Raw genomic sequence first — 71,064 nt, 5'->3', positions numbered from 1 at the left:
GGGGCAAGGGGAGAATCTCTGCAGCTGGGAGGTCTCTAAATAAATAAATAAATAAATTTATTTATAGATATCTTTCTCTTGGTGCCATCCCCAGCTCCATGCATGGCATTTTTCTGCCCTCCCTGGGCATTTTTGCTGCTGCCTGGGCCAGGCTGTGCCAGCGCCTCTCCAGACAAAGAAAATGCCAACAAAAGCCACATTTGGAAGCAGGTGGGCGCGGGCTGGAGGACAGAGAAGCTCCAAAGCCATGCCCAGGCTGTGCCAGCCTCGTTCAGGCAGCTCCTGCCCATCCTCATCCTCTGTCCTGGCTCCATCCTTGACCCCTCAGCCACACCAACCCTTCTGGCCTCGGGGCTGGAAAACCTCGTGGCTTCCTCCTGGCTGTGCCCAGCTTTCCTGCCTCAGGTGGAGGGTTTGGGAATTCCGGAGATTTTCATGGCTTTTTTTGGGGATTTTCACCCCAAAGGCTGAGCAGAAGCTCGATGTCATCAAAGGCACCCATGTAACCCAGCAGCTTTAGGGGGAAAAGGGGTTGAAGCCTGAAAATTTTATGTCAGATTATCTCAGATGTGATGTTATCCTCAGCTTCAGCTCACCTCCAAACCAACACCAAAAAAAAACCAAAAAAAACCCCAAACAAAAACAGGAAAAATCCCACAAACCCCAAGCCTAAATTAAATACCAAAATTCCTTTTCTGCACTGCCAGGGAGCTGTGTTTTGTCCTGCTAAAATTGGGTGAAGTGTCCCCCATGAGCAGAAGCTCGATGCCTTCAAAGGCACCCATGTGACCCAGCAGCTTTAGGGGTAAAGGGGCTTGAAGCCTGAAAATAAGGAAATTTTATATCAGATCATCTCAGATATGTCATGTTATCCTCAACTCCAAACCAACACAAAAAAAAAAAAAAAAAAAAAAAAAAAAAAAAAAAAAAAAACCCTAAACAATCAAACAGGAAAAATCCCACAAAGCCCAAACCTAAACTAAATACCAAAATTCCTTCTCTATACTGGCAGGGAGCTCTGTTTTGTCCTGCTAAATTTGGGTGAAATGTCCTCACAGAGCAGAAACTCGATGCCTTCAAAGGCCCACATGTAACCCAGCAGCTTCAGGGGGAAAAGGCCTGAAAATAAGGAAATCTAATATCAGATCATTTCAGATGTGATGTTATTCTCACCTCCAAACCAACACAAAAAAAAAAAAAAAAAAAAAAAAAAAAAAAAAAAAAAAAAACAGAAAAAATCCCACAAACCCCAAAGCTAAACTAAATACCAAAATTCCTTCTCTATACTGGCAGGGAGTTCTATTTTATCCTGGTAAAATTGGGTGAAGCGTCCCCCATGAGCAGAAGCTCGATGCCTTCAAAGGCACCCATGTGACCCAGCAGCTTTAGGGGTAAAGGGGCTTGAAGCCTGAAAGTAAGGAAATTTTATATCAGATCATCTCAGATGTCATGTTATCCTCACCTCCAAACCAACACAAAAAAAAAAAAAAATCCCAAACCAGAAAAAATCCCACAAACCCCAAACCTAAACTAAATACCAAAATTCCTTTTCTGCACTGCCAGGGAGCTGTGTTTTGTCCTGCTAAAATTGGGTGAAGCGTCCCCCCAGCACCTACCCCAGCTCAGCTGCCTGCTCCTCCTTGCAGCAGGTGCCTTTTTCTTTTTTCTCCTGCCTCAAAGGGCTTCGCTCTGGGCAGCCCTTTTGGAGAGCAGCTCTTGTAAGGGATGCCTGGCACGAACACGGCCTGATTACAGCCCAGCTCGTTAAAAAAATGTTCCCTAGGTACTGAAGGGGATAACAAGGATATTTAAACATTCCCAGCGTGCACCTTTAAGCAGCAGAAAATAAGGGAAATTGCCATCGTTTAATTCACTATTGCTCCTTTTGAACTCCCACTGGCTCTGCCTGCAATTGTTCCCCTTCTCAGAGCTGGGAGCTGCATCACAGCAGCACCAGGGCTGCAGGTCCAGAGGGCTGGGCACAGCAGGACCAGCTTCCCCACATGGCAAAAGGGCTGATGGAGCTGCTTTCCATTGGGTTTGCAAAGATTCCCCTCAATAAGCCCAGAGCAGGCTCTGGGTTTGAGGCCCAGAGCCCCCAGTTTGTAATTACTCCTCTCTCATATTTCGCGTGTGCCAGGGAGAGGGAGAGGGGTGGAGCAGCGTTTCTTTTTTGTCTGTATCTCTGAGGAAGCTTTTTCCAAAGCGAGAGCAAAAAAAAAAAAAAAAAAAAAAAAAAAAAAAAAAAAAAAAAAAAAAAAAAATTAAATAAAAAAATCCACAGCTGGTGTTGGTGGATGAGACGCTCAGCCGTGTTCTGGTAGGGGGAAAAAAAAAGACAAAGTCTAATTTTAGATGTACTGAAATGCTTACAGCATGCGTCCCTCCAACTGCCTGGCACGGGCACCAGTGGTTATTTCCACACTGGAAATAAGGAGAGAGCAGGGAGCTGGGATTGGGCACCAGGATCTCCCCAGGTGACCCCAAGGGATGTCCCCTGTGGGACCTTCCTGCCCTGGGCACTGCCAGGCATCAATAATTACAGGGCTCCTCTCATTTGGGGTGATTTTCTCACATTTTGGATTCACCAGAACCCCTTTGGGAATGGCTCTATCACCCCAAAAAGCAGATTTGAGAATGTCTCCATCCCCTAAAAATCCTGCTCACAAAAACCATCTCCATCCCCCCAGTCTCCATTCCCAAAAAGCAGATTTGGGAATGTCTCCATCCCCCAAAAAAACCCTTTGGGAATGTCTCCATCCCCCCCAAAAAAACCCTTTGTGAATGCCTCCATCACCCCAAAAAGCCCCTTTGGAAATGTCTCTATCCCCCAAAATTCCCATTCACAAAAATCATCTCCATGCCCCCAAATCTCCATCCCCCAAAAATTAGCTTTGGGAATGTCTCCATCCCCCAAAAAAGCAGCTTTAGGAATGTCTCTATCCCCCAAAATTCCCATTCACAAAAATCATCTCCATCCCCCCAAATCTCCATTCCCAAAAAGCAGCTTTGGGAATGTCTCCATCTCCATCCCCCCAAAAAACCCCTTTGGGAATGTTCCTATCTCCCAAAAACCCCTTTGGGAATGTCTCCATCCCCCAAAAATCAGTTTTGGGAATGTCCCCATCCACCAAAAAGCCCCTTCAGGAATGTCTCCATCCCCACAAAAAGCAAATTTGAGAATGTCTCCATCACCCCAAAAGCTGATTTGGAAATGTCTCTATCCCCCCAATCTCCATTCCCAAAAACCCCTTTGGAAATGTCCCCATCCCCCCAAAAATCAGCTTTGGGAACGTCTCCATCCCCTAAAAATCCCGTTCACAAAAATTGTCTCCATCCCATAAAAGAGCAGCTTTGGGAATGTCTCCATCCCCCCAAAAAGCAGGTTTGAGAATGTCTCCATGCCCCCAAAAAGCAGCTTTGGGAATGTCTCCATGCCCCCAAAAACCCCTTTGGGAATGTCTCCATCCCCCCAAAAAGCAGGTTTGAGAATGTCTCCATCACCCCCAAAATCAGCTTTGGGAATGTCTCCATGCCCCAAAAATCAGCTTTGGGAGCCCCACTGGTGCAAACCCAAATCATGCTCTGCCAGGCCATTGTTTGACAAGCAGCTCATTGTTTCCACGAGGTTCTTCCCTCAAACCCTGTCACCCCCTCCCCATTTCCCCCATTTCCCCCAAGGTCCCCCTGCCAGCCCCTGGAGCCCCCCTCCCATATTTTCCTGGAGATTTTGCACCCAGACCCAACCAATTCCTCATTTCCCCATTTAACCCCAGAAGAGCTGAGCTGAAACACCCCATAAACAGGGGAGAAGCTTGAGGGAGAGCCAAACCCCCTCATTCCCACCCCAAAACGTGGCCCAGGGGTGGCACAAAGAGCTCAGAGGGCTCAGGGCTGGCATTTTGCGCCCAGACCAGACCAATTCCACCTTTTCCCATTTAACCCCAGATGGGGTTTATGGCATGTTTTGGGTTTGTGGGTTTATGGGATGTTTTGGGTTTATGGGATGTTTTCTGAGCTGAAACACCCCATAAACAGGGGAGAAGCTTGAGGGAGAGCCAAACCCCCTCATTCCCACCCCAAAACGTGGCCCAGGGGTGGCACAAAGAGCTCAGAGGGCTCAGGGCTGGCATTTTGCGCCCAGACCAGACCAATTCCACCTTTTCCCATTTAACCCCAGAAGAGCTGAGCTGAAACACCCCATAAACAGAGGAGAAGCTTTAGGGAGAGCCAAACCCCCACATTCCCACCCCAAACCGTGGCCCAGGGGTAGCACAAAGAGCTCAGAGGGCTCAGGGCTGGCATTTTGCACCCAGACCCGACCAATTCCTCCTCTTCCCATTTAACCCCAGATGGGGTTTATGGCATGTTTTGGGTTTGTGGGTTTATGGGATGTTTTGGGTTTATGGGATGTTTTCTGAGCTGAAACACCCCATAACCAGAAGAGAAGCTTTAAGGAGAGCCAAACCCCCTCGTTCCCACCCCAAACCGTGGCCCAGGGGTGGCACAAAGAGCTCCGAGGGCTCAGGGCTGCAGCCCCAGCCCCAGCCCAGCCCCAGGGCAGGGTGAGGGTCTCAGCTTGCCCAGAAAATTCTCCTCCATTCTAGCAAATAACCTTTATGTGCAGGGACTCGCAAAGTTTTGCTTTCTCCCTCCAGGGTTAGGCACAGCAGGAGTGACAGAGAAAGCCAGAGCTTGTAGGAGGTTCCTGGGCACAATAACCTCAGAGGAGTTTAGGTCTAAAGACTAAAAGGCTCTATTTACTTTCACTGACAAGGAACAATCTAAGCAGATGTCCTTTGATGGGATTAGTTATTAATCCTTGAATCATGGGTAAATGGGAAAATGATCCATTATTTTCTGGAAAATCCTTCACTGCTTTAGGTTTCAAGGATGGGGTGGGGGGTTGTTAGCTGAAAGGTCTCGACCTGGCTGTTTTGGACATTTGGAAAATGTATTTTTTGCAGTTTGTGCCGTGGAGCGTGACTCTGAAGCAAAATTAAAAATAAAATTAAGAAAAAGGGGGTTGATTCCAAGGGGTTTGGTTCCACTAACAGCTGACAGCAGTGCACTGTATCAGACACACTGTAGTGATGGGCTGGACATTTCTTGGGTAAACACTGGGAGGATTAGAATAATAATTAAAAATAAATAATATAATATAATATAATATAATATAATATAATATAATATAATATATATAATATATATAATATATATAATATATATAATATATATAATATAATATAATATAATATAATATAATATAATATAATATAATATAATATAATATATATACTCTATATAATATATAATGTAATATAATATAATATAATATAATATAATATAATATAATATATTAGGGTGTTGACAATAATGATAATGATAATGATAATGATAATGATGATGATAACAATAATAATAAGGATATTCTTCTTATTATTTATCCTTACCTTATTATTATTGTTTATTTTATAATAATAAGGAATTATTATTATTATTATTATATATGGATAAGGATAAGGATACTTCTAATAATAATAGTTATCATTGTTATTATTGTATTAATAATAATACTAAATAATAAATAAATAAATATTATTATGCCACCTCCAAAAGCCCCTTCTCCAAACAGCTTTGAATGTTTGGATCAGCCTTGGGGCACACAGAGCTGGGATTGCCCATCCTGAGGGCACACAGAGCTGGAATTGCCCATCCTGAGGGCACACAGAGCTGGAATTGCCCATCCTGAGGGCACACAGAGCAGGAATTGCCCATCCCGTGGGCACACAGAGCGGGAATTGCCCATCCCGTGGGCACACAGAGCGGGAATTGCCCATCCCGTGGGCACACAGAGCGGGAATTGCCCATCCTGTGCCTTTCTGGGGTGAACACCATCAGTCCCAGACAGACACACAGCCCAGCCCTGCCTCCATGCAGGGAAAGCAGGAATAAACTCCCAATGAATAATTTACTCAGCTTTCTTTTGATTTGTTCTGATTGTGCACAGCAGTGCGGGCTCGGAGGGGGAAGCATGTTCTGATTAAAGATTTATACAGGGCCCATAATTTTGTTGTTGTTGCTTAAATCTACTTCAAAGTGTGAGCAGGGTGGGTGTAAAATAAACACTGTGCAGCAGCTGGGAGCTTTTGGAGGGGTGTGAGTGCACACACCAGGGCAAACTGGTGATGCCACAGATGGAAACTTTGTGCTCTGCAAAGGGGCTCTCCCAGGCCTGCTCCTCACACCAAATAAAATCAAAAAAATATTGAAATTACCTCTATTCCCTCCTACTGCTGAGTGCAGGTTCCTTCTGAGCTGAGACCATACCTCAAAAATTAAAAAATATTATTTTGGGCTTTATGCTTTTACTACTCTTTAACTATTCTTTTACTACTCTTTCACCATTCTTTTACTACTCTTTTTCTATTCTTCTACTGTTCTTTGAGCACACAGAGAATAGTTCGTGGCTGCAGGGAGTGATTAGACCTGGAGCTGGAAGAGGATCTAAACAAAGATCATCCCATAGACAAATTCCAGCTTCCTCAGTTACTGAAACTTGGAAATGCAGGTGAGAAAAACTCCAAGGCAAAGGATTTTCCCTTTTATTCCTTCCTTTTCCCCTGGCTGCCACATCCCTGGTGAGCAGAGAGCACCTCTGGCACAAAGGGAGAGTGAGACAAAGAGAATCATCCCCCATTGCCAAAAGTGTCTTTGATAAACCAGAATCATCCCCAAAAATGTCTCTGATAAACCAGAATCATCCCCAAAAGTGCCTTTGATAAACCAGAATAATCTCCCATCCCCAAAAGTGCCTTTGATAAACACAAATCATCCCCAAAAGTGTCTTTGATAAACCAGAATAATCCCCAAAAGTGTCTCTGATAAACCAGAATAATCCCCAAAAGTGTCTTTGATAAGCCAGAATCATCTCCAAAAGTGCCTTTGATAAACCAGAATCATCCCCAAAAATGTCTCTGATAAACCAGAATCATCCCCCATTGCCAAAAGTGCCTTTGATAAACCAGAATAATCTCCCATCCCCAAAAGTGCCTTTGATAAACACAAATCATCTCCAAAAGTGTCTTTGATAAGCAAGAATCATCCCCAAAAGTGCCTTTGATAAACCAGAATCATCTCCAAAAGTGTCTTTGATAAACCAGAATCATCCCCAAAAATGTCTCTGATAAACCAGAATCATCTCCAAAAGTACCTTTGATGAACCAGAATCATCCCCAATTTCCCAAAAGTGTCTTTGATAAACCAGAATAATTCCCAAAAATGCCTTTGATGGATCCTCAGGGCTGCCATTCCCAGCTCCACCCAGGGAAGAGCCAGAGCTTTTTCCAAGGGGCTCCCACAGCTCCCAGGCTGCTCCTCGGAAAAAGCAGATTGCATAAAAAATGACATTTTCAGCAAAAATTGGGTATTTTGGGGCTGGATGACAGAGTTGGCACAAAGCCCTGCAAGGAGAAGCCCCTCAGAGCTGGGTGGTTTTGGTCCCACTTTTCAAACTGTCCTTTCCCAGGAGTGTGAAGCCAATCTCAGGGGTTTCTCCATTATTAAATAATATAATAATTGTGAAGAAACATTAATATAATATAATATAACATAACATAACATAACATAACATAACATAACATAACATAGCATTACATTACATTACATCATATTATATTACATTATATTACATTATATTATATTATATTATATTACATTACATTATGTTATGTTATGTTATGTTATGTTATATTATAATATTACATTATAATTAATATAATTATTATAATTAATTACTATAATTACTATAATAAATAATATCATTAATATAATAAATTGTAATATTGATGTAATAATAATAATAATAATAATAATAATAATAATAATAATAATAATAATAAAAATAATAATAATAATAATAATAATAATAATGATGATGATGATGGTGATGTTTCTCCATAAGCAGCCTCAAAAGGGAAGGCAGGGCTGGTCCAGGGCTGATCCAGGTCCTGCATCACTCACACAGGCTGGAAATGCTGCAGGCTGCTCAGCAAACACTCAGGGCATGGTTTGGGTTGTGAGGAACAAAATCTCACCTTGTCCCACCCCTTGCCATGGCAGGGACACCTTTCACTGTGCCAGGTTGCTCCAAGCCCTGTCCAGCCTGGCCTTGAACACTTCCAGGGATGGGCCAGCTTCTCTGGGCACCTGTGCCAGGGCCTGCCCACTCTCACAGCCCAGAATTCCTTCCCAAAATCCCATCCATCCCTGCCCTCTGGCAGTGGGAAGCCATCCCCCCTTGTCCTGTCTTGTGGAAACCCAGGGCACCACTGGGAATGTTCCTCTGTCTGCTCTGGGGTGCCCTGACCCCCAGGGAGCTCTGGCTGTGACCCTCATCCATGGAGAAAGTTTCCTGAAATATTCCCGTGGTATATTTCCAGAATATACCACAATCCACTCAAGTGCGAAATAGATTATAGAGAGCAGTGTAGGTGCATCACTTGGTGAGAAATTGAGGTTTTGGGGTTTTTAGTATGCACAGAGTGTCATCCTTCTTCTTCTTCTTCTTGGGTTTGGGTGGCATTTTGTAATTGGGCAGAAAAGTCCCCCCTGGGATCAGTTATTGGGTTAAAAGGGAAAATAATCCAGGTGTCAGCTCTTAAGTGGATAGTTTAGTCTTAAAAGACCTTGTAACAAAAGATTATTGGCCATTTTGTGCCTTCTAATGAAAAGCTGCAGAACTCATGGTTGTGAGGATGTTTTACTGATAAATAATAAACACCTGAGTCTGAACATGAACTTCTGCCTGGAGTGCCTTCAATCCAGACCCAGAGAAACTGATACTGTCCCTTCAGGCCCTTGTCCAAAGTCCAGAGCCCCTTTAGGCCCTGGAAGGGGCTCTGAGGTCTCCCTGGAGCCTTTACTTCTCTAAGCTGAGCACCCCCAGCTCTCCCAGCCTGTGCCCAGAGCAGAGGAGCTCCAGAGCCCTCAGATCATCTCTGTGGCCTCCCCTGGGCTCACGGCAGCAGCTCCTTGTCCTCCCTGTGCTGGGGAGCCCAGAGCTGGAGGCAGCTCTGCAGGGCAGGGTCTCAGCAGAGCAGAGGGGCAGAATCCCCCCCTCACACGCTGCCCACGCTGTTGGGGAGGAGCCCAGGTCAGTGTTGGCTTTCTGGGCTGCCAATGAATGTGCTCAGTTCATATCAAACACATCTCTGTGGCTTTACTCCTTCCGAAGGAACTCATTCTAGTCCGAGGAACTCAGGAATTCATTCCAGACTGAGGAATTCAGGCATTCATTCCAGAGTGAAGAACTCATTGCAGACAGAGGAATTCAGGAACTTATTCCAGACTGAGGAGCTCAGGAATTCATTCCAGACTGAGGAACCCAAGAATTTATTCCAGACGGAGGAATTAAGAAATTCATTCCAGACTGAGAAATTCAGGAACTCATTCTGGACTGAGGAATTCATTCCAGACTGAGGAACTCAAGAATTCATTCCATAGTGAGGAATTCAGGAATTCATTCTGGGCTGAGGAACTCAGGAATCCATTCCAGACTGAGGAACTCATTCCAGAATGAGGAATTCATTCCAGACTGAGGAATTCAGGAATTCATTCCAGACTCAGGAATTCGTTCCAGACTCAGGAATTCAGAAATTCATTCTGGACTGAAGAACTCGTTCCAGACTGAGGAGCTCAGGAATTCATTCCAGACTGAGGAACTCATTCCAGAATGAGGAATTCATTCGAGACTGAGGAATTCGGGAACTTGTTCCAGACTGAGGAATTCAGGAATTCATTCTGGACTGAGCAATTCATTCCAGACTGAGGAATTCAAGAATTCATTCCAGACTGAAGAATTCAGGAATTCATTCCAGACTGAGGAACTCATTCCAGAATGAGGAATTCATTCCAGACTGAGGAATTCAGGAATTCATTCCAGAATGAAGAACTCAAGCATTCATTCCAGACTGAGGAACTCAGGAATTCATTCCAGACTCAGGAATTCATTCCAGACTGAGGAATTCATTCCAGACTGAGGAATTCAGGAGTTCATTCCAGACTGAGGAATTCATTCCAGACTGAGGAATTCAGGAGTTCATTCCAGACTGAGGAACTCAGGAATTCATTCCAGACTGAGGAATTCAAGAATTCATTCCAGACTGAAGAATTCAGGAATTCATTCCAGACTGAGGAATTCATTCCAGACTGAGGAACTCAGGAACTCATTTCAGACTGAGGAATTCAGGAATTCATTCCAGACTGAGGAATTCAGGAACTCATTCCAGACTGAGGAACTCAGGAATTCATTCCAGAGTGAGGAATTCAGGAATTCATTCCAGACTGAAGAATTCAGGAATTCATTCCAGAGTGAGGAACTCATTCCAGAATGAGGAACTCAAACATTCATTCCAGACTGAGGAATTCAGGAACTTGTTCCAGACTGAGGAACTCAGGAATCCATTCCAGCATGAGGAACTCACGAACTCGTTCCGGACTGAGGATCTCCCCAGCATTTGAGACAATGAGCAATGGAAACATCCCAAACTGACCCGAACCCTCCCACGCCGCAACCCCAAACCCTCGCACCCCTCGAACGCCATTTCCAGCCTCCCATGCCCCGGTGATTGACAGCTGTCAATCAGCGCCGTGCAGCGCTGCGCTCTGCTGCCACCTGGCGGCCGCTGAGGGGAAACGCGCCCGGCCCGACCCCCCCCAGCGCCCCCCGAACCCGACCCCGGGCTAGAATTTGTTAAAGGAAATAAAAACTCGGCCTAGAATTTGTTACAAGAAATAAACTCGGCCTCGAAGTTGTTAAGGGAAATAAAAATCCGGCCTTGAATTTGTTGCAGGAAATAAACCCGGCCTAGAATTTGTTAAAGGAAATATACCCTGCCTAGAAATTGTTACAGGAAATAAACCCGGCTTCCAATTCATTAAAAGAAATAAACCTGGCCTAGAGTTTGTTAAAGGAAATAAAAACTCAGTCAAGAATTTGTTAAAGGAAATAAACCTGGCCTAGAACTTGTTACAGGAAATAAACCCGGCCTTGGATTTGTTACCAGAAATAAAAACCTGGGTTTGAATTCATTAAAGGAAATATAAACCCAGCCTGGAACTTGTTAAAGGAAATAAAAACTCGGCCTAGAGTTTGCTAAAGGAAATCAAAACTCGACTTTGAATTTGTTAACCTGGTTTGAATTTGTTAAAGGAAGTAAACCCGGCTTTGAATTTGGTACATTCAATAAACCCAGCCTAGAATTTGTTACAGGAAATAAACTCAGCTTCCAATTCATTTAAAGAAATAAACCTGGCCTAGAATTTGTTAAAGGTAATATAAACCTGGCCTAGAACTAGTTACAGGAAATAAACCTGGCCTAGAATTTGTTAAAGGAAATATAAACCCAGCCTAGAATTTGTTAAAGGAAATAAAAACCCGGCCTAGAACTTGATACAGGAAATAAACCCGGCCTAGAATTTGTTAGATTACATAAACGCGGGTTTGAATTTGTTACTGGAAATAAAAACCCAGGTTTGAATTCGTTAAAGGACATATAAACCCAGCCTAGAACTTGTTAAAGGAAATAAAAACTCGGCTTTGAATTTGTTAACCTGGTTTGAATTTGTTAAAGGAAGTAAACCCGGCTTTGAATTTGGTACATTAAATAAACCCAGCCCAGAATTTGTTACAGGAAATAAACTCAGCTTCCAATTCATTTAAAGAAATAAACCTGGCCTAGAATTTGCTAAAGGAAATAAAAACCCAGTCAAGGATTTGTTAAAGGAAATATAAACCTGGCCTAGAATTTGTTAAAGCAAATAAACCCGGCCTAGAACTTGTTACAGGAAATAAAAACTCATTTTGGAGCTTGTTAAAGGAAATAAAAACCTGGGTTTTAATTTGGTAGGTGAAATAAACCCGGTTTTGAATTTGTGAAAATAAATAAAGCATCGGGGCTGGATGCTCCAACGCACCCCTGGATGCTCCTCCCTCCCCTGCACCCCTTTTGCACTGATAAGGTGATTCTTGCACTGATAAGGCGATTCTTGCAGTGATAAGAGGATTCTTGCAGTGATAAGGGGATTTTTGCAGTGATAAGGGATTCCTGCAGTGACAAGGTGATTCTTTCAGTGACAATGTGATTCTTGCAGTGATAAGGTGATTTTTGCACTGATAAGAACCTGGAGCTGGAGCCCAAGGTGTCACCAGGACCTGGAGATGGAGCCCAGGGTGTCACCAGGACCCTAAGCTGGAGCCCAGGATGTCACCAGGGGCTGGAGATGGAGCCCAGGGTGTCACCAGGAGTTGGAGATGGAGCCCAGGATGTCACCAGAACCAGAACCTGGAGCCCAGGGTGTCACCAGGACCCGGTGATGGAGCCCAGGATGTCACCAGGGGCTGGAGATGGAGCCCAGGGTGTCACTAGGACCTGGAGATGGAGCCCAGAGTGTCACCAACACCTGGAGATGGAGCCCAGGGTGTCACCAGGATGTGGAGATGGAGCCCAGGGTGTCACCAGAACCAGAACCTGGAGCCCAGGGTGTCACCAGGACCCGGTGATGGAGCCCTGGATGTCACCAACACCTGGAGATGGAGCCCAGGGTGTCACCAGGACCTTGAGATGGAGCCCAGGGTGTCACCAGCAGTTGGAGATGGAGCCCAGGATGTCACCAGAACCAGAACCTGGAGCCCAGGGTGTCACCAGGATGTCCCCAGTGTCACCCTGCTGCACCCTGCCACACAGAGAGCAGGAAATAAAGAGCCAGAGGCATGGAAAATTATCAGAAACGTGTATTTTTTTTTCTTTTTAATAGTAAACCTCTTTACAACAAATATAGTGAAAGAGTTTCCAAACAAAACTCATAAGAATTTCTCATGGTAATTATTATTATTATTATTATCATCATTTTTTTAATATATTTTTTTCTCCTTATTGTGGAATATACAATAACGCATCACCATACAGCACAAAAAAAGGAATATTGAAAAAACGAAAATCGACGTCTCAACCACGTGCTGCAGTCCCTGGGAAGGAGCCACTGATTGTCAAGGGAGGAGGGAGGGAGGGAATGGGACAGGGCATGGGGGGGTTCCCAGCCAGGCCAGACCCCGAGGGTGCAAACACTTCAGAAAAGGTGGAATTAGCTGAAAATCGCGGTTAAAACATCACAAATTCTCGAAATAATCCCTCCCTCCCCTCCCGGGGCCGGTCCCGCTGCTCCTGCCCCGGTGCCCAATCCCTTGACTCGCACACACACCCACACACACCCACACACACGGCTGGAGGAGCATCAGGAAAAAAAACAGGTTAAAAATATATATATATTTATATATATATATATTATAGATACAGTTTCTCCCTTTTTTTTGGGGTTTTTTTTTTTTTTTTTTTTTTTTGGTTTTTTTTTTTTTTTCCCTTTTAAATTGCTTCTCAAAACAATAAATAGAACTCCTCGGGGGTGGGGAAGTGCACGTCCTGGTTTGTTTCTACCTGTGCAGCACCCTGGGGGGAGGATGCAGAGCTGCCTGTGCTGAGCAGGGACATCCAAGGAACCATCACACAGAGAAGCTGACTGGCGAGGGGCATTTAGGATTTTTTTTTTTTTTTTTTAGTGCATTATTTGAAGGTCTATTCTATTTTACAAAAGGTTTTGCAGACAGCCCAGAGTTTGCTAACACCTACGTGCTTAACTGAGCTATGGGGAGCAAAGGGAGGCTGTGGGGGACAGCAGAGGGAGCAGCAGATGGTCCCCACTTCTCCAGCATCTCTGATTTGCCTGCAAATGCTTGGAAAGGGCCGTGGGGAGGAGGGGAGTGGTGGCCCAAGGTGGCCTTGGGGATGCCAGGAGCCCATGGAGAGCTTGGGGATGTTCCTGCAGCTCTGCAGAGGGAGGAGCTGCGCCAGTCGCAGGCAGCAGCAGGAAAATCTCATTCTGAAAACCCATCTGAAGTGAAAAATCCCGCTGTGACCCCCAGCACAATGCTGGGGTGGGTGTGGGAGCTGGGGGGAGACACGGCCACTCACCCCCACCCAGGGATGGGGAGATTGCAAATCCCTCAGTTCCCAAAAACCTTCCCAGCCTGGGGGATATTGCAAATCCCTCAATTCCCAGCCAGGGGAATATTATCAATCCCTCAATTACCCCAAAAACCTTCCCAGCCTGGGGGATATTGCAAATCTCTCAATTCCCAGTTTGGAGGATATTGTCAATCTCTCAGTCCCCAAAAACCTTCCAAACCTGGGATGAGGATATTGTCAATCTCTCAGTTCCCAGCCTGGGGGATATTGCAAATCCTTCGTTCAAAAACACCTTCCCAGCCTGCGGAAAATTATCAATCCCTCCATTCCCCCAAAATTTGCCCAGCCCAGGGGATATTGCGAATAACTCAGTCCACAAAAACCTTCCCAACCTGGGAATATTGTCAATCCCTCAGTCCCCAAAACCTTCCCAGCCTGAGGAATATTGCAAATCCTTAGTTCCTAAAAACCTTCCCAGCCAGGGGATATTGTCAATCCTTCAGTTCCCAAAACCTTCCCAGCCTGGAAGGTCTTCCACAATCCCTCAGTCCCCAAAAACCTTCCCAGGGATGGGGATATTGTCAACCCCTCAGTTCCTGCCACCTTCCCAGCCCGTTTAGAGCTGTTTTGGCACAGCCTGAGCCACACCACCCTCTTCTGGTTTAATCCCAGCACATCCCAAACAGGCAGAGAACGGAGCTCAGGAGGAAGATCCTGGGACGAACCCGGGGTTTTCCCTGGCTGGGGAGAAGAGGGGAGCTGGAACCACCCTGCTCACTGCTCCAAGGTCCTGATTCCTGCTCAAACCACGGCAGAGACCCAGAGCATCCCTGCCTAGCTGGGACATCTTCATTAAAAGCACTCCCGGGTGTGCTGAGCTCCCCAGAGACATGGGGGTGTTGGGAACCCTGGCGAAAAACAGCCCTGGAATGGAATATATCCCAATATCCCACTGCTGGATCCCAATAACCCACTGCTGGATCCCAATAACCCACTGCTGGATCCCAATAACCCACTGCCAAGTGGCTGCTCCTGGATCTGGGACATGGAAATCTGGGGAAAAGCAGCCCTGGAATGGAATATATCCCGACATCCCACTGCCAAATGGCTGCTCCTGGACCTGGAATTGAATATATCCCAATATCCCACTGCTGGATCCCAATATCCCACTGCTGGATCTGGGACATGGAACTTTGGAGAAAAGCAGCCCTGTAATTGAATATATCCCAATAACCCACTGCCAAATGGCTGCTCATGGGTCTGGAATTGAATATATCCCAATATCCCACTGCTGGATCTGGGACATGGAAATTTGGGGAAAAGCAGCCCTGGAATTGAATATATCCCAATACCCCACTGCTGGATCCCAATATCCCACTCCTGGATCTGGCACATGGAAATTTGGAGAAATTGAATATATCCCAATATCCCACTGCCAAATGGCTGCTCCTGGACCTGCAATTGAATATATCCCAATATCCCACTGCTGGATCCCAATATCCCACTCCTGGATCTGGCACATGGAAATTTGGAGAAATTGAATATATCCCAATATCCCATTGCCAAATGGCTGCTCCTGGGCCTGGGACATGGAAATTTGGGGAGCAGGGACCTCGGGGAAGGGGTGCAGGGGAAGAGCCAAGAGGGTTAAACAAGAAAATCGCTGTACAACTCAGCCATGTCCAAAGTCAGTATTATTACAATATACTCTGACAAAAATATAATTTCATTTCATATCAATACAACAACAAAAAAAAAAAAAAAAAAAAAAAAAAACAAAAAAAACAAACAAAAAAAACAAACAAACAAAAAAAACCCCCAAACCAGTTTTCTGTACTGTTACCATTGCTAACAGATTGAAACTCGCTATTTACAGTTACAGTAGCCAGGTAAAATACTACAGGTGAGAGACCAGAGAGAGGAGGGGCAGAGGGACAGAAGGGAGAGAAAAATCACCAGGGAAAAGGGGAAAATAAAGGGGGAAGGCCCTTTTACATCCCAAATGTGGCTTCCTGCTTTGGACAAGGAAGGGTGGTGGATGGAGGTAGTGAAAACATAATACTTGGTTTGTGGGTCTGGTTGGGTTTTTTTGTGGAAAAGAGGAAAAAAAAAAAAAAAAAGAGAGAAAAGTGAAGTGAGAGGGAAAAGTGGAATAAAGAATGAACTTGGGAAACCAGAGCAAACCTTCAGCTGAAGCTCACTGTTAGACACAGCCCAGGAGAGGTGGATGGGGATGAATTTTCACCACTTTGGGTGATGAAAATCCCCAAAACATCCCCAAATTGTGCCCCCAGCTGGAGGGATGGGAGGCAGGATGTGGCAGAGCTGAGGAGGGGCTGGGAAATGCTCCTTCCTCAGCAGATGGATGCTCTCCCCTCTCCCCAGGAGGGCAGAGGGGACCCCCAGAGCACCAAGTGCCCCTCAGCCCAGCCAAGCCTTGTCTCCAGAACTGGTGACAAACACCCCAATATCCCAATTCACACCCAAAGTGATGGGGGGAACCCCCCAGACAAGCATCACAGGGGGAGGAAAAAGCGTAGGAAGTGAAATTTTCAAGGAAAAGGTGCGGATGTTTTTTTGTGAATTTGCTTTTTCCTTGGTTTGCTGAAATTATTCTGGAGAGGAAGAGGGAAGTGAAAAGGGGGAAGGAAAAGGAAATCTTTTCTTTCTCTTTGCCCCATTTTCCCCCAGGCCCATCACCACCAGCTCTGGATTTAACACTTCCACTGCCCCCAGACCCCAACCTGGCAGTGGCCTCAGACACCCCACAGCATCAAACCCCTCCCCAAGGGACCCCCAGAGTGTCCCTGCCATAACCACAGCCCCCATGGGGGTTCAGGTGCCCCTGACACCCCCACAGCCACTGCCAGCCTGCCCCAGCACTGAGCTCTTCATTCAAACACCCTGCACAGCCAGGCTCTGTCCCTGTCCCTGCACAGCCAGGCTCTGTGCTACCACCAAACAACCCCCTGAGCAGGCGTCACCCTGTGCACGTGCTGACCACCTGATTCCAGCTGACCATCCCATCCCAGCTGACCACCCAACCCCAGGTGATCTTCCAACCCCAGCTGATTCCAGCTGACCACCCAACTCCAGCTGACCACGCAACCCCAGGTGACCACCTGATTCCAGCTGCCCATCCAACCCCAAATGACCACTCCATCCCAGCTGACCACCCAACTCCAGATGACCATCCACAACTCCAGCTGATTCCAGCTGACCACCCAACTCCAGTTGACCATCCAACTCTAGCTGACCATCCAAACCCAGCTGATTCCAGCTGACCACTTGATTCCGGCTGACCATCCAACTCCAGCTGACCACCCAGCCCCAGGTGACCATTTGAGCCCAGCTGACCATTTGGGCCCAGCTGACCATCCAACCCCAGCTGATTCCAGCTGACCACTCCAACTCCAGCTGACCATTTGAGCCCAGCTGACCATCCTGCCTCAGCTGGTTCCAGCTGACCATCCAACTCCAGCTGACCACTCCAACCCCACCTGACCACCTGATTCCAGCTGACCATCCAACTCCACCTGATTCCAGCTGACCATCCAACTCCAGCTGATTCCAGCTGACCATCCATCCATCCCAGCTGACCACCCAACCCCAGCTGACCATTTGAGCCCAGCTGACCATCCAACCCTAGCTGGCCACTCCACCCTAGGTGACCATCCAACTCCAGCTGACCATTCAACCTCAGCTGACCATCCAATTCAAGCTGACCACTCCATCCCAGCTGACCATCCAACTCCAGCTGACCATCCAACTCCAGCTGACCATGCAATTCAAGCTGACCATCCAACTCCAGCTGACCACCCAACCCCAGCTCACCACCTCCAGAGCCCCCAGAGCAGGCAGGACCACCCCCACAGGTCCATCACCATCCTCACTGCTCCCAGGCAGCATTTTAGGCCCCTTTTAGTGCCCTTCCCACTATTTTAGGTGCTATCCTTCATTTAGGGTCCTGCTCCAACCCCAAATCTCCTGCAGGGCTGGGCAGGTGATTCCCACCCCATCCTACTCCTACAGCTGCCAGCAGCAGCATCACCTGAGCCACACCCTGGGAACTTCTCCCTTCTTCCTCCCTTCATCCTCCTCCTCCTCTCTGCACACACCTCGGCCATCCCAGCCCACGGCAGAGCTCTGTGCCCCCCGAAGGATGAACCCCACACCGGAACACAGACCCCAAAAACGGGCACAGAGACTCCAAAAATGGGCACAGCGACCCCAAAAATGGGCAAAGACACCCCCAAAATGGGCACAGAGACCCCAAAACCCGGCACAGACACCCCAAAAAAGGGCACAGACACCCCAAACCCCAGCTTTGCCAAGCCCTGGGAAAGACCAGCCTCCCCAGGCCGGGGGTCATAGCCCCCCTGTGCCAGCCTCCCCGGCTCAGCCCCCTGGCACCCCTGGCACCCCGCGGGCAGGGGGCCGTGCCGCTGCCCCCACCCCGCCTTACCTGGGCTCAGGTGAGGGCTGGAGCATCCACAGAGAGAGAGTTTTAGAAGGTAAAAGATCAGAAACAGACTTTGGTTAAGTAACCACACGTTTAGAAAGGAATATATCAGTTTGGAAACATCTCAGTGCATACTTCTTATATGAAAATATACACAAATGTATTTCATTCTCCAAAAAAGGAACAATTAAAAACAAAAGCAAACTAGCCCAAACACAATATATTAGCTGTTTTTTTGTTGGTTTTTTTTTTCTTTTTTTCTTGTTGTCATCCTTTAAAATCTTTAACGCTACACTTTGTTCAGGTTACACTTTTTTTGTCTTTTTTTTGGTTTTTTTGTAAATGCTTTTTTTTTTTCTTCATGCATTTTACACCTTTATAGCCTTTGAGAATAAATAAGCTCCATTTTGCTTCCACATCTCTAAAAACTGCAGCATTTTAACTATTGTCATTTAAATCGTGCAATTTTTTTTTTGCAACACCCCTTTTTAAAAAATGGAAAATATATATATATTTTAAAACTAAACCCTATACAACGCAAAAATTCCAAATTAAAAAAAAATTATACACAATTGTAACTGTCAACAGTACAGATGAGCACGAGAAATAAAATTAGATCAGAAACATATTTATAGAAGCACAAAGGAGGGTGTTGGTTTCTTAGATTGTCATTCTTCTCGTTGTCTTTTGAAAATTAGGAGGAGTTTACCAGATACTACAGGCTGGGGGAGGGGGGAAATAAAGGATAATGACCTGGACAAAAAAAACCCAATAGAATATAATAATAATAAAATAACCCCAAGCCCCCAGCAAAGTGAAGACCCCGACAAACAGCCCCCAAACCCTTTCACTGTGATGTGAGGCCAACGGCGTGTCTGACCTGGGCATGCCCACCTCCCCATGAGCCTGGCACAGCCCAGGGGTGTGGGTGCCAACCCAGAGCTGGACCTGCCCCTGGCACAGCCCAGGGCTGGACCTGCCCCTGGCACAGCCCACAGCTGTATCTGCCTGTGGCACCAGAGCTATCCTAGCCCCGGCACAGCCCAGAGCTGTTGGTACCAACCCAGAGCTGTACTTGCCCCTGGCACAGCCCAGAGCTGTACCTGCCCATGGCACCAGAGCTGTACCTGCCCCTGGCACCAGCCCAAAGCCATCTTTGCCCCTGGCACCAGAGCCATCCTTGCCCTGGGCACAGCCCAGAGCCATAGGCACCAACTCAGAGCTGGACCTGCCCCTGGCATCAGCCCAGGGCTGTACTTGTCCCTGGTACCAGAGCCATCCTTGCCCTTGGCACCAAAGCCATCCTTGCCCCTGGTACCAGAGCCATCCCTGTCCCTGGCACCAGAGCCATTCTTGCCCATGGCACCAGCCCAGAGCATCCTTGTCCCTGGCACCAGAGCCATCCTTGCCCCTGGCACCAGAGCCATCCTTGCCCATGGCACAGCCCAGGGACCGTCGAGTGCTGCAGCTGCAGATCCAGCTGGGCAGATCTGACCCTGCATGTGCCCATCCCAGCGTTTGTCTCTTGGTTCCATGGTTCCAGCCTCTCAGCTTCATGGCAGAAGTGTGAACTTGGGAGTCAGGGCGTGAAGTCAATGAGCAAAAATGGGTTTTTTTGGTTTTTTCCCCCCTCGTGATGGGCATCGAGTGCTGGGGGGTCTCCACTGCTGCCTCCTCTCTGGGGTCTCTGAGCCAGCTGGGCCCTCCTGCCACGCTGCTCCTGTGGGGTTCCTTGGGTTGAGTTTATTTTTTGTGAAGAAAAACAAAAAATAAAATAAAATACAAAAAAAAAACAAGAGCGATGAGACGTCATTATCCCGCCTAATTTCCAAAGCAAGGCCGTGCAAAGAGAGCTCAGGTGCGCGTCCAGGTACGTCCGGCGGGGCGGGCGAGGAAGACCACGGTCCACAGCAGCTCTCCTGCTTCCCCAAGGGCTTGGCAGGGATGAGGGAGGGAGGAAGATCAGCTCCTGGTGCTGGCATCGCAGAGGTGAGAGCCCAGCCTGGGTGTGGCTGGGGAGGGGGCACAGGGGGCTTCAATGCACAAAACCTGCCAGGGGTCCTTTCCTCCTCTAGCCCACCCAGAGCATGGAATTCCAAACTGATGGCTGGAGAAGAATAAAGCTGTCATTTGTGGCAGGAATTTGGTCTTTGGAGGTGTGGAGGGGAGGGTTTTGTTTGTTGATCTGTCTCCATGCCTTGATCCACGAGCAGGGATGGTGCTGAGGGCACCCAGAACGCCGGCACTGCTGAGCACCCACCACCCTGAGCCACAAAACCAGCTCCTACTTCTCACCCAGCTCCTGAAGGATTTCCTCTCCTCCAACCACTCCCTTTAGGCAGCCCTGTTCATCCCACAATAATCATCAGGGGGTTTTTTTTTGTTTTTTTTTTTGTTTTTTTTTTTTTTGTCCTGTTTTTCCAATTAGAAACTTTTTGGTTGGGAAAAGTTTGTAAAACCCCATAAATTTGGTTTTGCCCTCATCCTGGGAGGTTTTTATGCCATCTGCCCCATTCCAAGGCTAAGCTGGCTGCTGACACCTGGCAGAGGGATAAAGCCCACCCTGACTCAGCTCCTCTCCCTCTGCTGAACCCCAGGAACCCCCAGCTCCTCCACAGCCCCCCAAGGCTGGCCAAGCTCCAGCTGGCAAAGGTGGCACCTGGGCAGGTTTGGTGCCTGTTTGGGACTGTCACCTTGGGGTGACAGGGCAGCAGGCTGGGAGGGGACACCAGCATGAGCACCTGCAGGGACAGAGCCCATCCCTAATGGCAATGCCAGCCAGGAATGGCCCCTTCTCTAAACCCTCCAGGAACGGCCCCTTCTCCTCCAAACCCTCCAGGAACGACCCCTTCTCCTCCAAACCCTCCAGGAACGGTCCCTTCTCCTCCAAACCCCCCTGGAACAGCCCCTTCTCCTCCAAACCCCCCTGGAACAGCCCCTTCTCCTCCAAACTTTCCTGGAACAGCCCCTTCTCCTCCAAACCCTCCAGGAACGGCCCCTTCTCCTCCAAACCCTCCAGCCATGAGCAGGTTGATGCATTTTGGGATCAGGGCACCGACACCCATCCCTGGGAAACTGCCACAACAAGTGGCAGCATGAGGAATTTTTCCTTTTTCCTTCCACCAAATCACTGCTCACTGTTGCATTTTGAGGCCCAGAAACCTTCAGGCAAAATCTCATTTTAGGATCATTACTTCAGTTGCATTTTTCAGTAAAAAAATAATTTCTTCCCATTTTCCTGATTTAAAGCTTTGGCCCATGTGTAACATTTCTCAAATGTTTTTATGGACGTTGTTTGCTAAAATCCATAATTTTCTCTCCAAACCAGCACTAAAATCCCTTCTCCACACACCTGCTGTGCCCAGGTGGAGGTGAGGGAAACAGGAACTCCAGTGTTCCAGTGACCCTGGTGAGGAACAGTGGAGTTCCCTGTCCAGGTAGGAAATGGGACTGTCATGCAAATGGGACTAAGCCTTAAAAATCTCCCTCTTCTTCCTCCTGATGCAGCTTTTCCTGAAGCAGGCTGTGGATGTGGCTGCATCCCTGAGCTGCTCTTCACCTCCCTTCCCAGCTTGTGCAGGAAAACCCTTCTGGAGCAAAACCCTTCTGGAGGAAAACCCTTCTGGAGGAAAACCCTTCTGAAGGAAAACCCTTCTGAAGGAAAACCCTTCTGGAGGAAAACCCTTCTGAAGGAAAACCCTTCTGGAGGAAAACTCTTCTGGAGGAAAACCCTTCTGGAGGAAAACCCTTCTGAAGGAAAAGCCTTCTGGAGGAGAACCCTTCTGGAGGAAAACCCTTCTGGAGGAAAACCCTTCTGGAGAAAAAGCCTTCTGGAGGAAATGTCTTCAGGAGGAAAACCCTTCTGAAGGAAAAGCCTTCTGGAGGAAAACCCTTCTGGAGGAAATGTCTTCTGGAGAAAAACCCTTCTGGAGGAAAAGCCTTCTGGAGGAAAACCCTTCGGCAGGGAAACCCTTCTGGAGAAAAAGCTGTGCCTACCAAAGCCCTTCAAGCTTCCACAGAGCTGCCTCCTGTCTGACCTGCCCCTCCCTGCACAGGCAGCCACAGGAATGGCCAGGAAGGTGCATTTTGGGGTGCTCTGTGCCCCATCTCCCCCCAGAGCCCATCCTGCTGCAGGTGCTCTGCTTAGGGCTGGGCTCCCACCTCCCAGGGGGTCCTGCTGGTCCTCAGGGGAGCATCCCTGGGCTTGGTGAGCACACATTCACCCCCCTGCAGCCCCCATTCCCCCAGCCCTGGCCCGGATGCCCTGCATGCGTCCCTGCTGCTGTGCTAGAATGAACGCCTACAAAATCCTAAAGCTATTTCTCAGGCAGTTTATGATAACATCCCCCCCCCAACACCCCACACCCCATCACCCGTTTCACCCTCCCCCTGCCCTTCTGCCAGCCCCTCTGCGGCTCGCTGGTTATGTGACCCAGGTATCCAAGCGCATGCGCTTTACCGAGGGGCTCTCCCCCTCGGGCTCGCCGCTGGCTCGCAGGAGGCCCAGCGAGGAGCCAAAATCGGGCCGGGCGGGGTCGTCGCGCTCGCTGCTGCCCTCGTAGGAGCTGGTGTTGCTGCTGAGGCTGTCGACGGGCGAGCGGCCGGTGGGCTCGTGGCGGGGCTGGTGGGGGAAGGTGCTCAGCGGGGTGGCAGTGTTCCTCTCGCGGTTGGGCGACACGGGCTCCGACTTGATGCTGATGTTGGGGTTGGTGTTGACAGTCAACGTGGTGGTGTGGGATAAGTGACTCCCTTGTCTGGGTGGGGGAGAGGATGGGAAAGGAGGAGGAGGAAGGGGGAGAAAAAGATGGAGGAGGAGATAATGGGAAATCGCTCATTAGTATCTTTTTGGTGGCCTTCTAGCCTCCAGTACACAGAATTCAGAACTTTCACACACTACCATCCATCCATCCATCCATCCATCCATCCATCCATCCATCCATCATCCATCCATCCATCCATCCATCCATCCAGCCCTGCATCCATCCATCCATCCATCCATCCATCCATCCATCCATGCATCCATCCATCCATCCATCATCCATCCATCCATCCATCCATCCATCCATCATCCATCCATCCATCCATCCATCCATGCATCCATCCATCCATCCATCCATCCATCCATCCATGCATCCATCCATCCATCCATCCATCATCCATCCATCCATCCATCCATCCATCCATCATCCATCCATCCATCCATCCATCCATCCATCATCCATCCATCCATCCATCCATCCATGCATCCATCCATCCATCCATCCATCCATCCATCCATCCATCATCCATCCATCCATCCATCATCCATCCATCCAGCCCTGCATCCATCCATCCATCCATCCAGCCCTGCATCCATCCATCCATCCATCCATCCATCCATCCATCCATCCATCCATCATCCATCCATCATCCATCTATCCATCATCCATCCATCCATCATCCATCCATCCATCCATCCATCCATCCATCCATCCATCCATCCATCCATCCATCCCTTCATGGTGGAAATGTGGCTTTGGCTCAGTGTTTGGGCAATCATTGATCCTCCCTCTTAAATTCTTGCTTCTCTTTGTCCCACGGTCTCAATGTGATCATGGGCAAGTGGCTTAAATCTTTCTTTTGACTGTGTGTGGGTGCTTTATTCCAGAGTAAAAGCAGATCCACACCAAAAATCCTGCTCTAACGTGCAAGTGCCTGTATTTTCTGCCCTGGAGAAAATCAATCTTTTTGCAATTTTAAAAGCCACTTTCCTCTATTCCAGGCACCTTATCCTGCAATGTCCATCCCATCCAGCCCTACCTGTTCCCAGCTCCCCCCAGGTGAGTGCAGGGATCAACCCCACAGTGGACAGGCAGCAGGATGAGGCTCTGGGAGCATCCCCAAATACCCTGATCCAAGCCAGGGACTCTGGGTCACCCTTAGAGCCACAGGGACAGCACTGCCCAAACCCCACAGCTATGAACAGGCACACAGCTCCTGCCCCCAGGAACACAGCGTGACCCACCAGCACCTGGCACTGGGAGCCTGGAGAAGACAGAGGGCTCTCCCAGCTCTCTGGGGCTCTACAGATGTAGCACCCCCATGGAACTGCCCATTTCCCTCTGGTGTCACTCACATTAAGTTTCCTAGTGACACCGGGACCAGGTGCTGCTGCTGCGGCTGCTGCTGTGGCTGCTGCTGCTGCTGCTGCTGTTGCTGTTGTTGCTGCTGCTGCTGCTGCTGTTGCTGCTGCTGCTGCTGTTGCTGCTGCTGCTGCTGCTGCCAGGCAGAGATGTTGCCAAGGGACAGCCCTCCAGGTGAGCTGAAGGCTGGCAGCGAGGAGAGCTCAGCGCTCGTCAGCTGATAATCTGCAAGGGAGGAGCCCTGCAGTGAATGCCAGGTCAAAGCTGTCCCCAGAGTGCCCTGAGCACTGAGGGAGGATGGACACACACCAGAGACACAAACACACGGTGTTTGGGGTGTCTGTGGTAAAGCACACAGCTCCTGAGTGCATGGCCTGTGCTGGAATCACAGAATCAATCAGGCTGGAAAGACCTCTGAGATCCAGCTCAATCTATGACCAAACATTCCATCAGCAAAGGGACATTTAAAGGCCATCTAGTCCAACATGCAGGGACATTCTCACTATCCCAGACTGTTCCCTGTTCAACCTGGCCTGGGACACATCCAGCAATGGGGCAGCCAGAGCTTCTGTGGGCAACCTGTGCCAGCACCTCCCCACCCTCAATGTGAACAATTCCCTCCTTCCATCCAATTCCCTCCTTATATCCATTTCCCTCTTTCTATCCAATTCCCTCCTTAAATCCAACTCCCTCCTCAAATCCACTTCTCCTCCACCCAGAGGGTGCTGCTGGCAGGAGCTGCCCCTTCCACATCACCCCCAGTGCCCCTGGCACAGCAGTGCCCATGGTAGCTGTGTCTGGGTACCGCAAGGAAGGGCCATGAACACATGAGACCCCCAGAGCCCCCTCCAGCCAAATGTACAGAGCCAGACACAGCTCCTGCCCTGCTGGGACAGCAAACCTGGCAGCTGGCACCCACCTGGGCCTGGGCACCCTCACCTGGGCTTGGGCACCCTCACCTGGGCTTGGGCACCTTCACCTGTGCCTAAGGCACCCTCATCCGTGCCTGGGGCATCCCCACCTGGGCCTGGGCATCCCCATCTGTACCTGAGGCACCCTCACCCGTACCTGGGCATCCCCACTTGTGCCTGGACACCCTCACCTGTGCCTGGGCATCCCCATGTGGGGCATCCCCACCTGTACCTGGGGCACCCTCATCCATGCCTGGGGCATCCCCACCTGTACCTGGGGCACCCTTATCCGTGCCTGGGGCATCCCCACCTGGGCCTGGGCATCCCCATCTGTACCTGAGGCACCCTCACCTGTACCTGGGCATCCCCACTTGTGCCTGGACACCCTCACCTGTGCCTGGGCATCCCCACATGGGGCATCCCCACCTGTACCTGGGGCGCCCTCATCCATACCTGGGGTATCCCCACCTGTGCCTGGGGCATCCCCACCCTTACCTGGAGCACCCTCACCTGTACCTGGGACACCCTCACCTGTACCTGGGCCGTACCGGGGACAGCCCCACGGCATGCGCCGTGTCCCGGGTGGCAGCAGGGGGCGCTCGCTGCCCGCCATGATGACACGGGACTGTCACCGTGACCCCCCTCTCCACGGACACCACGGGACCCCTACCCCTCGTTGTTCCCACCCAATCCACGAGCACCCCGGGACCCTTCCCCACACTGTTCCACCCCCTCCATGGGCACTCCGGGACCCCCTCCCCACATTGTTGCCACCCCCTCCACGGGCACCCCCCACACCCCAGGACCCCCCCTACATTTGCAGGGCAATGCCTGTCCGCATGCAGAACCCACTGAAAACCCCAATGGGGCACCTCAAACCAGGGTGGGGGCATTTTACAAAGAATGCTGGTGGACAAAGCCAGGGAGGGAAGTGCTGCTCCTTGAGGAGATGGTCAGACCTTGGTCAGCCGTGTCAGCCTGACACAGCCACCCAACAAACCCTCCTCACCCCCTCTCCTCCCCCTTCCCAGCTCTAATTTTGGGTGTCTCGTGGTTTCAGCCGTCCCCACCCCAGCAGCACACACAGAGGTGGCTGTGCTGGTGCTGAACTGCTGCCAAATCCCCAGCACACCCCACCCAACACATCCTGGCACTGGGTTCCCTGCTCCACACCCCCCTGCACTGCCTGGTCTACTTTGGGAGCTCCTGACACTCCCGGCTGCCCCTCAGCCCCCAGCAGGGCTGGAGCTGGAGCTGCCCCAGGTCACAGAGCTGGGGATGGGCAGGTTTGACACCCAGCACAGGAATGGGCACAGAGCTGTGGGCAGAGGCAGCTCAGCACAGCTGCACCAGCCTGGAATGCAGGCAATGCCCACCCAGTGCCCACCCAGCTACCAGGTGAGTCCTGGGCAATGCTCCAGGCTGGGAGTTTGTCAGGGCATCTGCAGCATCACAGAATCACTGAATTATCTGGGCTGGAAAGGCTGTCCAGGACCATGGAGTCCAATTGCTCCCCCAGCACTGCCAAGGCCACCACTAAGCCATGTCCCCAAGTCACATCTGTTACAGTCACATCTCACAATCACATCTGTTAAATCCCTCCAGGCAGGGGGACACCACCACTGCCCCAAGGCACTGGGGTTCCAAGGCCTGAACACCTTTTCCTCATAGAATTTTCCCTAATATCCCACCTAAACCTCCTCTGGGGACGTTTTTTCTTGTCCTGCCCTTTGTCACCCGGGAGCAGAGCCCAGTCCTCTGTCCCCTCCTGTCAGGGAGTTGTGCACAGTGACAAAGTCCCTCCAAACCTCCTTTTCTCCAGGCTGAGCCCCCTTAGCTCCTTGTGCTCCAGACCCTTCACAAACCTTTTCCACACAGAATTTTTCCCTAATATCCCACCTAAACCTCCCCTGGCACCACCTGGAGTGTTTTCTCCTTGTCCTGCCCTTTGTCACAGGGGAGCAGAGCCCAGTCCTGGCTGTCTCCTCCTGTCAGGGAATTGTGGACAGTGACAAAGTCCCCCCAAACCTCCTTTTCTCCAGGCTGGAAAGGCTGTACAGGACCATGGAGTCCAATTGTTCCTGAGCACTGCCAGGGGCACCACTAAGCCATGTCCCCAAGTGCCACAGTCACCTCTGTTAAATCCCTCCAGGCATGGTGACACCACTACTGTCCCAAGGCAGTGAGGTTCCAAGGCCTGAACACCTTTTCCACACAGAAATTTTTCCTAATATCCCACCTAAAACATCCCTGGGGATATTTCTCCTTGTCCTGCCCTTTGTCACCCAGAAGCAGAGCCCAGTCTCGGCTGTCCCCTCCTGTCAGGGAGCTTTGCACAAAGTCCCTCCAAACCCCCTTTTCTCCAGGCTGAGCCCCCTCAGCTCCTTGTGCTTGAGACTCTTCACAAATGAAGCCAATTCCTGCCCAGCTAACAGAAGTGCCAGGTTCAGAGTTTGTACCCCACAGTGGTGCCCCCACAGCACCTGGGCAGCAACACAGCTCTGCCCACGGTCAGCTGGGAGAAAAAATAACTACAGAGAGCTGAAATTCAGGCTCCTCTGCTCTGAGCAGGGCACAGGCCTCAATTAAAACCTATTTTGGGGACTCTGGCTGACTGCTAAACCACATGGTCACACAGGAGAGCAGCCCCATCACACACAGCCAGCATCTCTGGGGCTGCACCTACTCATTAGGACAGGGAGTATCCAACTGCCACTTCTGCCTTCTCCCAGACAAGCAGCTTCTGGACATTTCTTGCCAATTTTTTTTCTCAGAACAAGTTGCACAGGCAGCCAGCAAGGCCTCAAAGTCTTGCTGGAGGTCTGACAGGTGAGAGATGAGCAATTCTTGTGTCTGGGCACTGTCCCTGTCGCCTCAGGCTGCTTTCAATCCAGCACTCCAATAGATGTGGCTGGGAGCAGGTTGGTTTGCATTCTTCCCAAACTTTTTGAGGGATTTTTTTGTCATTATTACAACACCCCCTGAGCTCTGAGAGCCTGGGGATGGGTGTAGCTGTAATTAGTATCCACAGCACAGTGCACTGGGCTGCACCAGCCCTCACAGCCCTGCTGGCTATGACAGTGAGCTCTCACCACTGACACAATGAATTTCCCTTGGTTTTAGTCCTGTGGGACCCTTGCACCATGTGCTGGCTGCAGTGCAGAGTTCCAGGAGCAAAACTGCAGCTGCTGAGGGAGCCCCAGGGATGTTCTGCAGCAGCACAATTCCCTGTGGGGCTAACTGAGACACCTGAGAGCTCTGCCCTGGCCAGGTCCTGTCCGTCTGTCTGTCTGTGTCAGAGCACTGTCCTGGCCAGGGCCTGTCTGCCTGTCTGTCTGTGTCAGTGCTCTGGCCTAGCCAGGTCCTGTCTGTCTGTCTGTCTGTCTCAGAGCTCTGCCCTGGCCAGGTCCTGTCTGTGTCAGAGCTTTGCTTTGGTATCTGTCACAGCTCTGTCCTGGCCATGTCCCACCTGTGTCAGATCTCTGTCCTGGCCATGTCTCACCTGTGTCAGATCTCTGTCCTGGCCATGTCTCACCTGTGTTAAATCTCTGTCCTGGCCATGTCCTGCTTAAAGCTCTGGCTTGGCCGTGTCTCACCTGTGTCAGAGCTGTGCTGGCCATGTCTCACCTGCTTAGATCTCTCCCCTGGCCATGTCCCGCCTTACATCTCTGTCCTGGCCATGCCCTGTCTGTGTCAAATCCCTGCCCTGGCCATGTCTCACCTGTGTCCTGGCCATGTCTTACCTGTGTTGTAGGCTGTGGGCATGGCAGAGAAGGGCAGCCCCTGTGTCAGCAGGCTCGGAGTGGCCACGGACACGACTGGTGTGGTCAGAGAGTGAGTTGCTTGAGAGACACCCAAGCGCTGTGTGTTTTGCTGTGGGAGCAAACAGGGAGGGAGTTAAAGCTCAGAGGGTTGCATTGGGTCATTTTCAGGGGTTGTGGCCCCCCCAAACCCCCTGGGCATGCACTGGGGCTGAGCATGGAGAGCGTGGGACAGGCAGGATTGATCCTCTGGCCATTCCACACTGCAAAAAAAAGCAAAGTAAAAACCACACCAGCTACTGACACTCATGTGCAGGTCATGGCTGGGCTTCACCCAGCAGCACCAGCCATGCCCTGAGTGCATGGAGGGGGAAAGCACCAGGAGGCCTCAGACAATTCCTCACTGCTTCCAGAGTGAGCCTTGCAGTGACAAAGGCACCAAAGCAAAGCAGAACCAGCTGAGGCAGCACAGAGCTGACATCTCCCTGCAGCTCTGGTGGCCAGGAACAAGCCCCTGCCTCAAAGGGAAGCTGAGGACACCAAGCATTGGCCTCAGGATTTTAAAGGGACTCTGGAATATCCCTAAACTCCAAGCTCAGTGCTCAGCAGCCTGCTGGCTCAGTGCCCTCACAAGGTTTTGGTGACTCAGGTATTAACAGGTCCACCGTGGAAAAATTCTGCCCTTGCACCAGAGCACCCCAAACTCCCCCCTTGGTTTTCCAGGCAGTTATGTGGGCAGATCTATAGGTCAGATTCAGCCCTGTTTACAAGGCAGATAATCTGGGCTGTCTCTGCTGATCTGGTTTAAATCAGACTCAAGAGGCTTGACTCTAATCCCCAGCACCCAGCACACGTCACCCTGTGAAGACTGGGGCAGTGCCCAGCTTGAACCACGCCTGGCACCAGGGTGGAACTGAGGAACTGAGGGCCCCCAGGCTGGGCACACACTCTGCAGAGCTCCCCCATGGCCAGGGAGACTCTCCTGGGACAAAGCTGGATGCTGGCACCCTGCCCTGGCCACCTGAGAGCACCTGGCTGTGCAGGATTTGCTGCCCCTGCACCCACACAGTGCCCAGCCCCAGGTGCCCCCCGTGGCCTGGGCAAGGAGATTAGCAGGGCTCTGAGTGCTAAAGCTCTGGGGGGCTGCAGGAGAAGGTTTTCCTGGCACACATCCTGCTGGCAGCCAGCCCTGGCCGTGCTGGGTGTTAAGGACATGGCACTGAATGTCTTCACAAAGGCACAGCCCTGTCCCTGTCCTGCCTGCATGAGACCAGGGGGATGCAGGGGCCACAGCCCCACAGCCCCATCCCCTGTGCAGCCCCCACACCCCATCCCTTGTGCTCACAGCCCCATCCCACCTGCTCCTCTCTGCAGGACCCACAGCCCCATTCTGCCCCTTTCCAGCCCCCACAGCCCCATATTCCTTCTGCCCCCATTTCCAGTCCCCACAACTCCATCCCTTCTGCCCCTCTCTGCAGCCCCCAGAGCCCCATATCCCCTGTGCCCCTCTTTGCAGCTCCACACCCCATCCCTTGTGCCCCTCTCTGCAGGAGCCACAGCCCCATCCCTTCTGCAGCCCCCACAGCCCCATTCTGCCCCCCTCTGCAGCCCCCACAGCCCCATCCCCTGTGCAGCCCCCACAGCCCCATTCTGCCCCCCTCTGCAGCCCCCACAGCCCCATATCCCTTGTGCCCCTCTCTGCAGCCCCCACAGCCCCATCCCCTGTGCAGCCCCACAGCCCCATTCTGCCCCTTTCCAGCCCCACAGCCCCATCCCCTGTGCAGCCCCACAGCCCCATTCTGCCCCTTTCCAGCCCCACAGCCCCATCCCCTGTGCCCCCACAGCCCCATTCTGCCCCTTTCCAGCCCCCACAGCCCATCCCATGTGCCCCTCTCTGCAGCCCCCATACTCCATCCCTTTTGCAGGGCTCACAGCCCCATCCCTTCTGCCCCCCTTTGCAGCTCCCACAGCCCCATTCTGCCCCTCTCTGCAGCCCCATATCCCTTGTGCCCCTCTCTGCAGCCCCCACACCCCCATCCCCTGTGCCCCCACAGCCCCATTCTGCCCCTCTCTGCAGCCCCCACACCCCATATCCCTTGTGCCCCTACAGCCCCACATCCTTTGTGCCCCCACACCCCATATCCCTTGTGCCCCCACAGCCCCATTCTGCCCCTCTCTGCAGCCCCCACAGCCCCACATCCCTTGTGCCCCTCTCTGCAGGGCCCTGTGCCATCCCTGGCAGGGCACAGGCACACCAGCAGGGCAGGCTGTGCCAGCCCCAGGAACCTCCCTGACACCCCAAAGTGAGTGTGGGCACTGCTGGCACTATTCCAACCCCCCGATTTTCACCACAACCCATGCAGGGAGGAGGTGTGCAAGCTGCCCCCCACACTGTGCCCACACACAACACTCCCAGCTGGTACCAACCATGCAGCATGCTGCCAGGGCATGGACCCTGCTGGCTCCCAGGGCAGGGATCCAGGGCATGGAGCCTGCTGCCCCTGCAGTGGTGGGAGTGTGGACAGAAATGGGGGGACACCTCTCTGAACCCTGGCAGGGAGGAAAGCAGGCTCAGAGCTGCAGGAGCAGCACTGAGGGTGCCAGGGCTGGGGCTGTGGGCACTGGGGAGGCACTGGAGGGATCCTGACCCATCTCACAGCTGCCTGGGGTGAGGTGGGAGCTGCCATTTGGAGAGAGGATCTGCTGGGCGGGTTGTGCAGTGTGGAGGGAGCAAAGGTTGGAGGAGCAGGGGGGATCTGTGGGGCACACACCCTGCAGCAGTGCCAAGGGGCCTGTGCCACCCTGGCCACATTTCATCACCCTCACTGGCAAACACCTCACTGCTGCCACCTTGATGGGGCGAGTGGCACAAACATCTTTTATGAAAAATCCTTTCCTTAGGAATTTTCCTCCTGAGAAGCTGGGAGGCCTCAGGAACAAAATGTAAACAATGATTATCTGCTGCTGTGGAATGCAACAGGGGGATCTGTGATTGGTCTCATGTGGTTGTTTCTAATTAATGGCCAATCACAGTGAGCTGGCTCGGACTCTGTCTGAGCCACAAACCTTTGTTATCATTCTTTCTTTTTCTATTCTTAGCCAGCCTGCTGATGAAATCCTTTCTTCTATTCTTTTAGTATAGTTTTAATATACTATATATCATAAAATAATAAATCAAGCCTTCTGAAACACGGAGTCAGATCCTTGTCTCTTCCCTCATCCTCAGACCCCTGTGAACACGGTCACAGGTGAGGACGTTTTTCACTTCAGGTTAATTCAGCCCAACAATTAAAACTGGAAATGCCACCCCAGTGGATTTCCACCAATGCTCTGCAGTGTGCAGCCAGGGAATGGGCACAGGGATCAGGAATGAGCAGATGGGGAGTGGGGAAAACACTGGTCCCCCTCCATTCATGGGGAAACTGAGGCACGGAGATGCTGCAAGGGTTTGGGCACACAAAGAGCAGCAGAATTTGTGCCTGCCATGCCTGGCCCACCTTTGCCCTGGCCAGGAGTGTCTCAGTGCAGCTTCCAGAGGGATACTGGCTTTCTCCTGTGTTTTTGGAGAGCTTTTCCCTGGCTGTGTGCTCTGCATCCTGCAGCAGCTCCTGCCCTTCCCTTGCTGGCCTGACCTGTCTCCCATCTGCCCTGCACCAGAATAGCAACAGAGCAGAGTGAATCCTTGCCACAAACAAGGTGGCATTCACTTTGCTGCCAGGGAGAGGAGGGAAAAAAAGCCATAAAAATAACACAGAAAACTGCCCCGTGCACAAGGGAGGTTTAGGGAGTGGATTTCCACAGGCTTTAAATAATATCTTTAATATGGGAAGAGCCTGATTTACTCCCTGTCTCTCATGTGCTGGCCATGGGCCAGGTCTCCCTGTGCTGCTGGCTCCAGCCAAGCCCCATGGGCAGCTCCAGGCCAGGGACAGTGCCCAGCTCAGCTCCACAGTCCCCAAAGGGACCCTGGCTGACCTCCCCAGGGGGACCAACGCAGCAATTTTGGCCTTGGAGGAGAAACAGGCCCTTTGCAGCTCATGCCAGCTCCTTTTCCACAGGGAACTGGGTTTTCCTAAGAGCTGCTTTCCTCTGGATTTATTTTCTGCAGCAGGATCCAAGCTGGTGCCCACATCCCACCACAGGAGCCAGTGCCCACCCCTGTGTGTGCCCCACAGAGGGGACAAACAGCACAAGTGCCACCACACCATGCACACCCAGAGGGGAACTCACCAGAGCCAGGTGGTCCTCGGTCTGTGCAGGGGAGAGCAGGGAGAGAACCGAGAGCACTGTTAGCTCACACAGCCCCCCCCAGCAGCACTGTGCCCACTGGCACCTCACCCTCACCCCCATGGGGCACACACGGGTCAGGGTGGGGAATGGGAGAGGGTTTGTGCCATTCATGGGGCACAGACAGCTTAAATGGTGATTGGGAGAGGGTTTGTACCAGCCATGGGGCACACATGGGTCAGGGGGGTGATGGAGAGAGGGTTTGTGCTATCCATGGGGCAGACACAGCTCAAATGGTGATTGGGAGAGGGTTTGTGCCATCCATGGGGGACAAACTGGTGAGAATGGTGTCTGGGAGAGGGTTTGTACCTTCCATGGGGGACAAACTGGTCAGGGGGGGTGATTGGGAGAGGGTTTGTGCCATTCATGGGGCACAAACAGCTCAAAATGGTGATTGAGAGAGGGTTTGTACCATGCATGGGGCACACATGGGTCAGGAGGGTGATTGGGAGAGGGTTTGTGACATTCATGGGGCACAAACAGCTTAAATGGTGATTGGGAGAGGTTTGTGTCATCCATGGGGCAATGAAGGTCAGGGGGGTGACTGAGAGAGGGTTGCACCATCCATGTGACACAAATAGGTCACAGTGGTGACTGGGAGAGGGTTTGTACCCTTCATGGGGCACAAAAAACTCAAAATGGTGATTGAGAGAGGGTTTGTACCTTCCATAGGGCACACACGGGTCAGGGAGGTGATTGGGAGAGGTTTTGTACCATCCATGGGGCACAAATAACTCAGAGTGGTACCTGGTGTAAGGTTTGTACCAGCCATGGGGCACAAATTGGTGAGAATGGTGCCTGGGAGAGGGTTTGTACCATCCATGGGGCACACAGAGCTCAAAATGGTGACTGGGAGAGGGTTTGTACCATTCATGGGGCACCACCAGCTCAGATGGTCCCTGGTACAGGGTTTGTACCAGCCATGGGGCAGTGCAGGTCAGGTGGTGCCTGGTGTAAGGTTTGTACCATCCATGGGGCACAAACTGGTGAGAATGGTGCCTGGTATGGGGTTTGCATCATCCATGGGGCACAAACAGCTCACATGGTGCTGGTACAGGGTCTGTACCATCCATGGGGCACAAACAGCTCACATGGTGCTGGTACAGGGTCTGTACCATCCATGGGGCACAAACAGCTCACAGTGGTGCCTGGTACAGGGTTTGCACCATCCATGGGGCACACACAGCTCAGATGGTGCCTGGTACAGGGTTTGCACCATCCAAGGGGCACACAGAGCTCACAGTGGTGCTGCTCCAGCATGCTGCAGGCACCAATCCCATCCTTCCCCCTCAGATCTCCCCTCCAGCACGACCCCATCCAGCTCCCACCACCACAGCCCCAAATTGCCCCGCTGGCAGCCCCTTGGTGCCCCCTGGCAGCCCCTCCCAGCCCCTTGGTGCCCCCTGGCAGCCCCAGCAGCGGCACATGGCACTCACCAGGTGGTGCATCAGCCCCTTGCTGCCCTGCGAGGTGATGACTCGCAGGTCGGGCTTGCGGCTGTTGGGGGCCAGCTGCGCTCCGTGCGCCCCCGGGGGCGGAGGGGACTTGGCCGGGATGATCTTGCCCAGGCTGCTGCCGTTGGACACGGGCAGGAGCCCCGGAGAGGCCCTGGCACTCACGTAGCCGTTCCCTGCAGTGGGAAAAATGTGTGTTTTACGGTTGGCTTTTCACAAGTGCTAAAATAAATATGATACGTGTTGTGTTAGAAAGTAATGCTGGGTTAATTCTCTTAAGTAGTGTGTTAAATAGAGTTTTAGGTTATAAAAATTGTTACAATAGAAACTATGTAGGATACTTTTTGTAAAGAAAGGATTTGCAACAAGATAGCAGCCACAGGACACCTGAATCTTTCAGAGAAAGAGAATTTATTGCTTTCTTATCAGAAGAAATGAACTTCTTCCTGCCTCAAAAGCGCTGTTAGGATTCGGAGGAAGAAGTTGGCAACGACCAGACAGAATCCTGTGTTTGAATGGAATTTATGCATCATGTATGAGGTGTATGAATATGCAACAGGCTGTTGGTTTTAAGAGTTAATCCTTTCTTAACATGTGTCCTTCTTCGGGCTCGTGCTGCCCAGTAAAAGGTACCCAGACATCCATAACTCTTTGTCTCTATTGTCTCATACTGTCCTAATTCAAATTGCCCAAATTATAATTACTCTAATTGTATTACTATTTTCATAACCACTTTATTACTATTCAACTATTAAAATTTTAAAAACAAGTGACTGGCGTTTTTCACAGGGAGCACAGAGAGGGAGCAGGTGAAGGTTGGTGATGGTGATGGACACACTGCAGCTGTGGGGCTGCACTGGGGCTGCATCAGTGCTCCAGTGTAAGGGAAGATGGAACAGGGAAGCCTTCTAAATATGATTAGCAAAAGATTTTGAGAATATAGAAACTATAAGTGAGATTGAAATGAAAGCAAGTTTTGAGATACCTTGAACAACTAGAAAATAATGATGTGGCTGAACTGAAGGTGATCCCCTATTGATGGAACAACACCCTCTGCTTGCAGACAGCTCCAAGGCTCAGAGCAGACCCTGCCAGCTTGGCAGAAGGGGCCCAAAGAGGAGTTTTTAGGGTTTAAAATGTAACACAGTGTAGTAATGTAGTGATTCTTATAGGCTGTATGGAAATGCTATAGGATTTGTATCTTGTACTAGACTGGTTAGTGAGAATTAGAATATTCAACACAGAAGAAGATTTATTGTATTGTAATGGGAACCTCGCCCTCTTACCCTTTTTACTCTCTTACCCATTTTACTCCTTTACTCTCTCACCCTCTCACCCTCTCTCTCCCTCTCTTCTCTCAGTCCTGCTCCGAGCTGTGGCTGCAGCTCCCAGCAGGGCCCTGCACCCAGGCCCTGTGCAATAAACCCCAAATCCCAGCAGGGCCCTGCACCCAGGCCCTGTGCAATAAACCACAATTTCCAAGCCCTGGCTGCAGAGATCTCTCATCTCCATCCATCCCGACCATCCTACACTCCATGACTGCTCCTCCTTGTGGGAAAGCAGCACCTCAAAATCCCCCCCAAATCCCTCCTGCACCCCAGCAGGTTCACCCCAGGACAGGCAGCAGCCCCTGAGCTCCCCAACCTGCAGGGACTCCCCTGTGTGTTCCTGCAGAAACACCCAGCAAATCCCAGAGCCTGATGTGCAGCCAGGCTCTTTCCCTGCCCTGCTTGGGCTCCACAGCCCTGCCAAGATGGGTAATTATTGGCAAATTCACTTTTAAGGTCTCTTTATGGTGCTGGGGCAGTGCAAAGGGGCTGTGGCACAGTGAGCACTCAGTTCACTGCTCCCACTGCCCCTTTGAAGATCTGAGGTTCTCTCCTCCTCCTCCTCCTGCTGCCCCACTTAAAGATTTTATGTGCAAAGAGAAAAAAAAAAAAACAAAAAGAAGAAAGGAAAGGAAGAAAAAAAAATAAAAAGGAAAAGATTTGATGAACATCAGGAAAGGAATAAATTGGATCAGATTACAGTTCTGATGAGGGCTGGTTTTTTTTTCATGAATAGGCCCCAAAGATAGAAAGGCGTTCAGCAATCACCAGGATTCAGCCCTCACATTCACTGCACGTTAGACCGGGAAAAATAGGTCGCTGATTGCATTATTAATGACATGCACATCGAGCTGCAGCTGCATTTCACAGGGGCTGCTGCCACCAGCACTGCAGCCAGGGGGGCTCAGCAAAATCCCTGCACCCCTGGGGCTGCCAGGGTGGGCACAGCGGGCACGCGGGGTGGCATTGGGCACAGGGGGTGGCACTGATCCCCTTGATCCCACAGATGGCACAGGGATGGCAATGATGGCACAGGGGGTGGCAATGCTCCCCCTGATCCCACAGATGGCACAGGGGGTGGCAATGATGGCACAGGGGGTGGCAATGCTCCCCCTGATCCCACAGATGGCACGGGGGTGGCAATGATGGCACAGGGGGTGGCAATGATCTCCTGGATCCCACAAATGGCACTGGGCACAGGGGGTGGTGATGTTCCCCTTGATCCCACGGATGGCACAGGGGTGGCAATGCTCCCCTTGATCCCACAGATGGCACAGAGGGTGGCAATGATGGCACAGGGGGTGGCAATGGTCCCTCTGATCCCACAGATGGCACTGGGCACAGGGGGTGGTAATGTTCCCCTTGATCCCACCACCTGTGCCATCTGTGGGATCAGAGCATTGCCACCCCTGTGCCATCTGTGGGGTCAGAGGGGAGTGGCACCAATGCTCCCCTTGGTCCTACAGATGGCACAGAGGGTGGCAATGCTCCCTTCTGATCCCACAGATGGCACAGGGGTGGCAATGATGGCACAGGGGCGGCACTGATCCCCTTTATTCCACAGATGGCACAGGGGTGGCAATGCTCCCCTCTGATGCCATAGATGGCACAGGGGGTGGCAATGCTCTGATCCCACAGATGGCACAGGGGGTAGCAATGCTTTGATCCCACAGATGGCACAGGGGGTGGCAATGATGGCACAGGGGGTAGCAATGCTCTGATCCCACAGATGGCACAGGGGGTGGTAATGCTCCCCTTGATCCCACAGATGGCACAGGGGGTGGCAATGCTCTGATCCCACAGATGGCACAGGGGGTGGCAATGCTCTGATCCCACAGATGGCACAAGGGTGACAATGCTCCCCTCTGATGCCATGGATGGCACAGGGGTGGCAATGCTCTGATCTCACAGATGGCACAGGGGTGGTGACACTCCCCTGGATCCCACAGATGGCACAGGGGGTGGCAATGCCCCCCTTGGTCCCACAGGGGCACTGGCTTTTAGATTTATCAACAACAAATGTGCAGAAATTCCTCAGGTGAGCTGCAGTGCTGGTGGCCATAGAAAAGCCAAAAGAAATGTTAAATCCTTTGATTTTCTCCTTCCCAAGTCCATGGAAAAGCCAAAAGAAATGTTGAACTCTGATATTCTCCTTCCCAGATCCATGGAAAAGCCAAAGGGAATGTTACATTCTTTGATATTCTCCTTCTCAAAGCCATGGAAAAGCTAAAAGAAATGGTAAACTCTTTGATATTTGTCGCAGACATCTTTTATGGAAAATCCTTTCCTTAGGATTTTTCCTCCTGAGAAGCTGAGACCTCAGGAACTAAATGTAAACAATGGTTATCTGCTTATCTGCTGCTGTGGAATGCAACAGGTAGATTTGTAATCAGTCTGATACAGTTGTTTCTAATTAATGGCCAATCACAGCCCAGTTGGCTCAGACTCTGTCCAAGACACAAACCTTTGTTATCATTCCTTCTTTTTCTATTCTTAGCCAGCCTGCTGATGAAATCCTTTCTTCTATTCTTTTAGTATAGTTTTAATGTAATTTATATAATAAAATAATAAATCAGCCTCCTGAAACATGGAGTCAGATCCTCATCTCTTCCCTCACCCTCAGATCCCCCTGTGAACACGGTCACAGATATTCTCCTTCCCAAGGCCATGGAAAAGCCAGAAGAAATGTTAAATCCTTTGATATTCTCCTTCCCAAGGCATGGATGCACATGGGGCTCTCGTGCTGACCCTGTTTGAGGCACTCTCTGGATCACTGTGGGCTGGGGTGGCTCCCTGTGCTGGACTTTGGGTTCCAGTGCTGCCACCGCTCACCCCCAAAGATGAGGAGTGGCCTTGGGCTGTCACTGCTGCTGTCACTGCCATGTGCACCCAGCATGGATCCAGCCAGACACAGAAGGGCTGCACTCCCACCAGGACCCCCCAGCCAAGGGAAGGAGTCCAAAAGAGGAGCTGTGACCGTGTTCACAGGGGTCTGAGGATGAGGGAAGAGATGAGGATCTGACTCCATGTTTCAGAAGGCTTGATTTATTATTTTATGATATATATTACATTAAAACTATACTAAAAGAATAGAAGAAAGGATTTCATCAGAAGGCTGGCTAAGAATAGAAAAAGAAAGAATGATAAAGGCTTGGGGCTTGGACTCTCTGTCCGAGCCAGCTGGGCTGTGATTGGCCATTAATTAGAAACAACTGCGTGAGACTAATTACAAATCTACCTGTTGCATTCCACAGCAGCAGATAACCATTGCTTACATTTTATTCCCGAGGCCTCTCAGCTTCTCAGAAAAGAAAGAAAGGATTTTTTCAGAAAACACGTCAGTGCCAGGAACCCTCTGGGCAGCCTCTGCATCAGCCTGGTGTGAGTTTGAGCAGGGACACCCAGGGCTCAGCATCCCCCACGGGGCAGGGGTGGGTGCCGCATGCCGAGGGTGGCACAGCCAGGGAGTGTGGGCAGGATGCAGGGACACAGCACTGCAGGATCCGGCCAGAGGCACCCGCAGCTGATGACTCAGAGGCAGCAGGTGATCACTGAGTGCTGCAGAGACTGCAAGGGAGGAGGAGGACGAGGAGGAGGAGGAGGAGGAGGAAGAGACGTAGCAGGTATTTGAGACCTGCCAGAGCCACATCCCCTCCCAGAGGCACGAGGGGAGCCCCAGGGAGGGTGCAGGGCTCTGGGGACAGCAGGGCTGTGGGGCTGGCCCTGCTGCTCAGCCCCATTTCCTGCAGTGGCAGCAGGAACGCAGGGAATGCTCGGGTGACGTCAATGCTGACATTCAGGGGCCCTGCCAAGCTCTGCACCCGCAGGGGCTGCTCCGACAGCTGACACGGGGGTGGATGGGAGCCCCAGAGCTGCCTGGGGGCTGGGGCACCATGGCCCCTTCCCTGTGCCCTCCAGGAGCAGCAAAGCTCCGCGCTGAGTGATGGGAGACACTGCCCCACAAAGCACCCTGCAGGTTTTGCTCTGGGAAGAAATCCCTGTGGTGCTGCCCAGCACAGGGAAATGGTTATTCCTGAATAATCCAGAATCCAGAGCTGCACCATGGCCCCTTCCCTGTGCCCTCAAGGATCAGCAAAGCTCAGTGCTGGGACAGCCCAGGGAGACACTGCCCCACAAAGCACCCTGCAGGTTTTGCTCTGTGAACAAATCCCTGTGGTGCTGCCCAGCACAGGGAAATGGTTATTCCTGAATAATCCAGAATCCAGAGCTGCACCATGGCCCCTTCCCTGTGCCCTCCAGCAAAGCTCAGTGCTGGGTGCTGGGAGAGCTGAGGGAGACACTGCCCCACAAACCACCCTGCAGGTTTTGCTCTGTGAACAAATCCCCCTGGTGCTGCCCAGCACAGGGAAATGGCTGTTCCTGGCACAATCCAGAGTGCAGGGATGGGGTTGGGTGGCCACGGTGCTGCAGAAACACAACTGGTCCAACCCCACCCAAAAACCAGCGGGACCTGGCTCCAGTTTGGCTTAAACTGGGGCGATGTGGGATTCCACACTGCTCTGTGCTGCCAGCTGGGCACCTACTGCAAAAAGGGGTGAGGAGTCAGGCCCAGGAGCTTTTGCTTCTGCCCTTGCCCTGGGAGGGATGGCATCTACCCTGCCAAGCCTGGGAGCACTGCCAAGGCCAGTGCTGAGAGCAGCAGCTGCTTCCCAGCACTACCCAGGGCTGGCTCTGCTCTTTGGGCTGTGCCTGCACCAGCAGCGGCCCAACATCCTCAGCCTGCAGATGGCAGAGGCAGATGTGGGCATGGAGATGTTGTTAGTGCATTTTACAGCTGAGGAGCTGAGCCACGAGGCCTGAGCCTCATTAGCACCGTGGCTCTCACAGTGGAAAAGGCCCTTAATGAGCTTCTTTTGCTTGCAGTAAAGTTCCTTTATAGGGCCCAAGCACGAGGAGGAGCTGGGTGTTAATTGATCATAGAATTGGCTGCAGCAGCAGGAGCTAAACCCAGAGCTACTCAAATCCTGGATTTTGGGGGTCACCTCCCTGCTCTGCAGCTCTCCCCAGAACCCTGGGTAGATGGAGACTCCTTGGTCACTGAAACCAGCACCCCCACCAAAGGCAGCCTGGAGCTCCACATGCCAACTCCTTGGCAAAACCTTCCCCATGGGCTCAACAGCAAAGCAAAACCCTGTGGGAGGTGTGGGGAAAGCAGGAGGGCCCCACAGAGCCAGGCAGGGGCTGAAGGCTCCTTACTCACCCACAGGGCTTGGGCAGGCTCCGTTGGTGTTGTTCAGGTCTCCCCCAAGCATCGCCCCTGCAAAGCAAGAGGAGAGATGGCATCAGCACCAGGGCAGGAACAGGGGGAGCATCCCTGCCTTTGGGGGGCCCAGAGCACGGTGGAGGGAGGCAGAGGAAAGACAAAGTCCTGGGCAAAAGGAGCAGCATTCCTGGTGATCAGGTTGGGAAATGTTATCCAGGCAGATCCGTTTCCTTTGGGAAGGAGCCAAGTGCACGGAGCCTGCTCCAAAGGAAGGAGGCAACTTGGAAAACACTGCAGCTATTTTATTCCAAGCCCCCCTTTTGGGGGGGACACAGAGCTGGTGCTGCTGGGGAAGAGAGAGAGAGAGAGAGAGAGAGAGAGAGAGAGAGCCCCAGCAGCATGACAGGAAATAAAATCCCCCCTGTAATGTTCACAGGGATGGAAACCATCCCACACTGCCAGGACACCACAGTGATCCCCACTCCCAACACTTGCAGCAAAGCACTGAAATCCCCACCAAACTGGGAAAAACTGGACATTTTTATTCCCAAAAGGTTCAGACTGATGGAAACCATCCCAAACTGCCAGGACACCAGAGAGATCCCAACTTCTATTGCCCCAACACTTGCAGCATGAAATTCCCCACCAAACTGGGAAAAAACTGGACATTTTTATTCCCAAAAGGTTCACAGGGATGGAAACCATGCCAAATTACCAGGACACCACAGTGATCCCCACTCCCAACACTTCCAGCAAAGCACTGAAATCCCCACCAAACTGGGAAAAACTGGACATTTTTATTCCCAAAAGGTTCACACTGATGGAAACCATCCCACACTGCCAGGACACCACAGCGATCCCCACTCCCATCGTCCCAACACTTGCAGCAAAGCGCTGAAATTCCCCACCAAACTGGGAAAAACTGGACCTTTTTATTCCCCAAAAAACCAGAACGTTTTGCCTCTCCTGGAAGAAGACTCGCTCTTTCTTCTGCCTTGCTCCGAGTTATTTCTGACAGCCACCGACTCCCCAGCCGGGGCTGCCTGACCGCGGCTGCAGCCAAGAGGCGGCGCGGAGGCTCCGGAGCTGTGACCGCAGTCAAGCCGGAGCCCCGGGCTGGCCAACAGGGGGCTGTGGGTGCCAAACCCCACCTCCGAGCACTGCCCAGCCCTTCCCGAGGCAGATGGAGAAACCTGAGACACCAATCTTGATCCAGCCCGCGGCTCTCGGCGAGCCCCTGGAAGCTGGAGGAGGCTGGGAGGGCTGAGCTGAGTGAGGGAAGGAGTTACTCCTCATATGGTCCTAAAAAAATTGTATGGCCTGAGGAAGGGTGGATGAGCCACTAGACGTGATTGCAGCATCTCCCTGAAGGGATGGATGCAAAGCCAGAGGTCCCTGTGCCTCCAAAGTCCCACAGAAGGGACCCTGTCGACGGAAGGAGACTCAGACATCAATTTGATCATCACAGGCTTTATTGGCAGATCCTCCTGGCAAGATAGTTGAAACCACCACTTGTTTGAATGCGCCCCAAAACCGTGGATCTCCTATCTGGCTGCAGTCTAAGTCATGTATGCTACGTTTTTTCCTGTTTGAATTTTGACTCAGCTGCATTAGCAAGGACACATTAGGATGAAACAGTGACAATTTTCCCAACCCACCAGGGTTTTGTGGCTGTGCCCTGCTGTGAGACAACACCAGCACCCCAAGCACTGTGCCCATGATGCCACAGAGGGCTCAGCTCCTTGGGTGAGTGATGCCAACCCAGCCCCAGCGCTGTACACCCCTCCTTGGCTGCCCTTCTCCCACAGCACCCCCGAGCCAGCAGCACTGGAGGGCACCCAGGGCCCTCCCTGTGCATTTGCTTTGGAAACAACACAACCAGCTAAAAGAAAATTTAGGGGAAAAAAAAGGATTTTTTCTAACATGCAAGGCCCTGGCTCCTACAAACAGGATTTCTTCCGTGTCCCAGGCACCCCCCTGAAGGATGGGGATGCAAAGCCAGAGCTCCCGTGCCTCCCATGTGCAACAGAAGGGAATCCACCAAGATTTTGTGGCTGTGCCCTGCTGTGGCACCCCAAGCACTGTGCCTATGGTGCCGTAGAGGGCTCAGCTCCTTGGGTGAGTGATGCCAACCCAGCCCCAGCCCTGTGCACCCTCCTTGGCTGCCCTTCTCCCACAGCATCCCCGAGCCAGCAGCACCAGGCACTGTCAGGGCACCCACCCAGCCCTCCCTGCGCATTTCTTTGGAAACAACACAACCAGCTAAAAAACATTTAGGGGGAAAAAAAAGGATTTTTTCTAACATGCAAGGCCCTGGCTCCTATAAACAGGATTTCTTCCGTGTCCCAGGCAGGCAGTGAATGAGACACAGATGGCCAGACTTGGAACACCTCTGAGCTCACAACCACAAAATGATCCCCCTGAAAGGAGCAGGGAGAGAGCTGGAAACAGCGAGCCCCCAGAGGGGTCTGCTCCACCAGGAAGCCTCTGCTGCTCTCAGCTGAGGGGCCTCAGAGAGGGCAGGAGATCCCTGCAGCCTCAGCCATGGCTGCCTGTGCCTGAGGAGGGCTCTGCCACCCTGCCTGCAGTGAAATGCTGCTCTCTGGGATCAGTCCTGGAGCAGAATGAATCCTTTCTGCTCTCTGGGATCACTCCTGGAGCAGAATGTCCCCTCTCTGCTCTCTGGGACCAGTCCTGAAGCAGAATGAATCCTCTCTGCTCTCTGGGATCACTCCTGGAGCAGAATGATCCCTCTCTGCTCTCTGGGATCAGTCCTGGAGCAGAATGAATATTCCCTCTCTGCTCTCTGGGATCACTCCTGGAGCAGAATTAATCCTCTCTGCTCTCTGGGATCAGTCCTAGAGCACAATTTCCCCTCTCTGCTCTCTGGGATCAGTCCTAGAGCACAATTTCCCCTCTCTGCTCTCTGGGATCAGTCCTGGAGCACAATTTCCCCTCTCTGCTCTCTGGGACCAGTCCTGGAGCAGAATGAATCCTCTCTGCTCTCTGGGATCAGTCCTAGAGCACAATTTCCCCTCTCCTGCAGCTCTGGGGTCTCATCCTGACACCTGAGTGCTGTGAGGCACCTTGGAGACTGTGGTGAGAGCAGTGAGCAAACAAGCTCTCTCTGCACCACGGTTCCTGCTGCATCCCATTCCTCCTGCGCACCCTGATCCAGCACAAACCTTCTGGAAGCATCTCCCAGCCTTGTCTCCCAACCCATCCTCTTTGCAAAGCTCCCCAGAGCTCTGAAAGCCCCAGGGGCCATAGCTGAGGACCCAATGTCCAGGTGGTCACTGGCACCAGCTCTGCCATTTGCAGCCTGGGTGACTTTTACAGTGACATCCAAAATAGCAGGAATATTATTTATGATCATAAAAGAGAGCCAGGCTGTGGTCACACATTGTCCTTGTCCCCTCTGCCACTGCGGGGTGACAACTGCTCTGCCCCAGCCTGTCCTGTGCCACCCATGGGCTGTCCCTGCTGGAAATGACTGCTCCTCAGATCTGTCAGCACAGCCACATGAGTAATCACCCACAGCCAACTGCAGGCAGCACAGCCCAACTCAGAACAGCCCTTTTTAGGCAGCCAGACCCATGTCACCAGAGTGCCACCAGCGAGCTGGGTGCCAGCAGCCACCCCCGAGCCTGGGCATGGTGCCAGGTGAGTCATCCTGCACTGCCCAACCCAACCCAGAGCCTGCAGGGATCCCACTCAGATCCTGCAGGAATCCAACCCAGAGCCTGCAGGGATCCAGCTCTCAAAGAGCCCTAGGTAAGGTGGGGAGGCTGCCCTCAGTTTGGGGCACAAACAGGGCATCCATGGCTGGCAGAAGCACACACTGAGGTGCAGCAACACTTTCAGGGTGCTTCTGCCACCCACAGGTGCTGCAATGTGGACCCTGGGCAGGGCATGGAAGCAGCAGGGGTGTCCCCCTCCCTCAGGGGTGCCCCAGACTGGGTGCTGCAAGCCCAGCAGGCAGGAAGGATGAGGAGGTGAGTGTTGGGGAAGATGGAACAGGAAAACTTTATAAATATGATTGTCTGGCAAAAGATTTTGAGAATATAGAAACTATAAGTGAGATTGAAATGAAAGGAAGCTTTAAGATCCCTCAGTTACTGAACACCTGGAAAACAATGGTGTGCTCACTGAAGGTGATCCCCTATTGATGGAACAACACCCTCTGCTTGCAGACAGCTCCAAGGCTCAGAGCAGACCCTGCCAGCTTGGCAGAAGGGGCCCAAAGAGGAGTTTTTAGGGTTTAAAATGTAACACAATGTGGGAATGTAATGATTCTTACAGACTGTATGGAAATGCTATAGGATTTGTATATTGTACTATATTGGTTAGTGAGAATTAGAATATTCAGCACAGAAGATTTATTGTATTATAACGGGAACCTCACCCTCTTACCCCTTTAACTCTCTTACCCCTTTTGCTCTCTTACACTTTTACGTTTTCACCCTCTCATCCTCTCTACCCCTCTCTTCTCTCAGTCCTGCTCTGAGCTGTGGCTGCAGCTCCCAGCAGGGCCCTGCACCCAGGCCCTGTGCAATAAACCCCAAATCCCAGCAGGGCCCTGCACCCAGGCTCTGTGCAATAAACCCCAAATCCCAGCAGGGCCCTGCACCCAGGCCCTTTGCAATAAACCCCAAATTCCAGACCTGGCCTCAGAGATCTCTCATCTCCATCCATCCCAACCATCCAACCGCCGACACTCCCACAGGTGAGGGGCTCACAGCATGGCTCACCTGCACTGGCTGGCCTCTGTGGCAGCCCTGGGGACACGGTGTTCCTCTGCAAGGCTGGCTGCTGTGGGGACAGGAGCCGGGGGTCTGTCAGCGAGGAGGTCACCAGGGACTGGGTGACCAGAGAGCTGCCAGGGTTGCTGAACTGCAGCGAGTTCTGGTTGGTCACCGGCACCGTCACGGGCATGGCAAAGTTCGGAGCGGGCACTGTGGACTGAACAGAGAGCAGGGGGTAAAGGGGAGCCGGGTTCCTGCAGGCCAAGGGGGACAGGCAGGCTCCTCAAACCTGCACTGCTGTGCTTGAACCCACACTGGCACCTTGCAGGGGATGCACCAGAGCCCATTCCTCACCAGAAGAGTTCCTGCAGCACAGCACAGCTGCTGACCAAAGGGGGACAGTCAGGGTCCTCAAACCTGCAGTGCTGACCTGCACTGCTGTGCTCAAACCCACACTGGCACTCTGGGGGAAATGCACCAGAGCCCAGCTCCCCACCAAGAAGAGTTCCTGCAGCACAGCACAGCTGCTGGCCAAAGGGGGACAGGCAGGCTCCTCAAACCTGCACTGCTGTGCTCAAACCCACATTGGCACTTTGGGGGGATGCCCCAGAGCCCAGTTTCCCACCAGGGAACACCAGGAAGAGCAATGGGCCATCCTCCTGGACATACCCAAGCTCTGCAAACAACTGTTGTGGCCTCTTTTTCAGGCTGTATTTATTTACCCCCTGTGTGTTCAGGACAGGCTGGGAGCAGCCCAGAGCATGAAGGTGGGCACCAGCCTGGTGGTCTGCCCCCACCAGCACTGACAGCAGCCCAGCTTGGCACTACCCCTCACCCCAAGCAGGATTCTGTTCTCTGTCCCTCAGCCAGCAGGAAGCCAGCAGTGGATCCCCATTCTGGTGGCCGAGCACTTGGTAAAGACTCATTTTGCTCCAGGGAGCCCCTGGGTCACTCTGAGATCCATCCTGTCCCCTCTGGGAGCTGCTGGGAAGGAGGAGCTGACCTCAGGAACGCAGGAGCATCACTAAAGCCCTATCCTTGGCTGTAGGTTGAGGAGCAGCTTCACCTACCAGCGTCCCGTGGGAGCCAGAGCCGCTGTGATTATCCCAGCCGTTTGTCTTATGTCACTGATTTGCTCTTCCTTAACAGGAGCTGGCACCTGCTTAGAGGCTTTAGCACGGGCTTTGCTTAAGTCCCATTTTAATTTGCTCTGGGATGGAGAGGGAGAGTAGCCCAGCACTGAATGGGACCATCACAGAGCCAGAGTGGAACCCCAGTGAGGGAAGAGGGACTTGCGGCCCCTTCTCCTCCAAAAATCTGCTCCTCTATAGCTCCTGCTCCTTAGGTGAGAGAGGGGGATGGCAGGAAGGAGTAGGACAGTGCTCACCCACGCCTCCCTGGCAGGAACTGTCCCCACCTGCCTCCCAAGGGCATCCTGTCCTTCAGAGATATCCCGAGGCTGCAGCCAAGCCGTGAGGGCAGCGGCTCCGAGCCTGCGCCCTCAGCAACTCCTACAGCACCAGGGAGAGCTGGAACACGGAGCCCTCCCTCTGCTCATCCTGCACGGCAGCAGAATCACGGCAAGAGGAGGAGGAGGAGGAGGAGGAAGGTTTCTTGGGCGTTGCACGAACACTGGAGCGGCGTTGTGTAATAAATCACTGCCAACGCGGCCGTGTGCCTTCAGAGCTCCCAGCGAGGGAGAGGAAGAGCTGCAGCTCCTCCACACCACACCATGAGCAGTGCCATGGTGGGGCTGTGAGGGAGAGGAAGAGCTGCAGCTCCTCCACACCACACCATGAGCAGTGCCATGGTGGAGCTGTGAGGGAGAGGAAGAGCTGCAGCTCCTCCACACCACACCATGAGCAGTGCCATGGTGGAGCTGTGAGGGAGAGGAAGAGCTGCAGCTCCTCCACACCACACCATGAGCAGTGCCATGGTGGGGCTGTGAGCTGACACAGCAGCCCAGGAGCTGAGATTTGCCTTAATGCACCTGCAGACAGGTGTGAGGCTGGCACTGCCCCGGCACAATGGCAGCTTGCACATGGCTCCAAAGTCTGGGGGAGAAGATGCACAAATCAGCCAAAATCCACCATTTCTGCTCTTGTTAGAAGGGAGGGCAAACACCAGAGGCAGAAGCCCCACGGGGCCCTTCGTTAGCAGACACAGCTGTCGTTAGGCTGCCCCTCTGGGTTAGTTCTGCTCACACACAAAACCAACCCAGCGTTAAAATGGAAAAGCGTCTCCTTCAACCACACACTCCACCTGCACTGCCCGGCCCCTTGCTGCCAGGGAGGTTTAGTGGGGGAGCCAGATGCTGTGCCCTGATGAGGAGCCACCCAGCACTTGAATGCCACCTGCTGAAAGGACCTCTGGGCACAGACTGTCCCTTTGGATGGGCCTGTCTGGATGATGAGAGCCTGCTCAGGGCCCTCCCTTTGCAGCAGACACGTTGTGAGGCTGAGCAGCCCCTGCTCATAAGGGTGTTCTGCACTAAGGACAAAGCTCAGGCGGCTTTTCAGCTGATTTTCCACCATGGCAGGTGCTGGGGGGCTGCAGGTCCTGCTGGGGCTCCACTCCCACCCCACACACCCTGGTAGGGTGGGAATCTGCACCTCCTTAGTGAAACCAGGGAGGCTGAGGTAGATCCATGTCCTGACAGAGCTAATCCTGCCCTGAACCCCTCTCCTCCAGAGCTGCAAGAGATCATCACCACCTGCACTTCCCTCCACCTCCTCAGCCCTCCCAGGTCTCAGGGCAGCCTCCCCACCTCCTCCACCCTGAGATCTAGGGGATCAAAAGCCAGATTTTGGGATCCTTGCAAGGCTCGTGGAGCAACACAGTGCTGAGTCAGCAAAAAGAAACCCCAAAACCTGAAGATTTCACAAGGCCCAGCTCTCAACAAAAGCCAGAATTCGAACTTGTGGGGGCTTGCAAAGCACAGAAGGGCAGATTATTTTGGGTGGGGCTGTGTGTGTGTCACTTTTGCTGTGCTGCATCCAGGCCTGGACAGGAGCCTCCCCCCTGCTCCCACAGCATTAATTACTGCTGCAGCAACTCGGGGCTAATCCCCTGAAGAGCCCTTGCCTGCATCAATAGTCTCTGCTCCCTTGAACTAACAACTAATTTGAAACGTGTCCCCCTCCTCCTCCTCCTCCTCCCGTCTCCTGACACAAATCCCTTTCAGCACTGTCCTGATGCCACCCCAGTGCCAGTGACAGCTCTGGGATCACAGGCTAAAACCTCCCTGGATTGCTGCCACAGCCACCAGCTGCCCTGAGGGCTCGGTGGATTTGGGGGGAATTAATGTGGAATAGCCCAAACCAGGCTGAGCTTTGCAGGGATGTGAGAGGTCGGCACTTGCTACCAGCTCACATGAACAGACAAAAATCTGATTTTTTTGAGGAAAAGAGGGTGAAAAAGGAGATCCTGACCCAGTAGAGGTGATGAGACAAGCTGAACTGCCTGGCTAGAACCAAGGAGGGTCAGGAATGATTCTCCCAAGGAAGGGCACTCGAGAGCCAGGTGCATTCAGGGCTGCAGGGGCTGCTGGCATCGGCTCCAAAGCAAAGCCATGCAAAATCCAAAATCCACCCCCCCATCACCTGGAGGCACCGGGGAGGGGACCAGGGGGTGCTGCAGGCCACCAGCTACTCACTGCGAGCCGGTAACTCTGCATCATTTTATCAAACTCCTCATCAATCTTTTTATATTTCTCCTCCGTCTGCGGGGTCAGAGCAAACACTTCGTCCCCCTCGGGGCTCTCGCACTCCCTGTGCTTCTTGTTCAGCGCCTGTTACGTGTGGGGGACACGGGGGGAGCAGGGACAGGGCGAGGGGAGGTCGAACAGAAGAGAAACAAAACAGAAAAGAACATATAATGAAGGATTTCCAGCCACGGGCAGGTACTTACACCATATCTCTTGAACAGGATATCCAGATCCTCGCTGCCTTTGCGGTATTTATCCTCCATCAAGGGGCTCTGGTCTATGGAGTCATCGCCGTCGGGCTCTGGGCTGTCACAGCCGTTAAAACCTTTCTTTCTTAACGTCTGAAAACACAACCAGAACAGTCTGAGATGGGGAACAGGGAGCAGCTCCCTGTGGAAACCCAGGGCACCACTGGGAATGTTCCTCTGTCTGCTCTGGGGTGCCCTGACCCCCAGGGAGCTCTGGCTGTGACCCTCATCCATGGAGAAATTTTCCTGAAATATTCCTGTGGTATATTTCCAGAATATACCACAATCCACTCAAGTGTGAAATAGATTATAGAGAGCAGTGTAGGTGCATCATTTGGTGAGAAATTGAGGGTTTTGGGGTTTTTAGTATGCTCTGGTCTATGGAGTCGTCGCCATCAGGCTCTGGGCTGTCACAGCCCTTAAAACCTTTCTTTCCTAACGTCTGAAAACACAACCAGGACAGTCTGAGATGAGGAACAGGGGGCAGCTCCCTGTGGAAACCCAGGGCACCACTGGGAATGCTCCTCTGTCTGCTCTGGGGTGCCCTGGCCCCCAGGGAGCTCTGGCTGTGACCCTCATCCATGGAGAAAGTTTCCTGAAATATTCCTGTGGTATATTTCCAGAATATACCACAATCCACTCAAGTGTGAAATAGATTATAGAGAGCAGTGTAGGTGCATCACTTGGTGAGAAATTGAGGTTTTGGGGTTTTTAGTATGCACAGAGTGTCATCCTGGGTTTCTTCTTCCTTCTTCATGGATTTGGGTGGCATTTTGTAATTGGGCAGAAAAGTCCCCATTGGGATCAGCTATTGGGTTAAAAGGGAAAATAATCCAGGTGTCAGCTCTTAATTGGATAGTTTAGTCTTAAAAGAACCTTGTAACAAAAGATTATTGGCCATTTTGTGCCTTCTAATGAAAAGCTGCCCAACTCATGGTTGTGAGGCTGTTTTACTGATAATAATAAACACCTGAGTGTTTATTTAAACATGAACTACCATCTCAAGTGCCTTCAATCCAGACACAGAGAAACCAACAACTGATACCAGATACCCCCAAGAACCTCCCCTGGACCAGGACTTGCCCCTGTACAAATCAACAGCATCGCCCCAAGATATTGCTGACCTCGATGTGTTTAAAAAATCAGGATACAGCCCCTGGGTTTCATGCCAGGTTGTCTCTAATTTAGGAATTACAGCATGGGGAGCAACAGAAAGAAAATTCCTTGTTTTGTATACCAGGACTGAATTTGGTCCTGCATGAACTCAGGACCCCCAAGAACCTCCCCTGGCCTGCATGGACCAGGACTGGCTCCTATACAAATCAACAACATCACCCCAAGACATCAGTGACTTCCATGGCATTAAAAAGTCAGGATACAACCCCTGAGACTTGATGCCAGGGTGTCTCTAATTTAGGAATTACAGCATGGGGAGCAGCAGAGAGAAACTTCCTTGTTTTCAAAGGTTCTGTTTACACCAGGACTGAATTTGGCCCTGCATGAACTCAGGCATCTTTGTCACCTTCAGGTGCCACAACATCACAAAGGAGAAAAATAACCTTCATGCTCTTTGCTGTCCTGCAAAACTTAGGGAAAACCTGCTTACAAACAGCTAAATAGGAAAATAAACCCTGAAATTACAGGCAAATTGTCCAATCTGACAGAATCTCCTGACAAAAGCAGACGAGTGGCATTTGCCAAACGCAAAGGTGCCACAAGAAGGGCATCACAGGACAGGGCAGGTGGCACAGTGACAGCTGGGGGTGACACAGGGGGTGATGGTGACAGCACTGGGCAGCAAACCCCACGCCAAGGCTGGGCTCACACACAGGAAAGGTTTGGGCACTGCTGCATCGAGGCAATGAGGGGAGATGCCAGGAGGAGCCCAGTGAGCACAGCGCACAGTGACACCCCAAAGTCCCTCTCTCATCTTCAGCAGCACACTGAGATCCACTTCGAATCCTTCTATTTTCAACACACCAAAAGCAATTAAGGCATTATGATGGAACCAGCACTTGCCAACTCTTTTTTCTTTTTTTGCAGGAGTCAAAGATGCAGAATTTCCTGGAAGTCTTCATCCCTTTTCACGCCAAATTCAGCAGGGAAAAAGAAAAAAAAAAAAGCCTTGACAATTCTCTGCCTTCCTAAACAGCAACAAACATCTCAGTTCTGAGGCCAAAGCTTATTTGGGAGTGGCTCTTCAATTACCTGAGAGCTCCAGGAAAGGAAACACAGGGCCTCTGGGGGAAATAAAACTGCAGTGAATAAATCTCACATGGGTTGGGAACACTGCTGGCAGGATCTGCTCAGCACCACAGGTTGGGCTCCGTGGATCCTTTTGCAAGCAATGGGCACCACACCCAGCCCAGCCTGTTCTGCATCCAGCTGAAGCTTTTCACAATATTTTCCATTAAAATTGCTCCTTCCTGGGCCTTCCCAGCACCACTTTCACCCTCATTTCTGGATTCACAGAGGGGAAATGTTCTTGTTCACATATAGAAAAACTCCACTCACTCCTGACCATGGTGGTGTCTGGTGTCACCAGTAATTCCTGACACTTAATAATTATTAACTAATTACCTAATAATAATGATTATAAATAATTCTTATAGCTAACATTAATATTATACATAAGATATTATATTGTATTGTATTATATTGTATTATATTGCAATATATTATATTATATTGTATTGTAATATATTATATTGCATTGTATTGCATTGTATTGTATTATATTGTATTATACTGTATTATACTGGATTGTAATATATTATATTATATTATATTATATTATATTATATTATATTATATCACGTTATATTACGTTATATTATTATATTGTATTATATTATATTGTATTACGTTATATTACATTATATTATGTTATATTATATCAATATATTATATTATATTAATAACTTAGTAATTCCTGGTGTCCCTAATTCCTGTCTGTAGAACGAGGCAATGGGAATCAGTCACTGCCATGATCAGGAGATTCCCAGGCCTTTTTCTGCCGTTTCCTCAGGACTTTTCCCTATTAATTTTCTATTTTTGTACATGTCCTTGTTTGTTCTCAGAATGGCCCAAAAGAGGAAGAGGTGCTGCTGCTGGGGAAGGAACAGCTTTGCTTTTTTTTTGTTTGAAACTGCTTTTTGTGGATTTTTTTTTCCAAAACCTTTTGTTTCGCCGACGCAGCCGAAAGACGGAAAGTTGAGCTTTTCTCTAAAAAAAAATAAGTTTTTTTTTCTTTTTCTCTTTCAGAGGCAAAATGGAAAAAAGTTGTTCCATCAATGGAGCTGGGTTTCCTTCAGGCACTGCAGAAACTCTCTGGTGTCTAACACAGGGACAGGAGCTGGAGCTCTCATTTCTGCTCTCCCATCCCTGCCTGGGGATTGGGAAGGTAATCCCTCCAAAAAATCAAAATCAAATCAAAATCAAAATTTAAAACAAAATTAAAAATCAAATCAAAATTTTACAAAATCAAAATCCAAAATATCAAATCAAAATTAAAAAAAAAATCAAATCAAAATCAAATCAAAATAAAAAAATTTAAAATAACATCAAAATTAAAAAATCAAAATCAAATCAAAATCAAAAATCAAATCAAAACCCAAAAAATCAAAATCACATAAAAATTAAAAAAAAAAAAAAAAAAAAAAACCAGAAAATTCCTCTCCTCCAGCAACAGCTGTTGGCAGATTCAGAAGATGTGGGGATTTACAGCTATCCCCAAGGACCCCCAAAGAAGGGAATCTCACAATGGGATTTTTCAAAAGGTTTCAGGTTTTAAAAACATCTTTTTTAAAGGGAGGTTTTTAGGCAGCTCCCAGACCCTCAGCTCTGCCTGTATCTGACACCAGAACCAAGCACAGGGATGAGCAAGGGGCTGACACCAGCAACCCCAGCATTTTGCCATAATAAATGGCAAAAAAAAATAAAAATAAATTTTTAAATTATAAAATAAAATCTAAAAAAATTAAAATAAAAAACATAAAATCATCCTGGGGGTTGTTCCTTCCACAAGGGTGTCAAGGAAAGCAGTGGAATGGGTGGATGCGGCTTTGCTCACCTACACCCTGAAATATCTCACAGCATCACCCCTTCATCTCCCCCCAGGTCCTTCTCTAACTCATTTTTGTTTTAGCTAACCAGCTTTGCCTTGGTGTTTTTGCTCTCCCCAGCCACCAATGTTGTAAAATCAGCCATAATTTCACTGTCTCTGAGTTTCTTGCAGGGTGGGTTTGCAGCTGTGGTGTCACCATCCCTGCTCCTGCAGGAAACCCACCAGCAGCCCCAGCATTTTGCCATAATAAAAGGCAAAAAAAATTAAAAATAAATTTTTAAATTTTAAAATAAAATCTAAAAAAATTAAAATAAAACACATAAAGTCATCCTGGGGGTTGTTCCTTCCACAAGGGTGTCAAGGAAAGCAGTGGAATGGGTGGATGCGGCTTTGCTCACCTACACCCTGAAATATCTCACAGCATCACCCCTTCATCTCCCCCCAGGTCCTTCTCTAACTCATTTTTGTTTTAGCTAACCAGCTTTGCCTTGGTGTTTTTGCTCTCCCCATAAAAAATCAGCCATAATTTCATTGTCTCTGAGCTCCTTGCAGGGTGGGTTTGCAGCAGCTGAACTGTGAGGGGCAGCTGTGGTGTCACCATCCCTGCTCCTGCAGCAAACCCACCAGCAGCCCCAGCATTTTGCCATAATAAATGGCAAAAAAAACCACAAATAAATTTTTAAATTATAAAATAAAATCGAAAAAAATTGAAATAAAACACATAAAATCATCTTGGGGGTTGGTCCTTCCACAAGGGTGTCAAGGAAAGCAGTGGACCTACACCCTGAAATATCTCACAGCATCACCCCTTCATCTCCCCCCAGGTCCTTCTCTAACTCATTTTTGTTTTAGCTAACCAGCTTTGCCTTGGTGTTTTTGCTCTCCCCATAAAAAATCAGCCATAATTTCATTGTCTCTGAGCTCCTTGCAGGGTGGGTTTGCAGCAGCTGAACTGTGTGGTGTCACCATCCCTGCTCCTGCAGCAAACCCACCAGCAGCCCCAGGAAACATCAAACCAGGGAAAAAAAAAAAAATCCTTCCTGCAAACCTGTGAGCTGGGACAGCGACCCTGAGCTGGGATTGTGACCCTGGGGCTGGATTGTGACCCTGTGACACCGTGAGGAGCTGCAGGGAAGGGGATGGGGACAAAGCCCAGGGCTGAGCTCTGCAGCACAGCAAGCACCAGGCTGGAGTGGCAGCAGGACACGAGCCAGGGCAGCGTGCCTTGCAGCAATCTGCTGCTCTCTGAGACAACAAGATGAGAGCTTGGGGACAACAAAATGCCATTTCCAGCCATACGGGCGTTGGCTGCTGCTTCTTTTGGGTTTTTTTGCAAAAGAAAAATTAAAATGTGCATCCCACATTTTGAGCTTTTTTGTTGAGATGATGTAAAAGGAAAATAATTCTGCTGGAGCAGGAGTCAAACCCAAAGATTCCTGTGTTTGGGATCTCTGCAAGGTCTTTTAGAAAAGAACTTTCCTTCTCGTTCCTCTTCTTTTATTTTGCCAGGGGAAAAAAAACAGAAGATGCAAAGAGGTTTTCAGGAAACCTTTCTGTCACTGGGCTGCAGCCAGCAGAACACAACAATTTCTCATATGGAAGAGATTTAAAAGCAGTTCCTTTACAGCAGAAAATTTTCAGAGAGAACCAGGGGGAGAATTTCCCATTGCAAAGCCCACCTCGGTCATCACCTGCCCCTCAGATCCCCCCATTCCATCAGGACCCGCTGCACATCCTGCTTTTGCAGCCATATTCTCACTTCCATGAGTGCAGCTCTCAGGGGAGCAGATTTCCAATTTGAAGAGGGGAAGAGAGCAGCAGGAAATGCAGAACATGTGAGAGGAAACGATGCTCAACCAGGATGCAGCCCGCTTCCCTTAGAGGAGGGAGCCTCAACCACTCTGGCCTTTGGGGAAGTCTGGATGAGGATAAGGATGAGAATGAGGATGAAGACATTGACACTGGCAGCTGCCCCTGCATTTCAGCATCCTGCAGAATGTCTGATTTAACACATCCTGAGGAATGACAACCGGGAAAGCGAATCAGGGGGGAAAATCAGCCCCTCCAGGACACCCAGCCAAGGACAGGGCACGAACAGCTGGGTGCCTTTAAGTGGCTGTGGAGCATCCTGGTGCTTGGTGAGCTCTGCCCTGCCCAAGTCCCCTCTGAGGAGCTGGCACGTCAGCCGGGCTGGCAGGAAACGAGAAGCGACAGCGAGCCCCAAAGCCGGCGTGATCCCGGCTGGGCGGGCACGTGGCACCCGGCGTGCCCGGCTGGGGGCTCAGCTGGGCCCCCCCGACCCAGGAAACCCCCCTCTCTGCAGCAGGGAGATTTGCTCTGACTTAAAAGCCCGCAGGAACCAGGATTTTGTCTGGCGGGGGTTGTGTGGGTGAATCCTGATGGGCACTGCAGAGCCCTGGCACGGCTGGAACCCACCCTGGCAGCACCCAGGACATCCCTCTGGCCAGACCCCTGCCAGGGGGCTCAGAGACCCCGGCACAGAGCCCAGAATGCCCAAAATGTGGGTTTGATTATGACCCATGGAGCAAATTACCAACCTTAGATGAAGATCAGCAAGCCACAACAGTTTAAGTGGAATAATAGTGAAGTTATCATGGGGTTTTTGATAGGGGGGTTCAGGGGGCAGGATGGAGGGAACTGGGCATGCCCAGTCTTTCTCCTTCTTCTTCTTGGCCTCCATCTTCTGCTGTGATGGTGGCACTTTTAGATTGGTTTAGAGTAGAAGCTCACTGTCTGACACAGGTGATAGGCATTGGGAAGTAATTGTAAATATTGTACAGGTAGTTTTTAGTACAAAGACATAACACTGCCCTGGGGGCAGGCAGAGTGCCTGGAACTGTCCTGCTGGATGGACCTCAGCAGGGCAGGAGAAAATTTTTTATAGATAAGATAAAATAAACAACCTTGAGACCGAGAAATGAAGAGCCCTGACTCCCTCTTCAAGCACCAGGCTGGGAAAAGAGACTTTGGAACTTTTCTCAGGGTCACTCTGAGCAGCTAAAGGAATGACTGGGCCCCAAAAGGCAGCTGGGGTGTGGAACCCCTCCTGAGCTAGGGCTGGGTGTGCTCAGCATGGAGCAGCTCTGCCTCTCACTAAATATCCAGGGGAGAAACCCCTCGAAGACATTCCTGTGCCCTCAGTCCCACCCTCACATGCACCTCTCCAGCACCAAAAACCAGGAGATCTCATGTTTGTTGTTTTAAAGCATAATTTGGACAGAGCAACTCATCCTGCCTTGAGCTGTGGTACCAGTGCTGCTGGCCCCAGCCTGGCAGTGCTTGGCTTAGCCCTGCAGAGCCTCTGCTCGCTCTCCTTCCAGCACAAAAACAAAATCAAAAGGTTTCTGCCTCAATTCCTCCAGGTCCTGGCTGCTCCTCATCCTTCCTGAGATGCTGCCAGAGCCACTCATGGCTGAATCCCTCGGCAGGAAAGGCAGGCAGACATCCCAGGGAAGGTGGGTTGATGCAGCAGCCCCTTGAAATCCACTTAAAAATCACATTTGGCGGCAAATTCCCAGCCTGGGTTGTCGCAGTCTCTACATGCTCGATGTGGGGAAGCTTCCAGAATGAGAAGATGCTTTTGGTGAGTCAAGTTCAACTGGGAACCACCAAGAAACAGGAGATAAATTGGATTTGTGTGCAGTGGGGACACAGCTGGGCTGTTGGAACCTGACCTGGGTGAGGAGAAACAGAAATCAGCCCCAAGAGCAGGAATGGGGGACACGGGTGCAGAAAACATTAAAAACCCTCGAGCAGCCCCAACCCTGCTCCCAGACAAGACAAGGATGAGGAGGGGATGCTTGAGCAGCCTCCAAACCTGCAGGTTTTGCTCCATGAGAGCTCTGCCAGCAATCCAAGCCTAGCCCAGCGTGTTTGGGTTTTTTCCTTTGCCATCCACCAATATCCTTCCGCTCCCGATGTTCCTCTGGCTGGCTTTGGATGCAGATCCAGCTTTTCATGTGGTGCAAACACAACGTTCCTTTGGGTGCCAAGGACTGTGTGTAACTTGTCTGCTTGGGAGTGTTTGCATCTTGGACCATAAGGGAACAGAGAAGGCTGCCCAAAATGTTGATGGTATTTTTAGGCCAAGACAAATCTGTTTGATGCTGCGAGCGCGGCTTGAGCATCCCGGAGAGGCTGCCAGCATCTGCACAGCAAAAGGGGGCATGACCTGCCTCCAACTGGCCAAAAAGGACATTTTGGAAGCATTTTTAAGGCCCCTAAAAAGCTGTGCTGTGGCAGAAGGGTCTCCAAACCCCCAACTCACAACCCCATGTTGTGAGATGCTCGGCTCAGCCATGGGGTGAAAACCTCAAATCTCTCAAAAAGACACATTTTACAGAGAATAAAAAAGAAAAAGAAAGCAAGATTTTTGGGGGGAAGAGGCAGGCTGGGGTTTTTTTCCCTTCTCCTTCATGAAATCAAAGGCTGAGCACAGTGGCCAAGGGGCACCAAAGGAATTCAGAAGCAGAAGCAGAAGCTCAATTCCTCCAGCAGTGCAGGCTGTGCTGCTCCACTCTGCCACAGTGGCTCTGAGGGCATTAAGTGATGCCCATGATGCCACTAATTACAAACTCAAGCCCCTCATTTGTCTGTCTGTCCTGGTTTAATGGCAACTGCCCCCATGCTGAGGTCCCTGCAGCTCCAACTGCCCAGCCACTGTGAGGGACAGGATGTGACCAAGGACCAGGGCACTGCTGGCACTGCCCTGAGAGCCAAATGTGCCCCATGCTCCCTCTGCCAGCATCAGGGACAAGGGCAAAGCTCAGCAGAGAGCAAGTGTGGGCATCTGAGCATCTCCTGTGATGCCAGCAGGCTGGAGGAGAGCAGCCTTGAAGGGGGCACAGTTTGGGCATGATGCCAGTGGCAGAGCTGGGCATGGGTCAGGCTGGTGGTTGGGCCATCCCTGGAGAGCCACAAAACACAGCCAGACAAGCCTTGAGCAAAGCCACCAAGCCATGAGCTTGGCCACGCTTTGAGCAGGCCCTGGACCATCCCACCTGATCCATCCCATGATCACAGCCATGCTTTGAGCAGGCCCTGGACCATCCCATGATCTTGGCCATGCTTTAAACAGGCCCTGGTCCATCCCACCTGATCCATCCCATGAGTTTGGCCATGCTTTAAAAAGGCCCTGGACCATTCCATGTGCTTGGGCATGCTTTGAGCAGGCCCTGGTCCATACCATGAGTTTGGCCATGCTTTGAGCAGGTCCTGGACCATCCCATGATCTTGGCCATGCTTTGAGCAGGCCCTGGACCATCCCATGAGCTTGGCTATGCTTTGAGCAGGCCCTGGACCATCCCATGAGCTTGGCTATGCTTTGAGCAGGAACTGGACCATCCCATGAGCTTGGCTATGCTTTGAGCAGGCCCTGGACCATCCCATGAGCTTGGCTATGCTTTGAGCAGGAACTGGACCATCCCACCTGAATTCCCCTGCAATTTGGCCACTGGTGCCCTCCCACAACCCCACTGTGCCTGAGTATCAGGTGGGGGCAATGCCACCAGGTGTACCAGGCATTTCAGAACAATGCCACCAGCTGCACCAGGCACTCCAGCAGCAGCCCAAATCCATCTCCTGGTTTGCCTGGATTACACAGCAAGGTCCCACAAAGCAAACCTGCACCTCAAGCTTCAGGACATCAGGTCACCACACAGCTGGAGACAACTCTACCACCCAGAACAGAATATTTCCATGGGTTTGCTGAACCCAAACCATTCCAAATCCACCTGAGTGTGGCAGATCTGCTGGCTCCATGCCCTCCCAGCACACAGAGTGGTCCCAGCCCAAGCCCTGGCCCCACCCTGGTGGCACAGCTGGGCCTCACCTCGATGATGTCGGCGTTGGTCCGGCTCTCGTGGGGCTCGTTGTACTCGGTGTACTTGAGCAGCACCTTGTCCATGTCGGTGCTGGCATACTGGAACAGCTTGTTGGAGTGGTTGAAGATGATGAGGGCGATCTCACAGTCGCACAGCACGCTCAGCTCGTAGGCTTTCTTCATCAGGCCAAACTTGCGCTTGGTGAAGGTCACCTGAAAGCAAGGACAGCCATGGTCAGAAGCTGTGGCCACCCTGCTCCCAGAGAAAAACAGAATGACCACAGGAGGAAGAGCAAAAGGAAGGGGAATGCAGAAAGAATGTTCTGTCTCAGTTTCCCCAACTGGACCCAACCCCAAGCTCTCCTCTCTCGCCTCCCTCTCCCAACGGTTCCCATTGCTGCCTATTTTGGGATCCTCCAAAGGCAGACACTTCACAAAGATGATTATCAGCCTTGGAAATCACATATTGCCAAATCAAGAGAAAATAAATTTCAGCAAAATCCCCAGCAGAGCTGCCATCTGTCCGGGGGCTGCGGGTTTTGAAGTGGAATATTCGAGCCATGGAGATCTTGTCCTCGCTCAGTGCAGCTGCACTGAGAGTGCCCAACCCTGGGGGCCACAGAGCTGGGGCTCAGCACCCCAAAACCTCCCAGGGGTGCTCACTGCCCTGCTCACCAGCCCCCATTATCCCTTATCCAAGGGCACCACGAGCCCCTCTGTGCCAGGAGCTGCCCAGCTGCCACTTCCACCTTGCTGAACCAAAACCTCCCACCTTGCTGTCCCTTTGTGGGACCTCACTGGGGTGTTCTCCTTTCCATGCCTGCCCAACTGGGGTCCCCAGCCTGCCCTGCCTTGAGCTGGAAGCAGAGCAGGAGTGATCCTGGAGGGCTGGCTGGGGCTGGGTGCTGGCTCCAGCAGCAGCTCCAGCTGCAGGGCAGACGTTGGGCTCTGACTCCCAGCCCACGCTCAGCTCTCACCACCACACTGCTAACAGGAGCCAGCTGGGGCAGAGGGAGCTGGTTTGGGGCTCCCTGGCCCTGCTGCAGTGCAGACAGAGCTGCTGAGGGTCCCCCACCCCCAGAACACGCAGCACACTGACGGGGAAGGCACGAGGCTTTGCCAATGCTCTCTCAGCAAATAAAAAACAGAAAAAGAAAATAAGAGGCAGGAGGTCGTGGCTTTGTGCTAAGCATTGCTCTGAGGGCAAAGCAGCCTCCAGGGAAGGGCTGGAGACGAGCTGAGATGCCCTGAGGTGCCAAGACCTGCTCCCTCTCCACATGGGAAGGCTCCACTCCACTCTGGGCTTCCACCACAGCATCAATTTTGCAGCTGAGCAGCTTTAATTCACAGAGCTGAGGGAGGGGAGTGAATGAGGCTGCTGCACCCCAGCCACAGCCCATGGAGTGACCAGAGTGCAGCCCCAGGGTCCTGCAGCCCTCCAGACAAAACCACGTGTGGCAGGAGGGCAGAGCAGGGGCAGCTCTGGGCACACTTGGCAGGGGGAGCTGCTGCCCCTCCCCACCACCTCCCAGAGATAATGAAGCACTAATGAGATTCAGCTCTAATCGCCTCAGCCCCTGCAAAGTGCAGGGCTGGTCCCTGCGCTGCTGCGGCCGCCACGTGCTCTGGACACTCACATCACACCAGCACCACCCCAGCGCACTCTGCTCAAATCAAATCACCTTTGGGCAGCTCCCTTCACCAACAGCTCCCCCTCCCCAGCAGCATTCTGCACTTCTCAGCCACCCAAAACCTCTGCTGGGGGCAGCTCCCAACACCAGGAGCTGGCAGTGCCACAGGTGGGAGCCAGCTGTGGTTCTGCTCCTGCAGCTGTGGCAGGATGGGCTCTAAAACCAAAACCTGGTATCTCTGTCCCTTTTCCCACCAGGACCTGTCCCTCTGTCCCTTTCCCCAGCAGGACCTGTCCCTCTGTCCCTTCCCTACCAAGACCTGTCCCTCTGTCCCTTTTCCCACCAGGACCTGTCCCTCCATCCCTCTGTCCCTTTTCCCAGCAGGACCTGTCCCTCTGTCCCCTCCCCAGCAGGACCTGTCCCTCTGTCCCTGCTGGGGTGGCCTCCAGGCTCTGACTGACCCTCCAAGCAGCTGGAGGAGCTCCAGGAGGAAAACACGAGGGTGTCCACCAGAACAAACAGCCCAGGGCTGCTCCTGCAGCCACAGCGCCAGGGCCGCCTGGCCAAACCACACCATGATGGGTTCAGCCACCAAGACTGGAGGCAATGGGGCGAGGCTGAGATGTGGGGTTCAAACAATGGGGCAGCTCTTGGCCTTGAAGAGCAGGGACAAACATGGTTTGGGTTCTTGAGCAGTGAAGAGTGGGGTGACCTTCCCCAAATGAACCAGCAACCCGAGCACACTCAGAACACAAAACACCAAATTATCCCTCTAGAGATGAGGGGATATTCCCTCTGCAGAAACCACACCTTGATGGACACCATGATGGGCTCAGCCAAGACTGGAGGTAACGGGGTGAGGTTGAGATGTGGGGTGCAAACAATGGGGCCTTGAAGAGCAGGGACAAACATGGTGTGGGTTCTTGAGCAGTGAAAAGTGTGGGGTGACCTTCCCCAAACCAACCAGCAACCTGGGCACAGCTCAGAACACAAACCACCAAATTATCCCTCCAGAGATGAGGGGATATTCCCTCTGCAGACAGGGCTCAAGAGCATCCCTCTCTTGCACAGAAAATCAAAGATTTGCCATTTAGCCAGCACATCACACAACAGCATCACCTACCAGGGCTTTGTGCATCCACTCATGACCTGGGACAGAAACCTCAAACCTCCCCTGACACCGTGCACAAGGCTCATCTCAAAGAATTAACCTTGTAAGTCTAAGAGGGTAATCAAATCTCATGCTCCAGGGCATAAGCCGATCACCAAAGGGGTCAGGAAGGAATTACTGCCCCACACTAGCAGGGGATTTTTTGCCTTTCCCCTGATGTAAACCATATTGGCAGTTGCCAGAGTCAGCAGCCTGGCCCTGAAGGACTGATGGGCTGATCTGCTGTGGCAAATCCTCCGCAGTAATTCCTCTAATGACATTAGTGACTCTTACTTTGCTCCTCTCCTCCCCTGGTCCTGGCTGCTGCTGGAATTCACAGAATCACACAGTGGTCTGGGTTGGAAAGGATCTAAAAGCTCATCTTGTCCCACCCCAGGTTCTTCCACTATCCCAGGCTGCTCCAAGCCCTGTCCAGCCTGGCCTTGGACACTTCCAGGGATGGGGCAACCACAGCTCCTCTGTGCCAGGGCCTCCCCACCCTCACAGGAAACAATTTTCTCCTGATATCCAACCTAAATCTCCTTCTTTTCAGTTCAGAACCGTCCTCCCTTTGTCCTGTCACTCCAGCTCCTTCTCCAAAGTCCCGCTCCAGCTTTCCAGAGCCATTTTAGATCTGCATGGAGCCTTCTCCAGGCTGAACAGCCCCAGCCTGGCTAGAGAGCATCTCCATGGCCTCCTCTGGACCCACCCCAGCACCTCCAGGAGCTCAAGGAGCCACCAGGACATGCCAAGGAGGTACCAGGATGTGCCAAGGAGCCACCCAGGCATGCCAAGGAGCCACCAGGACATGCCAAGGAGGCACCAGGATATGCCAAGGAGCCACCAGGATATGCCAAGGAGCCACCAGGACATGCCAAGGAGACACCCAGGAATGCCAAGGAGCCACACCAGCATGCCAAGGAGCAACCAGGACATGCCAAGGAGCCACCAGGACATCTAAGGAGCCACCCAGCATAGCAAGGAGCCACCAGGACATGCCAAGGAGCCACCAGGCATGGCAAGGAGCCACCAGGATGTGCCAAGGAACCACCAGGACGTGACAAGGAGCCACCAGGATGTGCCAAGGAACCACCAGGACGTGACAAGGAGCCACCAGGACATGCCAAGGAGCCACCCAGCATGGCAAGGAGCCACCAGGATGTGCCAAGGAGACACCAGACATGCCAAGGAGCCACCAGAACATTCCAAGGAGCCACCCAGGACGTGCCAAGGAGCCACCAGGACATGCCAAGGAGTCACCCAGCATGGCAAGGAGCCACCAGGATGTGCCAAGGAACCACCAGGACATGACAAGGAGCCACCAGGACATGCCAAGGAGGCACCAGGACATCTAAGGAGCCACCCAGCACAGCAAGGAGCCACCAGGACATGCCAAGGAGCCACCCAGGACGTGCCAAGGAGCCACCCAGGACGTGCCAAGGAGACACCAGACATGCCAAGGAGCCACCAGGAGCTCAAGGAGACACCAGGAAATTCCAAGGAGCCACCCAGGACGTGCCAAGGAGCCACCAGGACATGCCAAGGAGTCACCCAGCATGACAAGGAGCCACCAGGATGTGCCAAGGTGCCACCCAGCATGCCTGCAGCACTCCTTTATCATGCAACGTCCCATCTTCCTGCATGTCCTTTTCTCCCAAAGAAAGGGAGCAGTGAAAATTGATGGCAAAGCTGTGCTGGTGACCAATTCAGCTGCTGCTTTGCTGCCACCCCATTTGATCAGGCTGGCTGCTGAGAGCAAAGCAGGATGTGCTGCACTGGGCTGGGCAGTGATGCTCCCGTGCTGGGTTTTGGAAGAACCAGCCCAGCCAGGGAAAACCAGTGTCCCCCAGCCCAGGGAGCTGGGATTTGGGGACATCAGAGAGGCACTAAAGCCATCACACCCAGCCATGCAGAGCAACTCCTGCTGCCAAATCCCACCCAGGGCTGTGAGACCTCATCCCTCAGGAACAGCCCATCACTCAGCTGCTGCCTCCTTCCTTCCCCCAAGGTCTATCCAGCCATTCCCCTCCAGCATTTCCAATTATTTTCCATTTGTCTGAACAAGGTTTCAGTCACTGCAGATCCCTCACTCCCCTCTGCACCCCATAAAATACACTCCAGATCCTCCAACAACCCCTGAGGCTCTGTTTCCTCCTCATGATGGATATAAACAGCCCCAGGAGCAACTGGGACATCAGCAGAAATATTTGATGCTCACCCCAGCCCCCACCATCAAGTTATAATGAGGAAAATCTGCCATTTCCCATTGTTTTGCTGAGGAGCAATAAAGTGGTTCATCCAATTCTGTTCTCTGACACTCTTTAAGGATTAGGAATACATCCACATGCTTCTTTTACTGGTTTTTTTCTGTTTTTCTAGAGTGAAAGTGGCAGGAAAGAAGTGTGGCAGCTCATGCTGGACTAAAGGCAGCTTGGATCTGCTGGAGCACAGAGAGCAAAGCCTGGAAGTCCTGTGGTAATAGGAAATACACGGACAGAACCATCCCAGAGCAAACCTGAGCTGGCAAAGTGCTGCTGCTCCAGCACTCCAGTTTAAGGAACACGGAAATTTGGGAATAATCTGCTGGTTTTTGTTTTCCCTCTGAGATACATGAATGCATTCCTGCACACATGCACATGCGTGTCTTGGGCTTGGCTTCAAAAGAGCCCAAGGAAAAAAGCCCTGGAGTTATTTAAGTCTACAATTGAGGAGGGAAAAAAAAAAAAAAAAAAGGAATAATTTGAGTTGTTTGCGTTCAGCAAAATGGATACTTGTTGTGGCTGTTTTTTATTGGAAAAACCACATGGAAAATGTCAACTGAAATATATTTTCTGCAAGACAAAAATAAATTAAAAAAAAAAAAAAGGGAGGGGGGGAACTAACTAAGTGGAGAAGATACTTTCTTCTGGAAAAGCACTTAGATGGAAACAGCTCCAGGAGCTGCAAGGATAGGAGCAACGCCTGGATCTGCCTGGATCCGGCCTAAATCTCTGCTTATTTTATGGAATGGGAGAAGCACAGCTCTGGTGGCTCAGAGTGGGATGGAAATGGGAAATTTTGGAGCCCCCAAGGGCAGCAGGGTGAGGAGAAGGGGCAGGGACACGCAGCACTGACCTGCCGGTTGCGCTCGTCCGTGATCCGCTGGATCTGGATCTTTTTCCTCCCCATCTTCTCGGCAAATCCTCAGCACAGCCGGGACCACTGGGGCTCAGGGAAGGGAGCAGCAACCCCACTTTAGGATGCTTGCATCCAAGAGCCTGGGGGGCTTTTCTCTCAGGCAGAAAACAAACCCAAAAAAAAAAAAGCCAAAACAAAAAAAAAAAAAAAAAAACCCAAATGTTTCGGCGCGGCTCCGTGCTCAGTTCATGGTACCGTCCTGCACAGCCTGATCCAGCGGGGATGAGACGTCAGCAGCTGCTCAGAAACCTGCACAGGGACAGAGACAGGAGTGAGATTCTGATCCCAAACCCCATCCAGCACCCCCTCAGCACCCAAATCCCACCCTCTGCTTCTTTGTCCCCACCCAGCTCAGGGATTTATTTCTCCAAAGAAACCCAAGGATGGAGGCCAGCAACACACAGGACACACGATGCTGGGTGAGGAGGAGGAGGTGGCAGCAGTGAGCCCCTGAATCCCTGCTCCTCTGTGACACTCCAGACTTTTTTTTCTTTTTTCTTTTTTTTTTTCTTTTAATAAAGTCATAAGCAGTCGAGTGGCTGGTGATTAGCTGGGGCAATTTAAATCCGTCTCCAGTTTCTGCACTAATCTCCCATTTGGAATTTTCAAATGTCTTTATTTGATTGCTTGAAAGGAACCTTATAACCAGGCACAGAAACCTTATTTTTATAGGGGAAGGAGGACTCTGAAGGCAGCTGAGACAGCCTGGCCTTCACTGGGCTCAGCCACAGGGTGTTTCCATACATCTGGGGGGTGTCTTGTGCCCAAAACTCTCCCCAAAGGGACAAATTCTGCAGCTCTCAGGAGCTCCCATGTTAATCTGCATCCCCCAGTACCAGTCTGCATCCAGATGTCCCAGGGCACCTCTGGCACAGCCCCCCAGCCCATCTCATGCCATTTCCCAGCACTGCAGAGAGGGACAAAGAGAGGAACTTCAGTTCATTTTCCACAGGTATGTCTTTCTCCCTGCTCTCTCTGAGCAGCTGGATAACAGCAGTGATAACACTGCATTTAAGGCAAGGTGCCCTGTGCCAAGAGCCAGGCAAAGGGAAAAGCCAGTCCCAAAATAGCTTCCTATCTGCCTCAACTTGGCAGTCCCCAGCCTTGTCACAAAAAGCATTGAAAAACCCAAAAGCTTTTTCTCCCGAATTCAAAGCAGCAGCCACAGCCAACCTGACCAAGCTGCTCCTGCTCCTCTCCCACCCCAGAGCACCCCCAGACCCTGCTGAAGACCTTGGCCCATCCTTGACCTCCTCACCAGACCATGCTCCAACAAAAAACCCAAATGTCTCACTCCCACACTCGGTTTGGGGGTTCACTGAGTCATGTGAGTCACTTCATCTTTTTCTCTGCTTTTTTGGGGGGTAAAGTTATTCATTGTGAGTAACTTTATTATTGGTTATTCGTCAATTTATTGGTTATTCATCAATTTATTGGTTATTCATCAACCATGTTCTGTGGTTTCAGTGCAGGAGAACAGGGAGTCTTTTCCCCATCCTGACATCCACAATTTGCCCTCCAGGGAGGATGAGGTATGAGGAGGCCAGGGAGAAGATCAGAGGGACAAAGGGCAGCAAAACCTGGGGTTTTTTACCCATAAATCCCATCAGTAAGACTCTGTGCAAGGACAGCTCTTACAGGGATGGCATTTAATTCTTGAGTCATTATTTACCAAAATAGGTGCATGTTCCCTTCCCAGCAACAAACAGGAGCAACCATCCAGCTGTGAGGAGCACTGTCACCATGGGGAACACTGGGCCAGTGCCACAGGCATCCTTTGGCTGCTGCTCCCCATCCCACCGTGGGAAGGCCCAAAAATACAGGTCCCAGAACATCACCAGTTCTGGGTATCACCAGCTCTGGAGCATCACCAGTTGTGGGGCATCACCAGTTGTGGGGCATCACCAGTTCTGGGGCATCACCAGTTGTGGGCATCACCAGTTCTGGGCATCACCAGTTCTGGGGCATCACCATTTCCAGAGGATCACCAGTTTTGAGGCATCACCAGTTCTGGAGCATCACCAGTTCTGGGTATCAACAGTTCTGGGCATCACCAGTTTGGGGATATCACCAATTTTGGGGCACCACCAGTTCCAGAGCATCACCAGTTTTGGGGCATCACCAGTTCTGGGCATCACCAGTTTTGGGGTATCACCAATTTTGGGGTATCACCAGTTCCAGAGCATTACCAGTTCTGGGCATCACCAGCTACAGAGCATCACCAGTTCTGGGTATCACCAATTCTGGGGCATCACCAGTTCTGGAGCATCACTGCTCCGGCTCACACCATGTGAGTATCCCTCAAAGGTCAGTGATACAGCAAGAGCCAAAAGGAAAATGAGGATTTCTATTTCATCCACCTGCAGTGTATTTCCCTCACTGTGAACCCACAGCCCAAAGGCTCAGAACCAAGGTGAGAATTTTGCACACACAAAGAAATTTTGGAAGAGGAGGAACTTTTTGTTAGGTTTGCTTTGCTGCTTTTCCCTTCAGAGTCGCCACTTCTCTAAACTGGCTGAAAAATATTCACCTTCAGCATCTTCAAAACCACAAAGTAGCAACAGCTCCTCAAGCAGACACAGGGCAAGATGCTAATTCTTTCCGTGTGCTGCAGCTCTTGGACAGAGAAATGCTCTGAAAGACAGCAGATTTACTGTCCAAACCAGAGAGGAACTCTCCAGAAGCAACAATAAACACTGCAGAACAACGGGCAGTAAATTTCAACTGAGTGAAACATATTTTAACACAATTTCGTTGTGGGACTTGTTCACAGGATGCTATGGCAGCCAAGAGCTGCACAGTGCTCAAAGGGATGGGATGTTTGTAGGGATGAGGAGAAAACCCCAGAGCTGCTCATCCCTGCCCTCAGCCCCACACCAGCTGCTGTTTCTTACATGGGATTCCAACCACATTGCTCTCCCCAGCCCACAAACACACCCCAAGTGTTTCAAACCAAATCCCCTTTTTTTCAGCCACCAAACCAGGTTCCTCCTGCTGCTCTGAGCCCTGACTCTGCATCCTCAGCCCCTTGGCTGGATGAGGACCATGGTCCCAGCAGCCTCAGGCTTTGCTCATGCTGCTGGATAAAGTTTTCCACAGGAAAAAAGGTGACTCAACAGGTTTTTGGCTCATCATCATGGGGAGAAAAGGAACTCTTGACCCCTGTGCCCTGCATGAGAAGCAAAACACCCCATGGGAAGGGCAGCCCTTGGGTGGGGTGAGGAGAAGGATGGAAAAGAGTACAGAATGTTTGCTGCCCTCCAAATGCACCTGACAAAGGGGATTTCAAACCCCTCCCTTTTCTCTTCATGGAATTGGGGTTTTGGGGTGAGTTTATTTGGTTTTAGGTTGGGTTTTTTCCCCCACCTTATTTTTAAACCCAGGTATTTTCACGTTTCCTGCCCAGGTGGCTCTTTCAGAAAGTCCAACCAACTGGTTTGAGTTTCTGAACAGCAGCTGGAAGAGCAAGAAACCTGGAGAGCACCCTCATCTCTGCTGGCACTGCTGCTGGGGCTCAGCCCCAAGCCAGGAGGATCCCCTCTGCCCCTGGGGCTCCCTTTCCTCCACCACCACATTGCTCTGGCTCCCTGATTGCCCACCCTGAGGCACCAAGATCAGCCAGGACCCTCCTCTGTGATCAGGTGGGATTTAAGCACCTGAACCAGCACCAAGTTCATCCAGGACCCTTCTTTGTGATCAGGTGGGATTTAAGCACCTGAACCCTGCACAGACAAGCACCCAGAGTGTCAGGGTCTCTGCTGCTCAGGGTGACCCTGAGAAAAGTTCCAAAGTCTCTTTTCCCAGCCTGGCACTTGAAGAAGGAGTCAGGGCTCTTCATTTCTCGGTCTCAAGGTTGTTTATTTTATCTTATCTAGAAAAAATTTTCTCCTGCCCTGCCAAGGTCAGCTCAGCAAGACAGTCCAGGCACTCTGCCTGCCCCCAGGGCAGTGTTATGTCTTTGTACTAAAAACTACCTGTACAATATTTACAATTACTTTCCAATACCTATCACCTGTGTCAGACAGTGAGCTTCTACTCTAAACCAATCTAAAAGTGCCACCATCACAGCAGAAGATGGAGGCCAAGAAGAAGAAGGAGAAAGGCTGAACCCCCATTCTGAAAACCCCAGAATCTGCTTTTTCACCCTGTGATAACTTCACTATTATTGTACCTAAACTGTTGTGGCTTGCTGATCTTCATCTAAGGTTGGTAATTTGCTCCATGGGTCATAATGAAACCCACAGGGGCATTTTGGGCTCTGTGCCAGGGTCCCTGTGCTCCCTGGCAGGGTCTGGGTTGCTCAGGACAGACAGAGGGATGCCCTGGGTGCTGACACCACAGCACAGGACTGCCACAAGGAGCTAAGCTCCTAAATAACCTCTCACTTCTGGGGTCTGATATGATTTTACATACAATAACCCCACTCATTAAATCATCTCCTCTGACAGCAGCTTCTTCCTTTCTCCTGAGCCTCCTTTTCCAAGGAAACCATCCCAGCTCCCACACCCTGCCAAGGAGGGCCCAAGGGCATGGAAAAGGAGCTGCAAACCCGCTGGAAAAAGCCACCCTGACCCTGTTGCAGTGGCAGGAATGTCAGGCAGGCTCAGGGAACTGAGCATGAGGAGCTCTGGGCTGGAGGAGCTCCCCCCTCCCCGCTCTCAGCTCGCACAAGTGTGACTATCACGGCAATTAGCACACATGCCAATTAACTCCGAGCAGGTGCTGGTTAACTCTGTGCTGAGTAATTCATCCCCGGCTCGCAGTAAATTGCTCCAAATTGGAGAGACAGGCGAGAGAGCAGAGTTAGCATTTTGCAAATGGGGGGGAAGAAAGAAAGGAAAAGCGCAGAGGAATCTCAGCTGGGAGATGTTTTTACAAAACAAGGGATCTAGGGGGCTGAATCCCCAGCTCATGAGCTGAGGACACAGA

General features: G+C 51.4%; 1 protein-coding gene across 2 annotated transcripts; it reads right to left on the bottom strand.

The window, feature by feature from the left end:
- Positions 1–22,891: 22,891 nt before the first annotated feature.
- Positions 22,892–66,241, bottom strand: MEF2D (myocyte enhancer factor 2D). Of its 2 annotated transcripts, XM_058821591.1 has the most exons (10): positions 66,073–66,241; positions 60,187–60,390; positions 50,225–50,362; positions 46,322–46,532; positions 41,568–41,624; positions 35,001–35,194; positions 33,508–33,528; positions 29,260–29,389; positions 24,599–24,830; positions 22,892–23,237 (listed from the first exon to the last, which is right to left on the bottom strand). In XM_058821591.1, exons 1-10 carry the CDS (start codon positions 66,124–66,126, stop codon positions 22,907–22,909), a joined length of 1,572 nt encoding a protein of 523 aa, XP_058677574.1. In that variant the 5' UTR covers positions 66,127–66,241; the 3' UTR covers positions 22,892–22,906. The 2 variants fall into 2 exon arrangements, with proteins under 2 accessions (XP_058677574.1, XP_058677575.1); XM_058821592.1 differs by lacking the exon at positions 33,508–33,528.
- Positions 66,242–71,064: the final 4,823 nt, after the last annotated feature.

This window comes from Ammospiza caudacuta, chromosome 30 (assembly GCF_027887145.1).
Source record: "Ammospiza caudacuta isolate bAmmCau1 chromosome 30, bAmmCau1.pri, whole genome shotgun sequence".
Lineage (NCBI taxonomy): Eukaryota > Metazoa > Chordata > Aves > Passeriformes > Passerellidae > Ammospiza > Ammospiza caudacuta.
The sequence above is the reverse complement of the archived record's forward strand: the minus strand, read 5'-3'. Positions and strand labels throughout refer to the sequence as shown.

What these genes read in the sequence shown, in the direction of transcription:
- MEF2D (XM_058821591.1), bottom strand. Translation starts at nt 66,126, where the DNA reads ATGGGGAGGAAAAAGATCCAGATCCAGCGGATCACGGACGAGCGCAAC. An exon ending in CCAACGCCGACATCATCGAG is followed by an intron (nt 50,363 to 60,186) that starts GTGAGGCCCAGC and finishes TTGTGTTTTCAG; the next exon opens with ACGTTAAGAAAGAAAGGTTT. An exon ending in CCGAGGACCACCTGGCTCTG is followed by an intron (nt 29,390 to 33,507) that starts GTGAGTTCCCCT and finishes TTGCTCCCACAG; the next exon opens with CAAAACACACAGCGCTTGGG.